Source organism: Lathyrus oleraceus, chromosome 3 (assembly GCF_024323335.1).
Source record: "Lathyrus oleraceus cultivar Zhongwan6 chromosome 3, CAAS_Psat_ZW6_1.0, whole genome shotgun sequence".
Taxonomy (NCBI): Eukaryota; Viridiplantae; Streptophyta; class Magnoliopsida; order Fabales; family Fabaceae; genus Lathyrus; species Lathyrus oleraceus.
Genome location: NC_066581.1, coordinates 301,474,822 through 301,546,910, shown reverse-complemented (window position 1 = coordinate 301,546,910; position 72,089 = coordinate 301,474,822). Strand labels below are relative to the sequence as shown.

The 72,089-nt window shown below is 37.5% G+C and overlaps 1 protein-coding gene and 1 non-coding gene across 2 annotated transcripts; one reads left to right on the top strand and one right to left on the bottom strand.

Moving 5' to 3' along the window:
* Positions 1 to 32,981: 32,981 nt before the first annotated feature.
* On the bottom strand, positions 32,982 to 33,088 carry LOC127134023 (small nucleolar RNA R71). Its single transcript, XR_007807805.1, has one exon. It is a non-coding gene; the product is annotated as a small nucleolar RNA R71 (small nucleolar RNA).
* A 12,454-nt stretch (positions 33,089 to 45,542) lies between these two features.
* On the top strand, positions 45,543 to 60,263 carry LOC127130960 (vestitone reductase-like). Its single transcript, XM_051059911.1, has 3 exons — positions 45,543 to 45,789; positions 59,856 to 60,054; positions 60,143 to 60,263. The coding sequence occupies exons 1-3, from the start codon at positions 45,543 to 45,545 to the stop codon at positions 60,261 to 60,263; spliced, it is 567 nt and encodes a 188-aa protein (XP_050915868.1).
* The last annotated feature ends 11,826 nt before the right edge of the window (positions 60,264 to 72,089 follow it).

Sequence of the window (72,089 nt, the reverse complement as noted above, 5' to 3'; positions counted from 1 at the left end):
TCTTCTTCACCATGGACGCTCAACAACAGCAAGTCTTTAACTTCTCTCAAGAAACGGAATCAACTTCTACTGCTCAAACCTCAAACACTCAAACTCCAACGGTTACAGGCGTCACCGTCACTCCTGTTTACAAAGAACCCCACGTTCTTGATCGTGAACGCCATATCAACCTTTCAACTCCTTTTGAAGGTTTGGATGTGTTGTGCGAATCGCTTGTTGATTTCGAAAACTTGAAGAGGAATGGCGTTGATCTAACTGGAGAACTTCGTCAACAAGGGTGGGAAAACTATTTCCAAAGACTTTATGGTCCTATTTACCCACTTCTTGTCAAGGAGTTCTGGAGACATGCTGATGCAGATGACAACTTCATCGTCTCATATGTTCTGGGGGTGAAGATTGTTATTACTGAAGGGTCTATTGCCTCCTTGTTGAACATGGAGCGAAGTGGAGGAAAAAGGATTTACAACATCCCTCCTAGGTCAAAGCGCATTACAGATGTGATAAACCCAACAATCTTCAAACCCAACGTTGAAGGAAACCCCTCTAAGAACAAGGAGCTGCACCAGAACCTCAGAGTGTGGCTGAAGATTATTCTGGGAACAATTCACCATCTTCCAGCCTCTAACTCTTCTGATTACATCAATGCAGACCAGAAATGCATTCTGTACTGTATTCAGAAGGGTGTGAAGATCTGCCTCCCTGCTCTCCTCTTCAGATATCTGAGAGATTCGGTCAGAGAAACCAGAAACAATATGAAGCCCAGATCCTACATTCCTTTGGGAAGATTGCTATCTGACGTCTTCATTGAGCATGGACTGGTAGACGAGCTGGAAAAGACCAAATTGATGGATGATCTGGCAATAGATGTTGGGAAGCCTCTGAATGCCAGAAACCTCAAGAGTATGGGGATAATCAAGAAAATTCAAGTCAGGCCAACTCTGGATACATCCTGGGATAGTTTGAAAGATCAGAGGAAGATGCCTCATGGCCTTGCCAGATTCTTCAAGAATGAACCCAGAGACGCTGTTGCTATCTATCTTCAGCGTCTGCTGGATGAAGGTGTTGACGTCTCTGATTTCAGCCTCGACGACTGTCTGGACTCTGAAGAAGACTTTGTCAGATACAAGAGAGGTCTTTCTGAAAAGAAGGTAGCATCTCAGGCAAAGAAGGCCAGACTCGGAGAAACTTCTGGAAGCAAATCTTCAGCTCCTCTGAATATCTCTACTGGTAAGTCTGTTCCTCCTAATACCTCTAATCCTCTGATGGCTTCTTCTAACCCTCTCTCTTCATAACCTATTTATACCACCTCTGATATTTCACCCTCAATCACCAGAACCTCCCAACCTACACAAGTTCTAAATATAGCCCGTACATTCATACCTCCCTCTGAACCTAAACAAACCCACCAAAGCACTTCATCTTCATCATCCTCAGCACCAGAATCACCCCCATATGTTTCCCTCTCATCTGACCCAGAATTTTCTGATCCTGATTCCCCAACCATAGCCACAATTTATGCTCATAGACTTGCTTCACAACAAACACAAACACAATCTAAAGCAACTTCACCTCCACCACAACAAACAACCACTATACCTTCTGAAAACCAACCCTCTGACCATCCCACTTCTGATATCAACCCACCAAACATCTCCGCTGAACCAGAACTAGAATCTGAACCTTTAGATTTAAACCCTCTTTATGCTTCACCCCAAACATCTGAACCTTCACCAGAAGCAGAATCTGAACCCCAACCTGAGTCAGAATCTGAACCTCAAACCTTAAATCTCAGCCCTCCACCTCATACCTCTGAACCAGAACCTGAACCTGAACTTTCTACACCTACCCTAAAGGAAGCCATCTTGATGATTGCAAAGGCTTCAGTTCAAAAGGTCGATTCTCTGGTCACTAACTCTGAAATCAGTGATGATCCTGAATCTGTAAGGACACACTGGAACAGAGTCATTGGCTGGATGACATCTGAGGCCTTTAGACTGAAGGGCATCTCTGAACAAGTCAGAAATGGCTACATCAGAGATGCTGAGGCAAGACTCCAAGAGAGACTTGCCAGAGAGGCTGAAGCCAGAAGGCTAGAGGAAGAGAGAATTGCAAGAGAAGCAGAAGAAGAAAGAAGGATAGAAGAAGAAAGACTTGCTAAGGAAGCTGAAATCCTAAGGCAAAAGGAAGCTGAAGCAAAGGCTCTGGAAGATGCAGAAGCTCAAGCTGCTGCTGAAGCTGAAGCTCAGAAGGCTCTGACTCTGGGGGAGTCCTCTTCTGTGATTCCTACGGTTCTTCAGACTCTGAAAGAACTTAAGCAAGATCAGAATGAACTCCGGGCCAGAATGGACAAGCAAGATACTGTCAACGAAAACATCCAGAGCATGCTTGCAATGCTGCTTCAGAGAATGCCTCCGCCTCCAAACCCTTAGGCACTTAGGATTTATTTTTTTGGCTTGCCTGTTGTCCTTGTTTTTGCTATCTCTCTGAATCTGATGTTTTTTTCTTGTTGCCTTTGTGCTTTTATATGAATTTCAGTTTTTTCTCTTTACTTATTTATTTTTACTATGTTTTTTTGATTCTGACAAAAAGGGGGAGAAGTTATTAATAGCTCTGATGAAAATATTGTCTAAAACCTTAAGCATTCTGCAACATTTTTTTATAAACAAAAATTATCTAACTTGGACTTAAGAAATTGCAGAAAGTTTCAGAAACCTCTGTACTTAAGAAACTCTGGTAAGAACTTCTGAACTCCCTAGCATTATCTCAGGGGGAGCTTCTGTCTATCTGATCTGATATTTTATATGTTTCATCTGCTAATTAAGGTTGTTTTGTCATCATCAAAAAGGGGGAGATTGTAAGAACAAAAATTGTCTACAACAGATTCCTTGATTTTGATGATAACAAAGGATGAAACCAAAAATGGCACCCTAACGAAAAGTTTCTAAGTGTGCAGGATTCTAAAGAAAGAAGGAAGAAATCTGATGATGTCATCAGATACAAAACAAGATCAGATACAAAATATCAAATGATCAGAAGCATCTGAAGTGGAAACAATGTCAAGAAGTTCTAACTCTGAGCAAAACATCAAAGTATCAGAAGCATCTGGACAAGTAGTAAGCTCTAGAAGTTTTGACTCTGAACAAAGTTTTGTCTAACCTCAGAAGCTCTTGGCACTATCTGAAGAATCCATCAGAACTCACAAGAGATTAAACATCAGAAGCAAGATTCCAAGATTCTCCAGATACACAAATACTCTGAGCATGGAATTGCTAATCATGAAAGAGTAACGTTTAAGTCAAGAAAAGATTTGCAAATGGATTTCCTAATTGAGAAAGAGACGTTAATCTCCAATCTCAATAAAGAAAATACTACTTGTGGTAAGTAGTCATTTCAAGAAGAAAAAGTCATCCTACAGAAGCTATTTATGTGATGGCGTAACTTCATCTCAATATCCACCAGTTTCAACTACTACCTCACTGATCTATATAAAGGATTGAGAATCAACTTTCAAATAACACTAGCTAACAAGTCAGTAAGCCAACAAGCCAAAATTATACTGAAACACCAAGTTAAGAAAAACATTCTTTCTCTCTAAGATCTTCACGAAGCTTTTGCTTATAACGTGAAAAACTCTTGTTCTTAATACTGTAATATTTGCTTTCTTAGAAGCACTCTAGATTACATAAATCTTTCATTTATTGTTTGTTGATTTCCTCAAGTGACTTAGTGTAGTCTGTAAACTTGAGAGGACTAAGAGATTTTTCTCTTAGGCGTTGTTTGTAATCTTTCAAGATTAGTGGATTAAGTCCTTGTTGAAGGCGAAATCACCTTGGCCGGGTGGACTGGAGTAGCTTTGTGTTATAAGCGAACCAGTATAAAATCCTTGTGTGATTTTCATTTGGAAAAGCGCTTATTTTTCCAAACAATTCAAACCCCCCCCCCCCTTTCTTGTTTTTCTCACCTTCAGTTCGATCCTGGCCGAGCGCTGTTTTCAAATTTTAATCCATTTTCACATGTTCCCTCCTTATTTCATGCTATGCTCATTTTTAAATTCCAAATTTTATGCCAATTCATAAAATCATATAAAATTGAAAAATGATCCAATTCAATCCCAATTTTTTGCAAAATGCTCCTTGTTTTGTCTAGTTTTTTATGATCATGAATTGGAAAGTTGTGCATGGCTGGAAATTTAATTTGCTCTAGGATGATTGAACACATGTACATTTATGACCTTGCCTTGTTCAAACTATCATGAAATGCTTGTTTTTAATCCAATGGACTTGAAATTTTACATGCTGATTCTAGACATATTAATGGACATTTTGGATTTGGTTTGACATTTTTCCCATGCTCCATTTCTGTTTTATGCTTGTGTTAACATGGTGTGACAATTTGTGTCACACATTTGGTTGTCTAACTTGTACAATGTGATTTCCATGCCAAATGATCTCCAATGTTTCTGATTTTTTGTGTGATGGATGTTGTGGATGTCTTGATTGCTCATGAATTTTTCCAGAATTATTTGAATCATTTCTGTTTTGATTGAGAATTTTCATTCATGATGATCATTTGGATGCCTTGAATTGGTCTTTGATATATCTTGCACATGAAATGGACTTGCTTATTGATTATGGTTTGGTCCTTTTTAGGATTTGTTCTTGAGTGAATAAACATGCTTTGTGTTGAGTTTGAGGTTCTGTTTTGGATTTTTGATCCTCTTTTGACCCTAGGCTATGACCTAGTGGTTTGTTACTTACCATTTGAGTTGTGATTTCAGGTTCAAGTGTGCATCTCCATGATTGATGTTGCTCCTTCATTTGAGCTTGGTCAATTGTTGTCATTTGATAACCTTTGTGTGTTTTATAGGCTTTGAGGACAATTCATTTGTGTTTGCCTTGTGCCTTGCACCATTGTTACCTGATTGGATTTGTCTGTCTGTGTGATATTAACTGTTGATTGTTTGTCTGAAAGTTGTACTGATTGGTTTAGCTGTTTCCACAGGTACCTAAGTTGCTTTAAGTTCATTTGAACTTTGCTTTGCTTGCTTGTGGTTGGCATACCACTGAGGTATAATTCCTTGATCTTCATGTAGTCTGGAAGACCTGTCATGTTACTTTGGCAGGCACCTGTCTGAAGCCCTCCTTAAGAGGCAATGTTTGTGGATGTTTAATTTTGTGCCAAGCAGGTAAAGTCCTCTTAAGAGGCAATTGGCAGATAAAAGGGATGTGCAATCCATCCCCTGCTATTCAGTTGTGTCATTCACTTTGCTCACACACCATGTGTTGATGCATTGTGAATAAGAACCCAAGATCTTGTTGTGTCAGTCATCTGTGGAGAAGAGTTCCTACATTCTGAACTCCCACACTTTCTATTTGAGTCAAGCTCTCCCAGGCCAGGGATAAGAGCTGTGAGGTCTTACCCTCACTTCCCATTTCATTTGCTTCACCCTAACTCTCAATGTTAGGGTTAAGAGCTAAAAACACCCCATTCCAGTTGGCTTGTTTCTACAGCCTAGCCTTGTGTGAGCCAATTGTTTGCATATAGTGTGTATGCTTGCTTTATTGTGCTAGTATTTGTTTGATTGTGCTGTTTAGGCTAGATTTCTTCCTGTGCAAGTTAGGATAGAAACCTCAACATAGGGATCGTATGCATGACAACTTCTAGGCTCGAGTCGTAGTCTCCCTAGTAGCTTGTTGTCTCCCTTTGTCTCTGGTTAGGTTAGAAGTTCTTTCCCTGTTAAGGGGAACTACGTCTCCCTGATCCTCATACCAGATGAGGTACGTAGGCAGGAGATGAGCTGATCTCTCTAGGTACCCTTTTTCTTTCTCAACCCTTTTGTGTGTGTTGGAGTCTGACATAAGTCCAGTGATTGGCAGTTGGTTTCCTGTGTCTTGTTTGCTTGTTGGAGTCTGACATAAGTCCAGCGATTGGCAGTCGGTTTCCTGTGTGTGTGTTTGTTGGTTTGGAGTCTGATGTAAGTCCAGCGATTGGCATTCGGTTTCCGTGTTTGCCTGTTTGTGTGGAGTCTGACATAAGTCCAGCGATTGGTAGTCGGTTTCTTGTGTTTGTGTTTTGTTTGGCGTTCGTTAGCCGAGCTACGAGTGCTCTGATTCTTCTCCGGTCAGAGAAGATACGTATGCATAGGATGCGACATCCTAGCGAGCATGTTTCCCCTGTCCCCGAACTACGTCGACTCTGATGTCTGTGTCTGACAGACTACGTAGGCCCAGGATGCGATATCCTGTCGAGTTGCCTTCTTCCGTCTTTCATCTGTGTTTGTTTCCAGCGTGTGTGCAGTGTTTGAGCAGTCTTTAGCAACCTTTATGCTATTCTTTTCTGAGCGTGGATCCCGTCGAGTACGACGGATGCGTAGGGGTGCTAATACCTTCCCTTCGCATAACCGACTCCCGATCCTTGCATCTCTGGTCGGGAGACCATGTCCTTTCCAGGTTTACTTCGAGCGTTTCCTTTCCCTCCTTTGGGATAAATAACGCACGGTGGCGGCTCTATTGTTTCATTTTCCCTCCGGTTTTTCGCGTAATGCGACAGTATGTTGGCATATTTTATGGCAGGTTGTTATGATGTGCTGCAGGAAATCACATTCTGACTTGGACAGGTAATAACTAGGCTATCTCAACTTAACCATTAGCTCATGTTTTTTGGATGATGGAGTATTATGTGATACATCATTTGCCTGTTTCTGTTTGAAGTCCATGACAATGTGTTAATTTGCATGGTTATGATATTGATTGGCTTTGTAGGCTTGGTGGACATGATTTTAAACATGGATACTTGTAAACGAAGAAACATGGTACAAGCAAATCAATTATGACCCTTAGATGATGAATCAAGGCAAGGTGGATCAGACTAGATCTTAGGTGGCCAAAAAAGGGGATGAGTTGACTTTGGTCAAAATTGACCAAAAAGTCAATTGTTGACAAAAGTCAACACTTGGTCAAAGTTACTAAAATTTGTAATTTTTCATGTAATGATCAATGTAATGGATTGTAACTGGTTTGTAATGGTTTTCAAATTGGTTTTGCAAATTGGTTTTTTTGTACGTGTATATGCTTGAATTTGGAATGAAATGAACATGGGCATGACTTGTAAATGGATTGATCATATTAACATGGTTGATGAACAAAGCCGTGACTTGATGAATATGGCAAAGACTTGAATGAAGTACTAATCATGAATCAATGGACATAACCACCACCTGGATTGTAATACAATAGGTTTTAGTGGTTTGGATAGACAATGTCATGAATGCATCAATAATTTATGGACAAAACAACAAGGCATTGAGACTAAGATGAATTGGATTCAAGACCAATGATCAGATGAAAATAAACCAAGAGTGGAGCATGTACTTGAGATGATCAGATGAAATGGCATGGATGCAGCAAAGAATGGAAGTTATGGGACCATAGGCTTGAGCCAAGACAAAAGTTTATGGGGGACAAGGATCAAGCAAAGGCACCCAATATGTCAAGAATAAAAGCAATGGATGAAACTAGGGTTTGGACTATAAGATGGAAAGTCAAGCCACAAATCCCATCAAGACCAATCCCTCCTTGGTTAGGGTTTCCATGAGGCCTATCCCTCCAACAAGCCTTTTGAATCAAACCAGATGCTTCAACAACAAGTCTTCCAATGTATGAGCCATCATTAGGGTTTTGATAGACAAGACAGGCTCATAGAAATTCTATAGGATCCCACCATCATACTATCAAGAATTAAGGTTTTGAAGACCCTTGAGGATTGCCTAGATGACACCTTGTTGATCCATACCTCTACCATCAAATGATTAGGGTTTCATATCCCCTATGCTTTGATGAATAGCCAAGCCATGCTTCTAAAGTTGTTCCACACACAAACCCCAACTTCACAAGCCAAGAGTTTTGAATCTATGGTGATCCACTAATGGATGAATGATGCATATGAATGAATTGTAAATGTATGCAACTGACCCCCAAGTCAAGTGGTTGGATGAAAAGATGAAAAAGTGGAGGGAAAATTTTGGGGTAGAACAGATGCCCCTATTTAATCTTCTTGAACTTGAATACAAGAATTGCAGAAGCTTTTCAAGTATTCGAGGTAGAAGAGGATTAAATACTAATGTATCTACAAATTTGCCCGAACGGACATACCGCAGAGGTACACATATGTTTTTTATATTCTACCGGGAAATTATGTTGGAGAGCATGATATGCATGCTGTGTGATGTATGCTTTATTTTCATGATGCATGAGTGTTTATATGGTTAGGCAGATGTTATTTGTAGGGTAGGGTTCTTTGGTATGGAGGGAACTACGACTCGTCATCAATTATACCAAAGAGCCTGATATTGAAATCCAGGTGTCAAAACTACTATCACAGGCTTATCTAAACATGCCGAGGAACACCGTGATGCACGATCCCACCGGTAAATCAACTAGATGCCATAAATATTCAAGCAAAACTTTCGAACTACCAGTCATCTTTTTAAGTTCATCGGGAGTTTATAGTAATGTATAAAGTTATCTTTTAATGTAGCTTTTATTATTCAAAATTTTAAAGCATTATATGATTATAAATAAATCAATTATTTTGCAAACAAAATGCAGGAGAAGCAAAAACAAATGATCAAAGAAAATTAAATTTTATTGATTATGACCAAAAAGGTACATATGGCGTGTACAGAGATGCAAACATCCTTTAAGAGGGCATCACAAAAATTGAAAAATAAAATAAATGGAAATGGGAAATATTTTTGTATTTTTCCATTGATTACAACATTGGCCGTTATCCACTATAGGGTCTGAATCCCATGAATTTTCTTTGATTGACGATGATTTGATCGATCTTTGACTTTATGAGATCTAGCTTGTAGCGTAATAGGCTCGAGGGTCATAGTCAATTCCTTTATCCCTAACTTTTGTCTGGACATTTCCTATTCTTTTCGTCCACCGGGATGCTCCTTTTTGCCTAAGCCGCCCTTTCGGGTTTTCGACTTAGCGAGCTTTATAATTTTTATCCGATCCCTAACTTTTGCATGGAGAATTCATTTTTTGGTCCATCGGGATAGCCATTTTTGCCTAGATTAACTTTGTGAGGATTAATCTAGCGGGCTTTCATCATCATTTCTTTTTAGGCATAATATTTTTTGACTATGTCTTCATTCACCGGCGATGACAATTCTTCCCCATCCATTGTTATGAGGATTAGAGCTCCACCTGAGAACGCCTTCTTAATGACAAAAGGTCCTTCTTAGTTGGGAGTCCATTTGCCTTGGGGATATGAGTGAATAGCAGAGTACCTTTTGAGAATGAGTTCTCCTGCGCGATACTCACGAGGAAGAACTTTCTTATCAAAAGCTCGTTTGAGGCGTCTTTGGTACAGTTGGCCATGGCAAACGGCTGTCAAACATTTTTCTTCGATCAGATTCAGCTGGTCATACCGTGATTGAACCCATCCAGCTTCTTCGAGATCAACCTCTATGATGACCCTGAGTGAAGGAATCTCGACTTCAATTGGCAGAACGACCTCCATCCCATACACCAATGAGTATGGAGTTGCCCCACTAGATGTGTGAACCGGGATTCTGTAACCATGCAGAGCAAAGGGTAGCATACCATGTCAGTCCTTATATGTCTTGACCATCTTCTATAAGATTGTCTTGATGTTCTTATTAGCTGCTTCTATAGCGTCGTTCATCTTGGGCCGGTATGGTGAAGAATTTTGGTGCTCGATCTTAAACTCTTCGCACAACTCCTTCATCATATTGTTGTTAAGATTACTGGCATTGTCAGTGATGATCTTTCTAGGAATTCCATAGCGATATATTATCTATTTCTTAATAAACTGAGTAACCACCTGTCGAGTGACATTGGCATATGAAGCATCTTCGATCCATTTTGTAAAGTAGTCGATGGCAACTATGATGAATCGATGACCATTGGAAGCTTTAGGCTCTATCATCCCGATCATATCGATCCCCACATAGAAAATGGCCACGGAGACGTCAAAACGTTCAATGGAGTTGGTGGCACAAAGATTTTGTCACCATATATTTGACATTTGTGGCATCTTCTGCCGAAGTTGTAACAATCAACCTCCATTGTCGTCCAATAATACCCATCCCGAAGGATCTTCTTAGCCATAACAGAACCTTTCGCATGTACCCCCTCGCAGCATTTATGTATAGATTTTATGATTGTACTAGCTTCGTGTCTATCGACGCATCTGAGCAATACAGAATCATAATTTCGCTTGTATAACACATCACTATTTAAGAAAAAACTTGGAAGAGAGTCTTTTCAGAGCCTTCTTATCAGTAATAGATATACCCTCGGGATATTGCTGTTTCTCCAGAAATGTCTTTATGTCGTAGAACCAGGGCTTATCATCAGGATCTGCCTCGATTGCTAGACAATGTGTTGGTTCATATAAGTGGTCAATATGGATAGCTGGTGCTTCATTCTTCCATTTGACTTTGAACATAGATGTCAACGTAGCTAGAGCGTCTACTAACTGATTTTCTTCCCTAGGAATATGATGAAAAGAGACTTCATTTAAATAGGGTACCAACTTTCTGATATGCTCTTTATAAGGTATCAAATTACTATCCTAAGTTTCCCAATCACCTTTTACCTGACTTATCACCAGAGTTGAATCTCCGTATACCTCAAGAATCTTGATCCTTAAGTCGATGGACGCCTCCGTACCATAGATACATGCTTCGTATTCTACCATTTTGTTGGTGCATTCAAAGCATAATCTGGAGGTGAATGGAAGGTGGAAACCATTTGGATAAGTGATAACTTCACCTATGCCATGGACACGAGCATTGGAAGCACCATCGAACACGAGCGTCCATCGCGATCCTGGTTCAAGGCCTTCCTCAGGGTTTATCTCGAATCCTAGCATATGAAGTCTCTGATGAACATGATGTCTTCGTCTGGAAAAGTCAAACCTCAACGATTGATAACCTTCCACGGGTAAATGATCAAGGTAGTCAGAAAGAACACTCCCCTTTATTGCTTTCGGAGTCACATACTGGATATCATATTCGGTTAACAACATTTGCCACCGAGCAATTCTACCAGTAACAATAGGCTTTTCTAATATATACTTTATCAGATCCATTTTGGATATCAATAAAGTAGTATAGCAAACCATGTATTGTCTCAGGCATCGAGCATCTCAAGCCAAAGTGTAACACGTCTTCTCTAAAAGTGATTATCTTGTCTCACATTCAGTGAATTTCTTGCTGAGGTAATATATTGCATGTTATTTCTTGCCTGTATCGTCGTGTTGACCCAGAACGCAGCCCATGGATTCATCAAGTACCGGGAGGTACACAATATATGGTCTACCGGGTATCAGTGGTATGAGGATTGGTGGTTCTTACAAGTACTTTTTGATTTTATCGAATTCCATTTGGCAATTGTCATATGACACAATCGATTGATTCTTCCTCAATAGTTAGAATATTGGTTTGCAGGTAGCCGTTGTAGCGGTAAATTCATGACCATCAAGCTATGGATAAACTTGACGTCAATAAAACTAGAGTCGCCACCGCACTTTTATTGTTTCCAAAGGAAAAGGGAAAAGCACGAACGAAACCCAAGGATAAGAAGTTTTCAAATCAAATCTAATAAAATGCCAGAGATCACAGGTAAGGGGGTTGGTTACATAGAGTGGAGGTGTTAGCACCCAAAGTGTCCTAGGTACTCCTAGGGAGCCCTTTTTATGTGTGCATGTGTTTTGGTATAAAAGATGTTTGAAAAAAATAGAGCATGGGGATGAGAAAAGAATTCATTGATTATATTTTTGTGTTTGATAAGATCTTCGGTCTCGTGCCTACGTACCAACATAAAAATGAGGGATCAAAACCTCGTAGTTTGGGGTAGAAACTTCAAAGAAGAGTTGGTGAATTGATTTTAACAAAAATTTAAGAAGAGGGCACAAAAGGCCAAAGGTTTGAATGAGGTTATTAATTATTTTTGTCTTTTGAAATTTAAGTCAATATGGTTAAGTTTATTTACATGTTTGATTAAGGAAATATTTTTAAAAATTCATTGGCATAAGGCCAAAGTTTCTAATTGTTAAAACATGTCTAAGTTTAAACTCACAAGAAAAGAAAGGTTTTTGAAAATAGGGAGAGATTTTTAAATTTAAGAAGTGGGAGGAGATGAAGAGACTATCCTAAGTACAAATTAAAAGTTAAGAGTTGAAAAGGTCGGACCAATGGGATGCAATCCAACAGACAAGAATGCCATATAGAAACCCATTTTCTGTTGGACTTTGATCAAGCAATAATCAATAGCAATGAGCAATATCCAGACATCATGAAGATCAAGGCATCAAATAAAGATAGCCACATCCAAGCAATCACTCCAATAGCTAGCAGTCTTCATTATCTTCCAATGTACCATATGAAATATTCCTTTATCAACTCAAAACAAAACATCAGACATAGGCAATAATAAAATAAGCAATTAAGCACCAAGACAGAGTAGCCGATGAATCAAAGAAATCCTCAAGGTCTTGCATCAGATGAAGGCTCAATTCAAGATAGCTCAGTCTCAAAATATTAGCACTGGCCAAGTCCTCTAGCACAGGGAAAGTTGCCTAATTCTAAGTCCAAAAGTGCAGATCAAGTCCCAACAGTCCACCAAATGTTTTTTAGGGTTTTTGTTGTTATTATGTGTTTTAAGGTCCTAAGACCACAAACAAAATCAAAATACATAAACAATATATATACAATCACAAAAAATGGATCAAATGAGCAAAAATGAAAATGGACTTAAACATAAACAAGTTGTATGAAATGTAAATGGCAATGAATGATAAATGACTGAAATTTAAATTGCATAATAGTAAATGACTTGAAAGTGAAGCAATATGAATAAGAGTTAGTCAATGGTTAGTGTTAAGTGTTAGTGATGAGTCTTAATTGATCAAGTCATTATTTGGAGAACACTCAACCATTCATTCACAAGTATGGATCCTTAAACCAAGACTTAAGGAGAAGAGCGATCCAAAATGCAGCGGAATTTTAAAAAAATTCTCCTTTAGTGATCCTTACAAATGGGCATGATCAGTGATAGAATCGTTACCTCTTGTGGCGATTGAAACCTTTGATGCAGATCTATGGAGCGATCACGAACATTGAATGGTGACAACGCCTCTACTCAGTCCACCAGAACGAATTCCTTCAATCTCAGTGCTAGCTACTACAAATGAAGGCTTTGAGTGAGTGAGTGAGTGAGAGAGAGAGAGAGAGAGAAACAAAATTGCAACTGCACAAATGCTTCTGCACAAGGGTTCTATTTATAGAACCACTTGTGTGGGTTGCAAGCTAAAAATCCCCCTTAAGTGTATGTGGCCCATATCTTATAATATGCCAAAATTACTTAAGCGCATGGTACCTTACCATATTTCGTATTCTACTTAAGTACACTGTACCTTACGATGTTCTACAATTCACTTATGTGCACCTTACGTTACGGTGTTCCTTAGTTACTCTATCTCTCATCAATCCGTCCTTTTGTGTGTGACCCTGTAGGTTTTCGCAGCATTGGCAGTTATGTTAAATCACGTATTTAACATAATAAACAGTGAACGGTATCTAGCAACATATCACTGCTACCCAAGACACGAAAATGTCATGTGATCTGACCAATCCTTTTGTGATAATACTTATGTGTGCAATTACTCTTTTGCCCTTATGTCTATATTGAACACAAGGCATAGACCGTGTCATCCTTGTCTAGTTCAATATTGGGCCCATAGACATTTATCCTGTTACGCAGGATGGGAAAATTCCATCTAGCTCACTCATGTCCCTCAGCATGCTTCGTGGAGTACCCATCATCTGTCTTTATGGTCATCCAGTTACGGACAATGTTTGATCAGCAATAAGGCACTCAACTCTACATCTAGGGTCCATAGTGGTTTAAGGTCGAAGGATGGTATACACCATTATCACCATGAGAATAACTTATGACACTTTGCATAATATTTTATATAGTATTCTCATAACGGGTCAATCCAGTATAAATATTACTCTTAATATTCATACCTATGTTTAAGACTTGATAACTCCTTATCCATGATCCATGAGATGTGATCATCAGTCTATATACATAATAGTCTTAATGCTTTAATGTTATCCCACTTCATAATAAAGCTCGACTACAGATACTTTAAGAATAGTGTCCTTATGTTTAATGTGATCTCATGATTAAGTCACACTTGATACATTAAACGGACTAGCTATTCTAGGGACTTTATTAAACAAACATAATAAAGAAAAAGCCTTTTATTATTAATAAATAATTCGATACAATCATAAAAAATTGCTCAAATGAGCAAAATTGAAAATGGACTTAAACATAAACAAGTTGTATGAAATGTAAATGGCAATGAATGATAAATGACTGAAATTTAAATTGCATAATAGTAAATGACTTGAAAGTGAAGCAATATAAATAAGAGTTAGTCAATGGTTAGTGTTAAGTGTTAGTGGTGAGTCTTAATTGATCAAGTCATTCTTTGGAGAACACTCAACCATTCATTCACAAGTATGGATCCTTAAACCAAGACATATTCCATGATAAGGGCTCCAACTTGGATATTTTAACAAGTATGCCACTAGCTCTCATGAAAAGAAAAAAGGTCAAGTCTTCATACAATGCCATGAAGAATGGGAGACTTACAATCTCACTTACTAGAATGTTATGACTTGAGGGTCAAATTTAGCTCTATGTTAAGCAATCGTAATTGGACTTATGTAGAAGTCACAACTATCTGAGGTCGGGCAATAAAATTATAGGTGTTAATGCATGTTAGAGATTTGGTACAAAAAACCAAACTCCTAAAACTTGTTAGACGATAGTACCGATCTAGAAGGGGGGTTGAATATATTAGTATTTAAATTTAGCGCTTTTCAAAATTGTTTTCAAAGGTTGCGAAAGCTCCCTAGACCACAATCGTCTAAACAATCCGTTAATGAAAAGATCAGATATGCGTGAAACCAAATCGAATAACTAAGATAGAGATAATCAACTACTATCTAAACCAATCGATTAATTACCCCAATCCTTGATATAGTTACCACTAATGATGAGTTAACACAATAAGAGAACAAGTAAAATATTGATAGACTTGTGTCAGGTTAATTTTATCAAACACTTTGTGTGCACTTCACACCAAGTCTCAATTTCACTCAAATTGAATGTGTAGAATTTTACTTAGTTGCAATCAAAGTGATTGCACCAATTTATCGAACAACTTCTATGCACAATAATTAAGCAAGATTAATTTTACTGTTAAATTCACACAAGAAACAATTAATGTAGAATTTAAAGAGTTAAGAGAAAGAGAGAACAACACCATATTTGTTTAGGCAGTTCCTCTTTCGTCCTCGCTTAGGGTACATCTGCCCCCAATTCTTAAACTAGAATTGAGATATTTATTATCAAATTGCAAAGTTAACACAAGAGAAGAAATGATCACCACCAACCAACCCCAAGTGTTGTTGCATATCCTATTCACTTTTCTCCCCTTGATTCGAGTTGAACCAAGTCCTTCAAGCGTTCTGAACAAACCTCTGGTTGTAGCTACCTTATTGCAAGACCTCCACGTTCTCCAAAACTCTAGCTCGACTGATTTTGACCGAATCTGTGTGAAACCTCCGGTTGTAGCTACCTTATTGCAAGAACTCCACATTCTCCAAAATTCTAGCTCGACCGACTTCAGTCACAAGACGCTTGAACCCTAACCTTCCTTCACAATCCTCCGGTTACCGTTACTTGTTTGAACGAACCCACCATTCTTCAAACCTGTCACTCGACTGAATCTATGAAGCAAAGATTAGTGTAAAAACCCCCAATTCTTGGAGAACAAAACCCCAATGGTTTTATTCAAGAAAAACCCACTCAAAGCCTCTACCCAAACTAAGATTACACAATTCTATTTGGATGTTATCACCACAACAATGCACAATGATCAACAAAAATTGTTATGTGTAGTTGTTAAGAAATTCAACGAAGAATGAAGATGAAAAACACTTTAGTGTATATCTTTCATTTTTCTTGTTTTTTGTTGAAGAAGAGACTCTAGAATATTTATATGATGCATGGACAAAGTAACATACATAACAAAATAATTTTGCAAAAATGCATAGTAGAAAATTGATTGCCAACCGCAATCACTCGACCTATTCACACAGATCACTCGACCTGTTCAGACCCGAGGAAAAACTACTCAAATGAAGCAGGCGATGAGTCGACTCAAACAGGGGATGAGTCGACTCAAACAGGGTTTTTCCAGAGTTGAGTCGACCTATGACTTGACTTGTTCAGACCTGTGGAAATCATGGTTTAAATGAAATAGGCAATGAGTCGACGCAATCATGTGGATGAGTCGACTCATTTGGTTTTCCCAGAATTGAGTTGACCTATGACTCGACCTGTTTAGACCCGAGAGTTTCACATATTGGGATATGTATGAATGAGTCGACCGCTCCAGGATGTGAGTCGACTCAAAGTTCTTAGACTGTCAAAAAATGAATTTTGAGACATATTTGGATCATTTGAAACCATTATTTTGTAAATCTAAGGTATTAACGCCGATCAAGTGCATTATTCAAGTAAATGAGATGCTCCTATATGCATGGACACATTTCGCTTATACTTTGAGCATGTTGGAGGATGAATGCATTTTATGATATGATGACACCGTCCAAAGCACACATTATGAGCAACTAGAAAGGTTTGACATCATTAAAATAAGGACTAGGAATCTTTGCCCTCACATACTCCCCCTTTTTAATGATGGAAAACCGTGGCACAATCACGTACTTTGATAGACATCCTCCCCTTGATTTTTTGAATGCCTTCAAACATTCTGCTATTATAAATCTGCTATGCCTTCAAACATTCTGCTATTATAAATTTTCTATTGTGTTTCCATTGCTTCTCCCCCTTTGACAACATCAAAAAGAAACAATGATATGGTCAACAGGAAACAAAGATATTCATAAGCACTTAGTCAACTACTTTGCAAAATATAGGCATTAACAACCATGCACATAACATGAAGTCAATGTAAGAATTATAGGCTTAAATATTACACGGAGCAAAAAAAATAAGTAAATAACATTTCCATAATTGTTTAACATAAACTTTAAGACAAATAAGTAAGACAATAACATGCAAACATAGAGAAATGGAAATGAACTGAATGAATCAATCATCTAAGGTAGTATCCCCCGTGACGGGTCATTTCTGCCTCTATAACCAGAAGGTTGACGTGAAGGTCTGTCTTCTTCATAGAAGCCAGTGAATTCAATGACGTTTCGGTTAAGCGTATTGAAGGATCATGATATATATATATATATATATATATATATATATATATATATATATATATATATATATATATATATATATATATATATATAGAGAGAGAGAGAGAGAGAGAGAGATGAGTGGAATCAACCCGTTGCATGATTGTGGAGGTAAATGAATTAAAGTTGTCACCTGGGTTTGGATCTGATTCCTTAAGTCCGAGTATCGTTCCTCTTGGAGAGAAGCAAAAGATGCAAAGTTGTCACTTTGAATCTGAAGTTGATCCTGCAAGGCCATAAATCTCTCCTCTTGAAGTGTAGAAAATTTTTGCTGATGTATTTTCATGTTTCTCAACATTTCCATCACTTCAGAGTTTTCAGATTAAGAAGGAGGTGTAGGCATATAGGATGATCGGTTGCTGGTCCAGCCGATGTGTTGCCATTCTCTCCAACCTTGGCTATCATATGGATTTTGTCTAGGAGTAACACCTATCCAATTACCATGGTCAGTGACTTATTGATCATGATCCATAAGTTGAGAGTCGTCATCATTATTCTCTTTCTCGTCTTCATCATCGTCATCATCATCATCTTCTTCCAAATGCTGAGTATTAGAACTTGGAACTGGTTTACGAGTCTTGTATATTCGCATTGTAGGATCCCAAGTGTATCCCATCAAACTTAATGTTTTTTGACAAAACTCTTGATTTGTAGTCACAAATTTATATTGAATTCCTTGAACTGAAACTTTAGCTCTATTTAGGATACTTTGAATAAATAAAGGATAGCAGAGAGCAATGCCTCGACCCGACTCCTTTAGAGCAAAGATCCTGCTTTCAACATAGTGCGACCAATTTACTTTCAAATTTTGTTTCAACATATAAACCGGGTGTACTTCGGCCTTGTCCACTCTGGAGTAAGCTTCTTGTTTAGGACGGAGAATATGCGTCACAGGCCAATGTAAAATCCTGTCAACAGGCTTCAAAAGACCCGTAGTCACATTGGTAGGGAACAAATTACTCTCAACAACATTTGCAGAAATCGATCTCTTCAGCATTGAGTTTAAGGCATTCCTAAACTCATAGTATGGAGCAAACACAGTGTTGATAATCTTGAGATCATTAGGAGACGATAGTGGAGAAATCTCAAACAGAGACTTCCAAACATCATTATTCACTTCAATACATAGTTGATCAATATAGTTCAAATAGATAGGAACGATATTACCTCCAATGATGATAGACGACGAGTGCCCTCACATAGCCCGCACTTGTAAATCAAGGAATAAACATGCATAGATATAAAGCAAGTATCATATATAGATTTAAAAGCGATCCGAGATATCGAGAACACCAAGTTCCCTACGGATGTGGAAGAAAGGCTCTGTCGCAAGTGGTTTTATGAAAATATCGGCAAGTTGATTTTTGCTATCAACGTGCTCGAAGATAAAATCACCTTTCTCAACATGATCCCTAAGGAAGTGATGCCGAATTTCAATATGTTTAGTGCATAGTATTTTTGGTTAAATTGATGGTGCTTGTGTTGTCACAAAAAATGGGAATACGTTCAAGTTGAACATTGAAGTAGAGTAATTGTTGTTTGAGCCACAAAATTTGAGCACAATAATTACCCGCTGCAATGTATTCCGCCTCAGCTGTTGACAGAGCAACTGAAACTTTATTTTTGTTGTGCCAACTCACTAAGGAATTTGAATAAAAATGACAGGTGCCACTAGTGCTTTTCCTATCCGATTTGCAACCGGCAAAGTCGGAATCGGAGTAGCCAACTAAAGAGAAATCACTTCCCTTAGAAAACCAAAGCCCATACTTTGAAGTACCACAGAGGTATCTAAGTATGCGCTTGACGGCCTTTAAATGTGACTCTTTGGGACATGATTGATACCTAGCACACATACATACACTAAACATAATGCTTGGTCGAGATGCGGTAAGATAGAGGAAGGAACCAATCATACCTCTATACCTTTTTATATCTACGACCTTACCATTTTCATCCTGATCTATATTAACCGCAATAGGCATTGGAGTGTCGATTACTTTGGATTTTTCCATATCAAAGCGCTTGAGTAACTCATTGCAATACTTCGTTTGGCTCACAAAAGTTCCTTCTTTAAGTTGCTTGATTTGAAGTTCGAGGAAGTAATTTCGCTCCCCCATCATGCTCATTTAAAATTCTCCCTGCATAAACTTAGAGAGTTCCTTGACCAAATTTATGTTAGTAGATCTAAAAATAATGTCATCTACATAGACTTGAACTAAAATAGAGTGTTTTCCTTGATGCTTAATAAAAAGGGTTGTATCAACCTTCCCTCTTGAGAATCCTTCTTCTAGTAGAAATTTGCTAAGATACTCATACCATGCCCTAGGGGCTTGTTTGAGGTCGTACAAAGCACGCTTAAGCTTGTAAACATAGTTAGGATGCTCATAGTTTTCAAAGCCAGGAGGTTGAGATACATAAACCTATTCATTAATGTAACCGTTTAGGAAAGCTCTCTTAACATCTATTTGAAATAATTTGAAATTTTGAGAACAAGCATAGGAAAGCAAAAGGCGTATAGCCTCGAGTCGGACGACCGAAGCATAAGTTTCGCCATAGTCGATACCTTCCTCTTGGTTATACCATTGAGCAACAAGGCGAGCCTTGTTGCGAGTTATAACTCTATTTTTGTCTAACTTGTTCCTAAACATCCATTTAGTACCGATTACTCGATGGTCTCGCGGAGGGGGAACAAGATCCCACACGTTATTTCTTTTGAACTGATTAAGTTCCTTTTGCATTGCTAAAAACCAATGTTTATCGAATAATGCGTCTTTGGAGTTTTTAGGCTCAATTTGAGAGACGAAAGTGAAATGATAACAAAAGTTACTTATCTTTGACCGTGTGGTAACTCCCTTTGAGATATCTCCTAGAATATTATCGACGGGATGATCCTTAGAAGATTTCCATTTCAAAGGAAGATCATAGTTATTAATCGAATGATCCTCCTTTTTCTTTTCAGATATGTGATCCGGCTCCTCCTCAGATTTTTCCAGATGGGGTTCAACATTCTTTTCTTCTTGATCTTTTATTATGTCTTCCGAAGGAACACCTGCACCATCAACAATAGTACCTTCTCCGACAATTTTTGGATAAGATTCATCAAAGGAAACATGCACGGATTCTTCAACGATAAGTAACCTTTTTGTTGTATACTCTATATGTTTTACTAGATTGAGAGTATCCGAGAAAGATACCTTCATCGACTTTTGAGTCAAATTTACCAAGGTTTTTTTTACCACTATTTAATATAAAGCATTTACATCAGAAGACATGAAGATGTGAAACATTAGGCTTCCTTCCATTTAGCAATTCATAAGGAATTTTGTTTAGAATAGGACGAATGAGTATCCTATTCAATACATAACAAGCCATATTTATGGCATCAACCCAAAAATATTTAGGAAGGCCATTTTCATTGATCATAGTCCTTCCAAGCTCTTCTAAAACTAGGTTTTTACGTTCCACTACTCCATTTTGTTGTGGAGTTCTTGGAGCAGAAAAATTATGATCAATGCCATTTGTTTCACAAAATTCCTCAAAGAGCTGGTTTTCAAATTCACATCCGTGATCACTTTGGATAGTAACTATGCTAGTGTTCAATTTGTTTTGAGAAATCTTGACAAACTTTTCAAAAGCTAAAAAAGTGTCACTTTTACTTACTAAGAAGATGGTCCAACAAAATCTAGAGTAGTCATCTACTATAACAAAACCATAGTAGTTTCCACCTAGACTTTTAATTCTAGATGGCCCAAAAAGGTCCATATGGAGAAGTTCAAGGGGTCTCGTTGTGGAAACAATATTTTTAGATTTAAAAGAGATCCTTGTTTGCTTTCCCATTTGGCACGCATCACGTAAGTGATCTTTTGGAATTTTGATTTTGGGAAGACCAACTACTAGATCTTTTGCAATAACTTTATTTAGCAAGTCAAAGTTGACTTGCCCTAATTGCCTATGCCAAAGCCAAGAGTCTTCACTCATGGAGACGAGACATTTATCGCTAGTCAAAGATATTTCATTCAAGTTAAGCATGTATACATTATTTACCCTACAACCCTTAAGCACATCATTCTTTTTATCATTATTTTCAATCATTTAACAATCTTTTGAAAATGATACTTTATATCCTTTGTCACATAATTGGCTAATACTAATGAGATTGTGCTTAAGGCCTTCAACTAAAAGGACGTCTGAGATAGCAGTAGAGGAGGGATTATCTACACTATCTTTTTCGAGTATAGCTCCCTTGTTATTATCACCGTAGGTTACAAACCCTTTCTTCTTAGCCATAAAGTCAAAGAATAAGGAAATGTCACCCGTCATGTATCTTGAGCATCCACTATCGAGAAACCATGTTCTCTCTGTATCCTCAAGACATTCTACCTACAAATTAAACAAGGGAAAGAGGTACCCAATTTTCATTGGGTCCTAGTGTGTGAGTGAAACTTTGGTTGCATTTGGGAAACCATTGAAAAATGAATTTAGGATCCAAAAATCTCCTAAATCGACATTTAGCAATAGTATGTCCCCTCTTGCAACAATATAGACAATTTAAGTTCGGATGAAAGTTGCTTTTGCTAACTTGATCCTTTACCACACAAGTGTACTTTTGATAAGGATTATTCATGTTACTTCTAAAATGTGATTGATCAATATCAAAGGTAACTTTAGGTTATAAAGCCCTGTCTAACTTAGCTTGAAGAGTCCTAACCTCTCTTTGCCAAATGTGACAAGTTTCACATCCCGACCATCCAAACCAAAATCCCTTCTCATTTTCAGTTTTGCCTTTAGTAGCCTCTATCATAGATTTCTTAAGAGTTTCTAATTCCTTTTCGGAATCAGAAACCTTCTTTTCTAAATAACAGAAAATTTTCTTATTTAAGGCCAAGCGTTTCAAAGCTTCCTTGGCCTTATTGTGTAGAGTACTAAAGGCTTTTTGCAAGTCAAAATAAGACATTTTATCAACATGACCATATTTAGAATGACTTACATTCTTTTTCTTCTTTTGATGAGCCATAAGACAGAGATTTCCATTTTATTCTTCATCACTTGAGTTATCATCGCTTGAGGGCTTACTATCGCTCTCCCATGCAATGTATGCTCTTCTAGCTTTGCTAGATTTATTGTGACGTTTGTCTCTTCCTTTGTCTTTCTTCAACAAGGAACAATCCGGCTTATAGTGACCGAACTTTCTGCAATTAAAGCATGATCCTTTTGACTTAGTTGTCTTACCTTCCTCTCGATTTGGGGATTTTGATTGTCTACTATAGTTGACAAGATTTTCATCCGAATGTTGAATTTCATTCTTTCTAAGGTATAGGTTATACCTCCTTACGAACAACCCCATGTCTTCATTTGAATCTTTATCATCATCACTTAATTCACTCTGACACGCATCATTGGTGGATGACTTAGATCTTGAAGCCTTTAAAGCGATAGACTTCCTTTCAGTATCCTTAGCTTTCTCCTTTTTTTCCTTCTTTTAACTCTTCTCATGTTTCTAAAGGTTCATGAGCTCTTGAAGCTTACCAAACAATGTTGTCATGTCCAATGTTCTTAGATCATTGGCTTCCTTAATCGCGGTGACCTTTGGTTGCCAATCCCTATTAATACATCTTAAGATTTTGTTAGTAACAACATCATTAGGGGTAGTTCTATCAAGAGCATTTAACCTATTGATTAGATGAGAAAATCGCTTTTGCATGTCGGTAATGGTTTCACCATCCTTCATATGAAAAAGGTCAAATTATTGAGTTAAAGTGTTGATTCTAGCTAGTTTGACATCATTGGTTCCCTCATGGGTAATTTGCAATGAGTCCCACGTAGCTTTATCACTAGTAAAATGGGAAACCCTATAATACTCACCAACACCTAAGGCGGCGATGATCATATTTCTGGCTTTCCAATCATAACTATACTTTTTCTCATCTTCTGTATTCCATTGTGCTTCAGGTTTAGGTATAACAACACCATCTGCATTGGTCATGGTTATTTCCATAGGACCATCTTGGATGACTTTCCATACCTTCCTATCAATAAAGTTGATATAGATACGCATACAATCTTTCCAATAACTGTAGTTTTCACCGGTAAAAATAGGCACTCTATTGTACGCCCCTTTAGGATCGTTACTCATTTTCTAAAAAGTTATATGCGAAGCACTAGATGAACTGGCACTCATGATACCACTTATTAGATGATAGTAACGATCTAGAAGGGGGGGGGGGTTGAATAGATCAATATTTAAATTTAGTGCTTTTTAATTTTTTTTCAAAGGTTGCGAAAGCTCCCTAGACCATAATCGTCTAAACGATCCATTAATGGAAAGATCAGATATGCGTGAAACCAACTAGAATAACTAAGATAGAGATAATCAACTACTATCTTAACCAATCGATTAATTACCCCAATCCTTGATATAGTTACCACTAATGACGAGTTAACACAATAAGAGAATAAGTAAAATATTGATAGACTTGTTTGAGGTTAATTTTATCAAACATTTGGTGTGCACTTCACACCAAGTCTCAATTTCACTCAAATTGAATGTGCAGAATTTTACTTAGTTGCAATCAAAGTGATTGCACCAATTTATCGAACAACTTCTATGCACAACAATTAAGAGAGATTAATTTTACTATTAAATTCACACAAGACTCAATTAATGCAAAATTTAAAGAGTTAAGAGAAAGAGAGAACAACATCATATTTGTTTAGGCAGTTCCCCTTTTGTCCTCGCTTAGGGTACGTCTGCCCCTAATTCTAAAACTAGAACTGAGATATTTATTATCAAATTGCAAAGTTAATACAAGAGAAGAAATGATCACCACCAACCAACCCCAAATGTTGTTACAGATCCTATTCACTTCTCCCCCCTTAGTTCGAGTTGAACCAAGTCCTTCAAGTGTTCCGAATAAACCTCCAATTATAGCTACCTTATTGCAAGAACTCCACGTTCTCCAAAACTCTAATTCGACTGATTTTGATCGGATATGCGTGAAACCTCTGGTTATAGCTACCTTATTGCAAGAATTGCATATTTTCCAAAATTCTAGCTCGGCTAACTTCAGTCGCAAGACGCTTGAACCCTAACCTTCCTTCACAATCCTCCGGTTACCAATACTTGTTTCAACGAACCCACCGTTCTTCAAACCTTTCACTCAACTGAATCTATGAAGCAAAGATTAGTGCAAAAAAACCCAATTATTGGAGGACAAAACCCCAATGGTTTTATTCAAGAAAAACTCACTCAAAGCCTCTGCCCAAACTAAGATTACACAATCCTATTTGGACGTTATCACCAAAATCATGCACAATGATCAACAAAAATTGTTATGTGTAGTTGTTAAGAAATGCAATGAAGAATGAAGATGAAGAGCACTTTAGTGTATATCTTTCACTTTTCTTATTTGTTTGTTGAAGAAGAGACTCTAGAATATTTATATGATGCATGGACAAAGTAACATACATAACAAAATAATGTTGCAAAAATGCACAGTAGAAAATTTAGAGCCAACCACAATCACTCAACTTGTTCACACAGGTCACTCGACCTATTCAGACCAGAGGGAAAACTACTCAAATGAAGCAGGCGATGAGTCGACTCAAATAGGGGATGAGTCGACTCAAACAGGGTTTTTCCAGAGTTGAGTCGACCTATGACTTGACCTGTTTAGACCCGTGACAATCATGGTTTAAATGAAACAGGCAATGAGTCGACATAATTATGTGGATGAGTTGACTTATTTGGTTTTCCCCGGATTGAGTCAACCTATGACTCGACCTGTTCAAACCCGAGAGTTTCACAGACTGGGATATGTATGAATGAATCGACCGCTCCAGGATGTGAGTCGACTCAAAGTTCTTAGACTGTCAAAAAATTATTTTTGAGACGTATTTTGATCATTTGAAACCATTCTTTTATGAACCTAAGGTACTAACAATGATCAAGTGTATTATTCAAGTCAATGAGATGCTCTTATATGCATGGACACATTTCACTTATACTTTGAGCATTTTATTATATGATGACACCGTCCAAAGCACACGTTATGAGCAACTATAAAGGTTTGACATCATTAAAATAAGGACTAGGAATCTTTGCCCTCACAAAACATAGCACACACTAAAAGAAAATGGGAGGGATCTATCTCAGTCATACTTGTATTGATTCATCTGGCACAAGGTCATTGATGAATCAATTAACATTTAGATATTAGAGATTTCATTGATCAAATGAGGGAATGGGGAAGAATATGGATGAAGATTAAAAGGGAAGGGGAAATAGAAACACAAATTGATCATGGGAGGAATTTCATCAAATCAAAACCATCCATTTATTTTGGAAGATGAAATATACCTTTCATCAATCCCCTAAATCCAATGTTTTTGATCCAACAAAAGTCAAATCAACCTTGACCAAGGCCCAAACAGAAATTCAAACATCACAAGACCATAAAAATGGCTCAACAACATTTTTACACATTTAATCAATTAAAAATCAATTTAAAAATGGATTAAAATGCATTTAAATTTGATCAAAACCTAAAACCCCTTCAAAATACCAAATAAAAGGCCAAGGATTTATCCTAGGTCAAACAAGGTCAAAGGACCTTAGACAAAAAATTTCACTATTTTTTAAAAGTCAGAAGTATTTTTAAAGAATTAAAAATATTCACAAAAACATTTAATTTATGAAAAATACCAAAATTAATCCAAAAAATAATTTTAGTTCAAAATATAGAAGAGGAAAATATTTAAAGATTTTTGGTGAAAGTCTCAGATCTTTTGGATTTAAAATGAAATTAATATGAATTAAACAAAATAAAGGGATTAAATGAAAATCTAATAAAATTCAAAAAAAACAAGGGCCATCAGATCTCCCTCATTAGTTGAGGTGGCAGATCTGATGACCACGCGCGCGCTATCCACGATAGACCAAGTCAAACGCGTCACGCCAATGGTAATCAGAACCAAGGGCCAAGATTAAAATATTTTGAATGGATCAAAGGTTTGGGAACACGCCAACATATCACCGGAGCTAGGGCTCCGGTCATCTTCTCCGGTAAGCCTCACTAGACTGGATGACCACCAACCATTACCAAAATGAAAAACAAGGACATGATTCTAAAGAAAAAATGCTTAGGAGCTCGAATCTGGCCTCAATTCTCTTTAATTCTATGTATATTGAAAGATACAGGGATTTGAATTTTAAGGATCATGATCTAAGTTGCTTCGATTTGACCTCAAAGCAACTCAATCTTGTTGCCTACATTGGTAGGACTTCAGAAAACCAACAATCAATCAAAATGGATAAAAAATAAGGGAGAATCGAAGAAGAAAAGTTTCTAAAATCTCATCTTCGAGGAGCTTCAGATTAACTTGATCTTGCTTCCAATTTGGACTGGCTTGACTCTAGAAGCTTGCAGAAGATGATATTGATGATTAAAAAGCTTGGACTCTTGGAGTTTCAATTCCAAAACAGAATGAGAATTAAAACTTGATTTCTCAAGAAATCTTCAAGATTATCCTTTCAATGGGTTTTGGGAGAGAAGGGGATGAAGCTTGGGAAAGAGGATCCTTATTCTGATCATCAAGGGCATGTATTTATAGCTATGTTCATTGCTTTTTATACATTTTGAATTTTGGCCAAAAAATAGAAATTGAAGTACATGCTTGCATGGGCGTGTGATAGGCCCATGAGATGATGTAATAAGGTCCAAAAATGATCATGAGTAATGCTGAAAGTCTAACATGAGGCCATACATTTGTATTTGAGAAGTGATCATGAGATTCATCCAAATAGAACCATGAGGAGTAAACATGCGCAAGTTATTCAAACTTTGTCCAAATGAAGTGATTTTGGACTTTTTTGAAAGGTGACATCAAGGGGAATAACTTTTATGTTGAAAACGTTTTCAGTTGAAGCTTGGATCATGATGAATTTTGAGGTGGAAGTTTGAGAAATCAAACATAATTGAAAATTTTGTAACTACCAAGTCAAATATTCCAATTCTTCCACCTTGAATAACTTTTTCTATGAGATTCAAATGGAAAACTTTCCTTCATAAGAATTGTAGATATTTCAACCCTCTTCAATTTGGTCATAAATTTGACATCATTTAGATTTGGCATGAAGGATTTATGCATTTTAGAAGTTGAGGAAAATTGCTTATTCAATCGTAATGGCCCAAAATGACCTATAATGTTTCCTCTTGGCACATGCCCTTGCAAGTTGAATTTTAAGTTTCTCAAAGAATAAAAGTTGGATAAGACATATTGATTTTGATAATTAAACTTGTATGGCCTTCACCTTATTAAAATTGAGAAAGTTATGGTCCTTGGAAGTTGACCTACTAACTAGGGCACAAACAAAATGACCTATAATGTTTCACCATAAAAAATGACTTTCAAAGAAAAACTAGATCTTGATGTCAACATGAAAGTTGTTTATAATGTCATAAATAGTAACTTTGATCTTGGATATATGACAAAAATTGTAGGATATAGGGTCTAGGGAACCCCCATTTTGACTAGTTGACTTTCTCTAGTCAACCACCTTGAACCAACTTGCAAACTTGAATGTATCTTGATCTTTGGGGCTCATGGAGGATCATATATGCATAAGATAATATGAAATGAAGTATCCATTGATATGTTGGACTAATTGTTGAAGAAAATCATACCAGACAAATTGAATCGAAAATAGTTCAAACATGATAAAGCAATAATGCATGGATACACTCAACGAAAGGAATAATGAATAATGGAAATAATTTGGATCAAACCTTACTAGTTGAGGTACCTAAAGGTTGAGTATGTGTACATTAATTCCTTTTTCATCCTTTGCTTTCATTAAAGACAACATATATAATGTTTGAGAAACGTGCGAGAGTGTCTTATTGAATCTAACTACCAATATAAATTAAATTCTGCAAAAACAAAAAAAAAACTTGTTAGAAAAGATGGGTTGCCTCCCTTGAAGAGCTCTTTTTATGTCATTAGCTTGACTGCTGGATTCAAGGTTCCGAAAGTATTAAGGAAACTTTTTCATTTGGAAATTCCCATCCACAATAATGCTTTAACTTTTGTCCATTTACTTTAAATATCTTCATATCACTTGGATCTTGAATTTCAATAGAACTGCTTTGACAAACTTCAATGACTACAAACGGTCCTGACCACATTTATTTTAGTTTTCCTGGAAAAAGTCATAGTCTTAAATTAAATAGTAAGACTTATTGTCCTACTTGAAAATTTTGTCTCACCAACTTTTTATCATGACATATTTTTGTCATTTCCTTGTAAACTAATGCATTCTCATAAGCAGATAATCGCATCTCTTCCAATTCATCTAATTTCAGTAATCTCTTCCTCCCAACCAGTTTTTCGTCAAAGTTCAGGAATTTTACCGCCGAATAAGATTTATGCTTCAGTTTTACAAGGAGATGACATGCCTTACCATAAACAAGTTGAGACGGATAGAAACCTAAATGTATCTTGAAGGTTGTTCTATACACTCAAAAGGTGTCATCTACTTTTTTAGACCAATCTTTGCGTGATGCTGCAACTATTTTCTCCAAAACTTGTTTCATTTGTCGGTTCGACACATCGACTTGGCCACAGGTCTGAGGGTGATACTGATTTTACACTTTATGTTTAAAATTATAATTTTCTAGCAATCTTTCCAAATATTTGTTGCAAAAATGTATCCCTCCATCACTGATCAACACTCTAGGTACACTGAACTTGAAAAAAATATTATTTTTCAAAAAGTCAGTAGCAGTACGGGCGTCATTACACTGCAAGCAATTGTCTTAACCCACTTAGTAACATAATCAACACATACGATAATATAAATATATGATTTTGAATTGGGAAACGGACCCATGAAATTAATTCCCCAACAATCAAACGATTCAACTTCAAGCATAATATTCAAAGGAATCTCATCTCGTTTTGAGAGGTTATCAGTTATGTTGCACTCAGGCATGTAGATACATATAACTTACAGTCTTTAAATAGAGCCTATATAAAAAAATCATTTACTTTTGAGAAATATCCAAATCTAAAATTTAATATTTGATGTATAGATCTGAGTTTTTAAGTATCTAAAAGTAAAATAAAATAAAATGAGAATAAGATGAATGTTTGAAGAAGAAAGATATTGTTGAATTGTAATTCCTTGTGTCGAAGCAGGTTGCTCGACAGAGTAAAAAAGTGTTGAACCACCTAATGTGTTGAGTTGTGTTAGTGTGTCGAAGTGTCGAAGCATGTTGCGTCACACATGGTTTCGACTTAGGCCTATTTTAGTAGTGTTAGCTATTTTGAGCTTTTATAGTTTTGGGCTTTGGCTTGAGGTCCAAGTTAACCTAAATCTATAAATAGATGGAGTAAACCTTATTTTTGTAATGAAGTGAATAGAGTATTCATAACATTGTATTCACAGTATTTTGCAGTTGCAAAGTGAATAAGAAGTTTTCCACAATTTGTGGGCAGAGAGAAACTCTGCATAATTGTATTACTCTTCTCCTTCATCATTCTTTACACTCTTTATTTCTCCATTGTTCTTTATTTTCATTGCTATTGTATGGGTGATAGCAATCTTGTTCATCAAGATTGATTGAAATTCTCCCTAGGTTTTGGGGGATTTCTAACATCTGGTATCAAGAGCTCCAGTTAAATCGATTTGTGGGAAGACAATCACCATGGTAATGAATCATCCAAACAGTCATTTTCCAGCAAATCTCCCAATTCTCAATAACAACAATTATGAGAATTGGTGTAAGCAGATAAATGTTGTATTCTGTTATCAAGATCTTTGGGATCTTGTGAAGGAAGGAGTAGCAACGAATGCAGAAGCCGCGACGGATCAAGAAAAGGTTGCACATAAAGAATTGAAGAAGAAATATTATAAACCTCTCTTTATAATCCATCAATGTGTTGATGCAGATAAATTTGAAAAGGTTAGTGATGCATAGTCAGCGAAAGAAGCATGGGAAATTCTGGAGAAATCGTTTGGAGGCGCAAAGAAGGTGAAAGAGGTGAGGTTACGAACTCACAAAAGAATGTATGAATTACTTCAGATGGAAGATAATGAAAGCATAACTGATTTCTTCACCAAGGTTACGAAACTGGTGAATCAAATCAAGGTATGTTGAGAAGTGTTGACATCAAGATCTGTTGTTGGAAAGATTTTGAGGTCGTTGGCTCCAAAGTTCGACCATGTGGTAGTAGCCATAGAAGAGTCGAAAGATTTGTCAAAATTTAAAAAGGAAGAGCTTCAAGGGACGCTTGAATCTCATGAACAAAGAATGTATGAAAGAGTTGTAGGAAAGTCGAAGAGTGATATAGCTTTGTGATCGCACCGAATTACACCGTATTTTTTACTCGAATTTTACATGTTTATTAGGACTTTATCTTCATTTTATTTGTATTATGCCCTCTTTTCTCTTGTTTTCAGATATTTAGCACTTTCAGACACTTTTGGAAGAAACGAAGCAAAAACACCTAAAATTAGGGTTTTTCGGCGAAATTACACGCATGGCGTTGCACATGGCGGCCGCTATATGGGAAGACATGAGTCACCAACCCTCAACCAGGAGGTAACCGCCACGTTCCCATGATTCACCCCATTTACACACATGGTGGGCGCCATCTTTGGAAATCTCGTTCCCACTAAAGCCCACTAAGGGGAAGTTGGAGGGCACCATGGTCTTTACAAACTGCTGAGAATCTCTATAAATAGCTCATTTCATTTCGTTTTCTATCATCCAACTTAGTTTTACAACACTAAGCATATAGTTATCATTTGTAATAGAGATAATTCGTCACATCGGGGGGTTACCGCACCATTGTGAGATTGAGTTGGGTCACTTCGAGTTGCTGTTGTCTTTAGCTTCAGGAGTCAGAGGTTTATTTTTGCATCAGAATCGAAGCTTCCGTTTGGAGCAGGTTCTTATTTATCGCTTTATTTATTTATTTTCCCGCATCGCTTTTATTTTATTTATTTCCCGCATCGCTTTTACTTTATTTATTTCCCGCATCGCTTTTATTTTATTTATTTCCCGCATCGCTTTTATTTTATTTATTTCCCGCATCGCTTTTACTTTATTTATTTCCCGCATCGCTTTACTTTATTTATTTTCCGCACTCGCCTTACTTTATTTATTTTCCGCACTCGCTTTACTTTATTTATTTTACGCACTCACTTTACTTTATTTATTTTATGCACTTTACTCACTTTTTACGCCTCACATTCTAAAACAAACTTTTCATCATGATTAACACCGTTATGTTTGTTTGCGTTACCATGTCTGACTAAATCTTTTAAAGGTTAGAATTTAAGGATCGCGGTTAAAGTAATGTTTCACATATTGAAATCTGTAGAAATACTTTAAAGGTTGTTTTGATTTTTAACTTGGGTTTTCTAGAACAAACTTGGTTAGTTTTAATTATTCGAGGAGTGCGAAAGCACCCTGGCGTAGTAACTAGGAATCTTTATCACTTTAAGGAAAAGCTATTTTTGAAACTATTTTCGGACGCATTGATAGGTTTAAAATCAGTAAACTCCTTAGGTAAACTTTCCAAATCAAAATCACTTTTCAACTAAGTTTACGAGTCTCATTTTTTAAAAATAGGTTTACTACTTTAGCGTTCTGCGCACCCTTTATATGTGACAATAAAAGGCCTTAATTTAAGGGTAAACTCGATTCTGAATACGCGAAAGCGACAATTCCCGTTAAATGGATTCTTTTCAAGAGTAAAAAATATTGCCGCATAAGTAGTTCTATTTAGACAATCGAAACATCACTTAACTGACGTGAATTACATTTAACCTATCTTTACCTGCATTTATTATTTACCGTTATTTTACAAACCAAATATCTCTTTTATACCGCCTTAGATAAACACCGTAACGATAGTATTCGATAGATTGACGATTGGTCTATGTGGGATCGATATTCTTTTATATTGCTTTGACATTATTCGTGCACTTGCGGATCACAGCGATCAAGTTTTTGGCACCGTTGTCGGGGACCAACTTCGTCAAATTTCATACCCTGTTGTTACACAGTATAGACTAAGGCATTTTTAGCCGGTAAATGCGAAGAACCCGTAGTACCGGAAATTTAGTAGATCCTTTAGCGAAACCCGAACGTTATACTCGTAAACGCCTCTTACTCATTTGAATTAAGAAAGCTATGGCCGAGAATCGCGATAGGCGACCTCTTAAGGAATTTTACCAACCCTCTGATGAGGAACCAAGTTCGAGTATACTAAACCCCCTTATACCTGCTAACAACTTCAAACTAAAACCGTCTTTGTTGCAATTAGTACAACAAAACCAATACGCGGGTCTCGTTACTGAGAACCCAAATCAACATTTAAAAGTTTTTATCCAACAAGCCGACACCTTTGAATCTAACGGCGCTTCACCCGATGCGATCCGTTTAAGATTATTTCCTTTCTCCCTCAGGGATAGATCACGTTCATGGCTAGATTCACTTCCAGCTAATTCAATAACTACTTGGGAAGACCTTATGAGAGTATTCCTTGCTAGATATTTCCCCCTAGTAAGACTGCTGTTCTTCGAAACCAAATAACTAGATTTGCTCAAAACCAAGGAGAATCACTTTTCGAAGCTTGGGAGAGATATAAAGAGTTGTTAAGATTCTTCCCATACCATGGCCTAGAGCAATGGCTAATCGTTCACACCTTTTACAATGGACTCCATTATAATACCAAGATGAGCATCGACGCTGCCGCAGGTGGCGCGCTGATGAACAAACCTTATCCAGAAGCTTGTGACCTAATTGAGGATATGGCTCAAAACCATTATCAATGGGGAACTGAACGAGCATCAATAGAGAAAAAGGAGACCCAAGGTGGAATACATGAGGTAAGCTCTCTAGACATGATGCAAACGAAAATGGACGCTTTAGCCCTTAGGATCGAACATATGTCTACAAACACTAACACCGTAGCAATAGTCCACACAGAGTGCGAACTCTGTGGATCTAAAGGACACGAATCGGCAGAGTGTAACCTTTTAAACGAACTAAATACCGACCAAGTGAATTACGCCCAAGGGAACCCATTGTCAAACACTTACAACCCTAGATGGAAGAATCATCCAAATTTCTCTTATAGAAACCAGAACCCTATCCAAAATAATGCACCTCAGAGACCGCAAGGTTATCAAGCCCAAAAACCAAACCAACCTATGCAAGTTGTGCCCCAGAAGTCTAACCTTGAGAAGATCATGGAAAGATTTATATCGGGCCAGACTCAGCAAAATAAAGAATTCCTAAACCAAAACATTCACGTAAACGAACTTATAACGCAATTAAGAACCAAGGTTGATCAGATTATCACTCATAACAAGATGCTTGAAACCGAGATCTCACGGGTAGCACAAAACCAAGCCCCACAAACTACACCTGGAGGCCAATTTCCTGGACAACCTCAACCGAACCCTCGAGGGCAAGCTAACGCTATCTCGTTACGAAGTGGAACCGCTTACGAAGGGCCTCAGAACCCATCAATGAGCGAGTCTAAATCTTCTAAAGAGAATGTGCCTACCAACCAAGAAGAGGAACTAGAGGAACATGAGAAACAAGCCAACCAAGAAGGTGAAGCCAAGGAAAAAACTTACAAACCACCGCCCCCGTACAAACCACCAATCCCATATCCACAAAGACTTAAACAAACCAAAGTCAATAACCAATATCAAAAATTTATAAGAGTGATAGAAAAGCTTCATGTAGAGAAACCTTTCACAGAAGCTATCACCCAAATTTTGTCTTACGCAAAATTTATCAAAGACATCTTAACCAACAAGCGTAGGCTCGAAGATCCAAAACCTTTGGAATGCAACTTCATTTCTGAGGATAAACTTGCAAAGAAGGAGAAAGACCCTGGTAGTTTTTCTATACCTTGCATTTTAGGAAACCATGTGATCGACAAAGCTTTCCTAGACTTAGGCGCTAGTGTAAGTTTAATGCCCTTAGTTGTATGTAAGAGATCACCACTATGAGAATTGCAACCAATTAAGATGTCTCTTCAATTAGCCGATAGGTCTGTTAAGTATCCTGTAGGCATTTTAGAAGACATCCTGGTTAGGATCGGTCAACTTTATATCCCAACAGACTTTATGGTCATGGATATTAAAGAAGACGAAGATATCCCTATCCTTTTAGGTAGACCATTCTTATCAACAGCCGGAGCTATAATAGATGTCAAAAGAGGGAAATTAACCTTCGAAGTAGGGGACAAAAAGATCGAGTTCATTCTTTCGAAATTCCTGATGGCACCAATTCTAAGAGACGCACGTTACGCAATCTATATCATAGATGAGTGCATAAGAGAATTTGATCAGGGAGAATCTAAGGTCGAACCATTTTCAAACCCGAATAAAAAGGATGACGAGTTAGAGGAAACAGAACCTCTCACTAACGAATGTCTGGATCTTACTCTAGACCCTTCACCTAATTCTCAAAAACCAGCCCAAGAACTTAAGGAACTACCCAAGAACCTAAGACATGAGTTCCTGGATGAAAAAATGAACCGCCCAGTAATAGTTAGTGCCACCTTAAACCAAGACGAGACGAATCAACTCTTGAACGTTTTAAGAAAATATCCCTCTGCCTTAGGGTATAACATCTCTGATTTAAAAGGTATTAGCCCATCCGTGTGTATGCACCGGATCTCACTAGAGAAGGATTCAAAACCTTCCAGAGAACATCAGAGGCGAATTAACCCTGTGATGAGCGAGATGGTGAAGAAGGAAGTCCTTAAACTACTGGAAGCTGGTATAATCTAACAGATCTCTAATAGTAAATGGGTAAGTCCTGTACATGTGGTGCCCAAGAAGGGAGGCATCAGAGTTGTGCAGGACGAAAAAGGAGAGCATGTCGCTAAATGCATAGAAGGCGGATGGCGTATGTGCATAGATTATAGGAAGATCAATAAGGCAACTAGGAAAGACCATTTCCCCCTTCCATTCATAGATCAAATGCTGGAGCGTCTTGCCAGACACTCTTACATTTGTTATCTTGATGGATACTCTGGATTTTTCCAAATACCCATACACCCCGAGGATCAAGAGAAAACAACCTTTACCTGTCCCTACGGGATGTTTGCTTACAAACGAATGCCGCTTGGACTCTGTAATGCTCCAGCTACTTCCCAATGTTGTATGATGTCAATCTTTACAGATTATCTCAACGGAATCATGGAAGTATTCATGGACGACTTCTCGGTGTGTGGATTAGACTTTGAAGACTGCCTTATTAACCTTGAGAAAATTCTAGAGAGATGCGTAGAAGTTAACCTAGTGTTAAACTGGGAGAAGTGCCACTTTATGGTCAAAGAAGGCATAGTATTAGGACACATAATATCTGAGAGAGGCATTGAGGTCGATAAAGCAAAAATAGAAGTTATAGAAAACCTTAACCCTCCTAAGACAGTTAGAGAAGTCCGTAGTTTCCTTGGACACGCCGGTTTCTACCGTCGCTTTATAAAAGACTTCTCTAAAATAACAAAACCCTTGATCGGCCTTCTGATGAAAGACATCGAATTCATTTTCGATGAGAAATGCATCAAAGCCTTTAACCAGTTAAAACAAGCGCTAATCTTATCACCCATTCTACAAACCCCAGATTGGACTAAACCCTTCGAAATAATGTGTGATGCTAGCAATTTCGCTATAGGAGTTGTTTTAGGGCAAAGAAACGATAAGAAGCTACATGTAATATATTACGCTAGTCGAACCCTAGACGCCGCTCAATTAAATTATACAACAACAGAGAAAGAACTCCTAGTTGTAGTCTTCGCAATCGATAAACTTATGTCTTATCTTGTAGGATCTAAGATTATAGTCTATACAGACCATGCAGCTATCCGTTACCTTCTGAGAAAAAAGGATGCAAAACCTAGATTACTCAGGTGGATCCTTTTGCTACAAGAATTCGATTTAGACATTAGAGACAAAAAAGGAACAAAAAACGTAGTTGCTGACCATCTTTCCAGATTAGAGCATTTAAAGCCAGATCATTTACCCATAAATGATGACTTCACTTATGACAGACTAGTAGCTAAGATAAATACTACTCCCCTTGAACATGATAGATATAACCTTGGGACGATTTCAGAAATTAGCAAAGCACCATGGTACGCTGATTTCGTGAACTATCTAGCCGCTGATATCATACCACCTGATTGGGACGAACCACTCCTTTAAGGATATAAGACACTTCTATTGGGACGAACCACTCCTTTTCAAAAGAGAAACTGATAACATATTTCGATGTTGTGTCCCGGAAGAAGAAGTCAGAAACATCATAGAACATTGTCATTCTTCACCTTATGGTGGACATTCAAGCACATCCAAGATATACGCTAAGATCCTTCAAGCTGGTCTTTATTGGCCAACATTATGGCGTGATGTCCATGCTTATATTGTCCGATGTGACCGGTGCTAGCACGCTGGAAACACCTCAAGACGTGACGAAATGCCTTTGAAGAACATTCAAGAAGTAGAACTATTTGACGTTTGGGGTATTGATTTCATGGGACCTTTTCCATCTTCATCGGGAAACAAGTACATTTTGGTAGCAGTTGACTATGTGTCCAAGTGGATAGAAGCTATAGCCGCACCCACCAACGAAACAAGAGTAATCATCAAGATGTTCAAGAATAATATCTTTCCCAGGTTTGGAGTCCCACGACTTGTCATAAGCGATGGTGGATTGCATTTTATATCCAGAATATTTAACAAGCTCCTAAGGAAATATGGAGTGAAACACCGAGTAGCAACACCATATCACCCCCAAACTAATGGTCAAGTGGAAGTATCCAACAGAGAGATTAAGCAGACCTTGGAGAAAACTGTATCAATATCTAGAAAAGATTGGTCTGAAAAGCTAACAGAAGCACTGTGGGCTTACAAAACTGCTTACAAGACCCCCTTGGAACTACACTGTACTAGTTGGTCTACGGGAAGTCATGCCACTTACCTTTTGAACTCAAGCACAAGGCATATTGGGCCATCAAGAGCCTAAACTTGGATTACTTAGCATCTGGCAAGAAGCGAGTCCTTGATATTCACAAATTGGAGGAACTTCGCTAGAACGCTTACGAGAATACCGTTATATACAAGGAGAGAACCAAAGCTTGGCACGACAAGATGATCGTGAAAAAGGAATTTAATATAGGAGACTTTGTTCTTCTCTTCAATTCGAGATTACGTATATTTCCAGGTAAGTTGTGTTCGAGATGGACAGGCCCCTTTGAGGTGTCCAAAATCCTGAAATCTGGAGCAGTCGAAATCCGAAACAACTCCTACAATCCATTCGTGGTAAACGGACAAAGATTGAAGCCATACCAAGGAGGTGACATACCCACAGAATGTCATGACAAGGCTCTGACCGACCCTCCAGTTCCTACCTCTAATATATAAAGTTCAAATCGTCAAGCTAACGACGTTAAGTAAGCGCTGCATGGGAGGCAACCCATGACTTCTTTTCCTTTACTTTTTTTTAGTTTATATTTATTTGTTTTATATGTATGTATATCTATGTGGAGACTAGCAGTTATAATATTTGTTATTTCAGGTGTCCTCTGTTTCTAATCTAACTTTTCAGGAATGGAGAATATCGATACCATGCTAGTAATCTTCCGTGACCCAGTCCAAGAGCAGCGTTATAACATGCTTTCACAGCGCCCGATGATGCCTACTAGATATCCCGACTCGAGCTGCATGGAGGCATTGGGCATTGAGCCTAGTGTCAGGAACTTATGCAATCAGTTACAGTGGGATGAATATACAGATGTTATGCACGTGACTTACAGGAACCTGACTTTGGAGTTCTTGAGCTCGCTTGTCTACGAGCCTTACGTTGGTCACGCAAGCGATGGAGGATACATTAACTTCAGATTGTTCGGGGTAGAATATACCTTCAACCACAAGCGTTTCAGCGACTTGCTTGGTTTCCAGACTGCCTATGATGCTTCGTCTGAGCTCCCTATGAGCTACTTTCTGAGCCGAGACGTCGAGAAGTTTTGAAGAGATATCACATGTGGAGGTAGTCTTGACCCCTCAACCCAGATCTCCAACAAAATTCACAACCCTGCTTTTTTATACTTCCAGATGATCATTTCCCACACTTTCCTGGGGAAGAGTGACCCTGATACGCATGTGAGTGCTGAAGAGATCTTCTTCATGTACTGCACTACTCAGTCACGCCCGGTAGACTGTGGAGCTTTCTTGATCGAGAGCTTACACCTTACTGCTCGCTCTGTTGCGAGCCTCATTCATGTCGGAAGCACTGTGACCCACATAGCCTCAGCCTTGGGACTCGATAGGAGACTGTCTCACCTGACACCTTATTGCAGCTATGCCTTAATGGATGTTGATTTTTTCCTGGATTGTGGTCTGATGAGGAGATCCTCTTTCCATCCGGATCAATACAGACTATTAATTGAGGGTGAGACCATTCACTACTTCACTTTACCTGACCCTCAGGTGACTTGTGTCATTGATCAGACCAACTGGGTCTACGGCATAGAAGGGCAGGGAGAGACTGTAGATGCGCCGAAGATTGCACCGATCAGAATTAAAGTTCGTACCAACAATCCTAATCTCCAGACTCCGAGCATGCAGTTCGAATTGGTGAAGCTTCGCATGGAGATAGCCGAGCTTCGCCAGGAGCTTGCTGATGTTGCCCTGCAAGTCGAGGTAGCACTTACCTCTCACGACACCGAGACCGATATGCTACATGATGAGATCGCAGAGATTCGAGGCTACGAGGTCGAAGAAACTCCACTATATCCAGAGCGTTGATGCCATTATGGACCGAGAAATACTGTTTGAATTTCCCTATTTCTTTTCCCGTATTTATTATTCATGCCTATTTCTATCATTTCCTATGACATTATGCTTGCGTTATTTCCTAAGATTTTTGGACTCGTGAATTATTATTGACTCTTCTCACACATATATATATGCATTATTATAATTATTATATTTTTTATGTCCATTATTTTATTTTGTTTTATTTTGTTTTACTTTACTATCTTATTTTGTATTATTTTGTTTTGTTTTATTTAATTTTGTTTCGCTTTATTTTGTTTGATTTTTATTTCCGTTTCATTTTATTTTATCAAGCTTAAAATCAAAAACAAACAAAAAACAGCATTCGTGTGTCGCATTACGCGAAAAACCGGCGGGAAAACAGAACAACAGAGCCGTCACCGTGCGTTATTTATCCCAAAAGAGGGAAAGGAAACGCTCGAAGTAAACCTGGAAAAGACATGGTCTCGCGACCAAAGAGAGTGGGATCGGGAGTCGGTTATGCGAAGGGAAGGTATTAGCACCCCTACGCATCCGTCGTACTCGACGGGATCCACGCACAAAAGGAAGGATCAAGGTTTCTAAAACACTGCTCATAAACATAAAACACTGGCTGAAAGAGACACAGAAAACTAAAGAAACTAACTCGGCAGGATATCGCATCCTGGGCCTACGTAGTCTATCAGGCATAGACATCAGAGTCGACGTAGTTCGGACAGGGGAAAACGTGCTCGCTAAGATGTCGCATCCTATGCATACGTATCTTCTCGGACTAAAGAAGAATCAGAGCACTCGTAGCTCGGCTAACGCACGCCAAATAAAACCACACAGGAAACCGACTGCCAATCGCTGGACTTACATCAAACTCCACACAAAACAGGCAAACCTGGAAACCAAATGCCAATCGCTGGACTTACATCAGACTCCGAACCAAACACACACACACTGGAAACCAAATGCCACACACTGGACTTGCATCAGACTCCAAGCACACCATAATAGGATACAGAATGCCAATCGCTGGTCTTATATCCATCTCCTAACACACACAAGAGACAAAAGCAAAAGGGCACCCGGAGAGATCAGCTCATCTCCTGCCTACGTACCTCATCTGGTATGAGGATCAGGGCGACGTAGTTCCCCTACGCAGGGACAAAAGACTAGCCTAACCAGATACAAAGGGAGACACAAACTACTAGGGAGACTACGACTCGAGCCTAGAAGTTGTCATGCATATCATCCCTATGTTAAGGTTGCTATCTAACTTGCACAGGGAGCAAGCTATCCTATACAGCACAGGCAAAGCAAACATTCACACAAATAGCACACACTATATACAAACAAAGTGGGCTCACACAAGGTTAGGCTGTGAAACACAAGCCAACTGGAATCGGGTGATGTTAGCTCTTAACCCTAACATTGAGAGTTAGGGTGAAGCAGATGAAATGGGAAGTGAGGGTAAGACCTCACAGCTCTTATCCCTGGCCTGGGAGAGCTTCAGACAAATGAAAGTGTGGGAGTTCAGAAAGTTGGAACTCTTCTCCACATATGACTGACACAACAAGGATCTTGGGTTAATATCCACAATGCATCAACACAAGGGGTGTAAGCAAAGGGATGACTCAACTGAATAGCAGGAGATGGATTGCACATCTCTTTTATCTGCCAATTGCCTCTTAGAGGTCTTTTCCTGCTTGGCACAAAAGTAAACAAACACAAGCATTGCCTCTTAAGGAGGGCTTCAGACTCAGTCAGTATACAACTCAAAAAGAAAGTCAACAGACAGTTAATAACCAATGGTCAACAGACAAGGTCAAACAGACAAGCAAGCAATGCATCAAGATGCAAAGCACAAGCTCAACTCAAATGAGCTAAAGCATCCTACAAAACAAATCAATGTTAGTCAACATCAACCAAACAAACCAATGTGAATCAATCTCCTCAAGGCCATATGCTTCTTATCCTGAAAACAAAGCTCAAACATAAGCACCAACCACTAGGACAAGGCCTAGGGTCAAAGAGGGAGAAATAATTCAAAACAGAACATGAAAATTGACAAGAATCAAGCTCAATCAATTAAGAACAATATCCAAGTGGTCTCATGTCCATATCATGCACCAAAATCATTTCACAAGTCAAATAAGGCAAAGCATGCAAGTTGAAAGCTCATAGAAGCAACAGAATGAACAAATCCACATCAATTCAAAAATGGCTCAATAAATCTCAAGAAAAATCATGGCTAAACAGCATACACAACATGATCTACACACCAAAATTCAAGGCATTTGGACAAGTGTAAGCAGGGCAAACAAATTTCATAAGGCAAGGCAAGCACAAACAAGCTCAATAGAGACACAATTTGATACATCAACTTAACACAAGCCTAAAACAGAATCCAAACATGATAAATATATCAAACCAAAGCCAAAACAAACTTCAAAGTGTCTAGAATCAATGTGCAAAATTTCAAGTTCATATGATAAACATCAAGCATTTCACAAATCATTGAAGTTCATGACTATCCAAAAGTCCACAAATGGTCAACCAGAAAGGAAAATACCAAACAAATCAGAAATCAATCCAAAAATTCTATAAAATTTCATGATCAATCCTAACATCCAGAAGAAACAACATGCAAAACATCACATCAATTGGCATTTACTTGGCATGGCAAAGAAAATCAACAAAATGAGCAAGAAAAGGTGTGACACACATTGTCACACCTACCTTAACTAGATCATAACTCAACAACCAGAAATGAGAAAAATGCAAAATCTATACCAAAATGTCAATTAGGGTGTCTAGTTTGAGCATGCAAAGTTTCAAGAGCATTGGATAAAATCTCATCATTTCATGAAGCAAATGGCAAGCAAGGTCAAGAAAGCACACATGTGAACAATCCCTAAGCAAACATAAATTCCAACCGTGCACAATTTCTGGAAAAAATCTCATAAAATACTAGACATGATGAGGAACAAGGTGCAAAAAATCCCAGGCCAATTGGATCATCCATCAATGAGTTATGAATTTTCTAAGTGAATGAAAAATAAAAAAACATGAACATGGCATAGCATGAAGGGCATGGGAAATGGAATGAAAATGCAAAGGCAAAATTGGAAAGGCCTTCTCCCGGAATCGAAGTGTGTTGCAATTTGAACTGAGCGCGTTTCCTAATGAAACACGCCGTTTCATTAAAGCTTATGTGGCACGGGGAAGCGCTCTCGTCCAATCGTTATGACACACAGGACACACGTGGTCCAATACATGGCAATTAACACAAAAATGCATGCAGAATGGCGCTCATGAAGATCAAACACGGCCTGGAAACAGAAACCCTAGCCTTCATACAATGTTCATACGTGTTCTTGAGCTCAAGAACAAAACTGTCCAGAAATTAAAAATGAATACACCATTGCACTCATCTTTCAACATACATCACAGATCAAGGCTTGGTTTAACCTAATTCGACCTAGGTTCAAAGATTCGAGCAAAAGAATTTTCATGTATCAAACTTAGATCTAACATAACTATCTCATTTCTCTATGGAATTTAATGAAACAAAGCTCAGCACAACCACCAATGAAAGATCTACAACATGCATACATCAATTTCATGGATTATGAGAATCGAATTCTGACCTTAATGGAAGTGCAGAAGTGAAATCAACGGATTCAGGCTTGGCACTGCAGAAACAGATGATCCTAAGCTCTCATATGATTGAATGGATGAAGGATTAGTGCTCAATCGTGCTTGATATTGCTCAAATCTTCAACTGCCATTGATGAGTATATGCTTCAACAGTCCTCCATTCTGCATGAAAACCTCTAGATCTTGCTTCAATCCAGCTCAATTATCCTTGTGGATGATGATTCAATCGAGGAAATAGCAATGCGTATGAAGAAAATTGAAGAAAAAGTTTGAGAGCAAAGTGGAGAAAAGTTTCAGATTTGGAAATTATGAACTCTTAATCCAATTTCTGTTATGATTTGCCTTTTATATGGTGTATTAAACATGTTTGCTAATCAGGATTAAGCAATGCAAATGAAATTAGTGAAAACCAAAGTGTAATGGCCAATTTGCAAATGCACCCCTTATGCATGCATGCCAATGCTACAGTGCACGTTTTCTGTTTCCAATTCACTTGAAAATGATATTTGGAGCCAAATGCAAGTGGAAAAATGTGTGGACAATGCATAATTTTTGAATTTGGAATTTCCCTCCAAAATTCAAATGAAAATGCACATATTTTTGTGATCAAAATGCATGGTATGTGATGCATGTTTTGGATAATGCATGTCAAGAGAGAAATGTTGCAAAAAGAACCATTCCATTTTTGGCAATTTCAAATTACAGGTCACTTACTATTTTTGGAAACTTTTCATCTGACCTCAAATTCTTCATTGTTGATGTTTGAAATGTCAAATGAGACTTTTATGGACATGAATGAGGCCTCTCTAACCATCTCCCACCTTCAAATCCATGGTTGAATGCACAGTTGACTTTGGTTGACTTTCTAGGGTTTCAGATGAATTGATCAATGACTGATGATCTCTGAACATCCAACCTTTGGCCAAACCACTTCAAAATGATCCCTAGGTCATATGAACTTGTTGAACCAACCCTAGGGCTTTGCTTCAATAGGACATGCACTTGCTTGCTTGCACAACTGGATCTCCTGACCAGTCCTGACTGATGACTTGCACTAGGCAATGGACAATGCAATGCTATGCAGTGGACAATGCAATGCTAATGACTTAAACATGAAAATGTATGTACAAAATGGGAGGTGCAACTTTGAGGTGCTACATCGTGGATACACCCCCCATTACGAAAATGAAGACGAGAATGATTAAGGCCTAAGAAGCAAACAACACAGTCGGTCCAAACCATTTCCGAAGACATGGCGGGCTCCATGAGCTCCATGGCGGGCACCATGACGTAACGGCCAGATTTACCTTGTCCACTATTTATACCTTCTTCAACCTTTCAAAACCTATTCTCTTCTTCTCCAAACTCTACCAAATTCATAAGAATTTCCAATCTTCTCACTCTCACTACAAACCAACAATTTTCCATCTTCACTTCTCCAACCCTCCACCAAAAATCCATTCAATTCCATTTTTTCCTTTATTTTCTATATTTACAAATTTTTCTCAACAACCTCCATTAATGGCCGGAATGGAGTTTAACGACATCACTCTTTGTCAAGGAAAGCCCGGTGAACGACAAAACAAGATTTTGCAAAGATTTCAAACTCGGTAGATCCTCTCTACCAGGTATGTCGACGAAGACTGTTTGTACACTCTAGGCACATATCATAGTGTATTCCACATGCTAGACAATTTAGGATTACACGATCTTTTTGCTAGCAAAGCATCCACCTATGATAGGCTCACTAGGGAATTTTTAAGTTCCCTGATTTACACTGTCCATCCCGGCACTGCTAGCACGGTAGGTACCGTTTATTTTAGGATGTTTAATGTAGAATACGAGTACACTACCGATGCTTTAGCGGGATTTCTCGGAATGCCTTATCGTGATGGTGCTATTTGTGAGACGCCCTTAGATGCTGAATGGGAAGTCGAGGCATTTACATTTTGGAACTGATTATCTAATGTGAATGTCACTTCCTTTGAGGGAATTTTGGCTTCTAACATCCATAACCCGACCATACGTATTTTTAGATACCCTTTGGCATGTACTATATTTAGCTGGGAAAATTCTGACAAAGTAAATGCTCGAGAATTGCTATTTTTACAGGGGTGCCTTACTAATCGCAGGATCAATCTCGTTCCTTTCATGTTGGCCCATATGTCTGCCATCCTTAAGAAAGGAGGAACCATCTCTTTCGGTGGTTTAATTACCTCCATCGCTAGAGCGTTGAATCTACACGCTGAGTTAGCTACCTTGGAACCACTCCCTCACCGTACCATTAACTTGAAGTTTTTGAAAGATATGAAATTATGCAAGGTACGGCGAGAAGGTGGTTTCTATCTTATGATACATGGTACAGTTGTACCCAGCGTTGTCCTACCTTGCTCTCAGCATACGGATGTGCGACATGCGAGGAATTGGACATACGATCTTGATGCTCCCCCATTTACCGGTCCTTTGCCACCTAACGTTCCTATGGACGAAGGGCAAGGAACCGATGATGAGTATGACCGGCGCGACCAGTCGCTAGCTCATGATATTCCTGCTGCATCACCTGCACACACTGCACCTTCTTCCTCTAACCCTTTTACAGGTACCACTCCCGGTTTCTACATCACCGAGGAGATGTGGCGCGAGCACATGGCTCGTGAGGAAAGGCGTGACACCCTCCTAAACACCATAAACCAACAACTGACAGACAATATAAGTTTTATGGTAGCTTCCCAGCAGCGTAGTGAGCGAGCACATCGAACTGTCACTGAGTCTTTGCTTACAATCACTAATGAGCAGCAACGCACACGACAGTCTAATGAGCGTCACTTCGCTCTCATCGACTCCAACCAAGGAGCTCTTCTAGGTCGCTCTCGGCAGCTACAGGAAGGACTTAGTACTCGATCCAGACGTCGTCGACCCAGGCATCCTGACCAGGGCAGTGACGGTGACGGTACCGATGCACACCCCTAGATCTCTCTCTCTCTCTCTCTCTCTCTCTCTCTTCCAGGTTACTCCTACCCTATCTCACATCGAAACATTGAGGACAATGTTCGGTTTAAGTGTGGGGGAGATTTTATTGCTTTTCATCTTTCCTTTATTTTTATTGCTTTCCTGTACTTTTATTGCTTTTTATCGCTTTCCTTTACTTTTAGTATGTTTTGTTTATTTTAGTTGCTTGTTTTTTTTCCCTTTCAATAAAATAACATGTGTCTGACGAGTCATCTGTGTAAGTGTATCCTTATTTCCCCCATTTCTTTAACCTTACCAAAAAATTTTAGCCATAAGAAAACAGTACATCTTGAACATTCAGGCTACAGGACAGGTTTATAATAGGATGTAAAAGACTTGGGAAAACTTTTTCAAAAATCGGCATTGTCTTAACACCTTAGGCTTAATGAGTATAAGAGTCGATCCCGATACCCCATATGTTATAGCCCCAGTTTTTGTTCCAAATAGGACCTTAAGTAGTTTATCCTAGCAGTCAGCTCCGGCTTAAGCATGCTCTACGTAGGGGACCGATGAAAATAAGTGAATGATAACAAAAATCCTTGCCTTGTTCCCAAACCGCATGAAAATCCGGGCTAGGTGACTCTCACACGTCATTTAACCCAGCAAAAATAAAAACATATGCGGAACATGCAGGAGAAAAATAAAAAATTAAGAATAATAAGCCTATTTGTTTGTTGGTTCAGAGGTATCTAGTGCTGAACTTGGTAGGGTGGATCACGATCCAATCCCCCACAACTGCAAGTTGGGTCGAATAAAGGGGTTACACCAACTTATGTACCGGAGCCCCATGCTTAGAAAAATAAAATAAAATGACTACTTGCTTGTCGGTTCAGAGGTATTTGGTGCTGAACTTGGCAGGGTGGATTACGATCCAATCCCCAACGACCGCAAATTGGGTTAAATAAAAGGGTTACACCACCTCATGTACCAGAGCCCCATGCATAAGATCATAATCACTAATCAGTCACTTTACTATGAGTATGTATAGATAACGGGCTTAATGTGATTTCACTTGAATGAAAAGGACCTTAGGAAAACAAAAAGAAGGATTAGGTATGGTGGGGTAATGTGGATTGATTTGTATAGGAACGAAGCCTACGACCGCAATTACAGGAAGTGTCACTACGATACCCTTAGTTCAATTCGTTAGTACCTATCGATACATTCCTTTAATGAACTCGTAAGTCTTTTTGCCTCGAATGAACTCTAGTTGATACTGATTTTCTTGCATAAACTATAAAGAGTTTTGCTTGAGGACAAGCAAAGGTTCAAGTGTGGGAGAGTTTGATCGCACCGAATTACACCGTATTTTTGACTCGAATTTCACATGTTTATTAGGACTTTATCTTCATTTTATTTGTATTATGCCCTCTTTTCTCTTGTTTTCAGATATTTAGCACTTTCAGACACTTTTGGAAGAAACGAAGCAAAAAGACCTAAAATTAGGGTTTTTCGACGAAATTACACACATGGCGTTGCACATGGCTGCCGCTATAGGGGAAGCCATGAGTCACCAGCCCTCAACCAGGAGGTAACCGCCATGTTCCCATGATTCACCCCATTTACACACATGGCGGGCGCCATGAAGGGATGGCGGGCGCCATCTTTGGAAATCTCGTTCCCACTAAAGTCCACTAAGGGGAATTTGGAGGGCACCATGGTCTTTACAAACTGCTGAGAATCTCTATAAATAGCTTATTTCATTTCGTTTTCTATCATCCAACTTAGTTTTACAACACTAAGCATATAGTTATCATTTGTAATAGCGATAATCCGTCACATCGGGGGGTTATCACACCATTGTGAGATTGAGTTGGGTCACTTCGAGTTGTTGTCGTCTTTAGCTTCAGGAGTCAGAGGTTTATTTTTGTATCAGAATCGAAGATTCCGTTTGGAGCAGGTTCTTATTTATCGCTTTATTTATTTATTTCCCGCATTGCTTTTATTTTATTTATTTCCCGCATCGCTTTTACTTTATTTATTTCCCGCGTCGCTTTTATTTTATTTATTTCCCGCATCGCTTTTATTTTATTTATTTCCTGCATCGCTTTTACTTTATTTATTTTCCGCATCGCTTTACTTTATTTATTTTCCGCACTCGCCTTACTTTATTTATTTTTCGCACTCGCTTTACTTTATTTATTTTACGCACTCGCTTTACTTTATTTATTTTATGCACTTTACTCGCTTTTTACGCCTCACATTCTAAAACAAACTTTTCATCATGATTAACACCATTATGTTTGTTTGCGTTACCATGTCTGGCTAAATCTTTTAAAGGTTAGAATGTAAGGATCGCGGTTAAAGTAATGTTTCACATATTGAAATCTGTAGAAATACTTTAAAGGTTGTTTTGATTTTTAACTTGGGTTTTCTAAAACAAACTTGGTTAGTTTTAATTATTCGAGGAGTGCGAAAGCACCCTGGCGTAGTAACTAGGAATCTTTATCACTTTAAGGAAAAGCTATTTTTGAAACTGTTTTCGGACGCGTTGATAGGTTTAAAATCAGTAAAGTCCTTAGGTAAACTTTCCAAATCAAAATCACTTTTCAACTAAGTTTACGAGTCTCATTTCTTAAAAATAGGTTTACTACTTTAGCGTTCTGCGCACCTTTTATATGTGACAATAAAAGGCCTTAATTTAAGGGTAAACTCGGTTTTGAATACGCGAAAGCGACAGTTCCCGTTAAATGGATTTTTTTCAAGAGTAGAAAATATTACCTCATAAGTAGTTCTATTTAGACAATCGAAATATCACTTAACTGACGTGAATTACATTCAACCTATCTTTACCTGCATTTATTATTTACCGTTATTTTACAAACCAAATATCTCTTTTATACCGCCTTAGATAAACACCGTAATTATAGTATTCGATAGATTGACGATTGGTCTCTGTGGGATCGATATTCTTTTATATTACTTTGATGTTATTCGTGTACTTGCGAATCATAGCGATCACTTTGCAGGCTCAATAAACAAAAGAAATAAAAGGCAAAGGATGTTGGAGTGGCAACAAAGGTAGATGAGGTTACAATAACTCGACTGGTCGAAATCAGTAAGAAGGAAACTGTTCGAATCAGAGAAAACCCTGGAACCAAGGCAACCAAAGAGGTGGTGGTCAAAAGCCAGACAAGAGTCATATTTAGTGTTAAGTTGTCAAAGGTATGGCCATTATTCTAGTGATTGTCCAGAAAAGCATAAGAATTAAGAAACTTATGCAAAGTTGGCGAAACATGAAGAAGAAGAGACGCTGTTGATGGTTACAACAAGAGATGAATGGAGATTCAAGGACCAGTGGTACTTTGATTCAGGATGCTCAACACACATTTCTGGAAGAAAAGATTGGTTTGTCAACATAAAACCCTCAATGAAGAACATGGTGAAATTTGCAAATGACAACACTCTAGCAGATGAAGGTGTTGGTGATGTTCTGATTATGAGGAAAGATGGCAAGAGGTCAGTAATTTCAAATGTGTTATACATACCATACATGAAGAGTAATTTGCTCAGCATAGGGCAGTTAGTAGAAAAGAACTACAAGGTGTCGATTGAAGACAAGATGATGAGAGTTCTCAACTCAAATGGAAGGTTGATCTTGAAGGCTCCAACGTCTCAGAATAGAACCTTCAAGATTGAGCTAAATGTGATGGAGCATAAGTGCTTGCAATAGTAGCCAGTAGAGATGAATGGATATGGCATTACAGACTTGGCCATCTCAATTTCAAAGACATCAGAGATTTGAAGAGAATAAATATGGTTTAAGGATTACCAGAAATCGATATTCCAAACAAAGTGCGTGAAGAATGAGTGCAGGCGAAGCAACATAAGAACAACTTAAGTAAGGATGCAGGAAGCAGGTCAAAGGAAATTCTTGAAGTCATATAGTCGGATGTATGTGGTCCTCTCCAAGTGGATTCGATTGGAGGTAACAAATAATTTGTTACATTCATAGATGATTTCACTGGAAAACTGTGGTCTTACCTGATGCAGAAGAAAAGTGAAGTGATCGAGGTATTTGCCAAGTTTAAATCTATGGTTGAAAGACAAAGCGGTCGAAAGATCAAGATTTTGAGAACTGACGGTGGTCGAGAATATGTGTCGAAAGACTTCGATGCATTATGTATGAAAGAAAGGATTGTGCATGAGGTGGTGCCAGCCTACACTCCACAGCAGAATGGAGTCGCAGAAAGGAAGAATAGAACCATCGTGAATATGGTTAGAAGTATGTTGAAAGGCAAGCAATTACCCAAAGAATTATGGGGAGAAGCTGTGTCGACTGCGACATATATCCTGAACAGATATTCGATGAAGAAGCTAGAAGGAATCACGCTAGAAGAATATTGGTCTGGTGTCAAGCCTATCTTGAGTCATCTGAGGGTGTTTGGATCTATAACACATAGACATGTTCCAGATCAGTTAAGAAGAAAACTTGATGATAAGTCGAGTCAGATGATCCTGATAGGATATCATTCGACTGAAGGATACAAGTTGTTCGATCCAATGAATAAGCAAGTGGTGATCATCAGGGACGTGATCATAGATGAGCTTAAGGAGTGTGATTGAACTGAGAATGTCAAGAAAGATTCAATGAGAATCTTTTATGATGAACCAGCTAGTGAAGTCGAAAGAGAAGTTCGACAGGAAGAAGTCAGAGGTAAAGCAGGCCCAAGCAGACCTCAGAGAACAAGACACATGCATGCAAGATTGCAAGAATGTGTGATTACATCAAATTATGTGGTCAATGAAGAAGGTGAGCTGGTACATTATGCTTTCTAGGCAGATATAGAACCTGTAAATACAGCCGAGGCATCGAAAGATTTAAAGTGGATGAAAGCATTGGACGAAGAGTTGAAGTCAATCGAAGTCAACAACACTTGGTCACTTGTTGAATTTACCCAAGACAAGAAGGAAATCGATGTGAAATGGTTATACAAGGTGAAGTTAAATCCCAGAGGAGAAGTGACTCGACACAAGGCGAGACTTGTGGCGAAAGGATTTCTTTAGAAAGAAGGAATCAACTTCGATGAGGTTTTTGCACCTCTTGCTAGGATCGAAACAATCAGGTTGGTTATTGGTATAACAAACATGAACAACTAGCAGATGTGTCAGATGGATGTGAAATGTGAATTCCTTAATGGCCCCTTAGAAGAAGAAGTTTATGTTGCACAACCATATGTCTCTATGTCGATGACCTGTTGATAACAGGTAGCTGCAAGAAGGAGATCGAAGACTTCAAAGGTGATCTCAACAAGGAGTTCGAAATGTCAGATCTGGGTGACATTTCATATTTCCTTGGCATCGAATTCTACAAGAGTGGTAGACGTTTGATGATGCATCAAAGAAGGTATGCAAGCGAAATACTCAAGAGATTTGAGATGCAAGATTGGAACCCAACTTCGACTCTAGATGAGCCCAGATTACAACTACGAAAGATTCAGATGAAGATAATGTCGACCTAACCCAATATAGAAGACTTATTGGGTCACTCCGGTACCTTTGTCATACAAGGCCTGACTTAGCATACAATGTAGGTATCATGAGTAGTTTCATGCAGAAGCCAAAGGTATCACATCTAGCAGCGGCGAAGAGGATACTAAGGTATCTGAAAGGAACTCTCGACTATGACGTTTTGTTTCCTGCAGCTGATGAAGGAAAAGAATGCAAATTAGTGGGTTACATCGACTCAAGTTGGTGTAGTGATGCTGAGGATCGAAAATCCACAACGGGCTATGTGTTTATGCTAGGTGGTGCACCAGTTGCTTTGAGTTCGAGAAAAGAGCCAATCGTGGCATTATCGTCGTGCGAAGAAGAATACATAGATGCTTCTCTTTGTGCATGTCAAGCAACGTGGATGGTGAATCTGGTCGAAGAGATAACATCAAAGAGTCATGGAGCAATTACCATGAAGATCGACAGTATGTCAGCTATCAATCTAGCGAAGAATCCAATAACACATGGTCAAAGCAATCACATCGAAATGAGGTTCTATTATCTTCGAGAGCAGGTAGCAGATGGGAAGATGAATGTGGAACACTGCAGAACTGAGAATCAGATTGCAGACATCATGATGAAGGGAGTGCAGGTCGAAGTGTTCAGAAGACTAAGAGCTATGATGAATGTAGATAGCTTAGACACAATGAATTAGGTGGTGTATTGAATTGTAATTCCTTATGTCGAAGCAAGTTGCTCGACAGAGTAAGGAAGTGTCGAACTACCTAGTGTGTTGAGTTGTGTTAGTGTGTCAAAGTGTCGAAACATGTTGCTTCACACAAGATTTTGACTTAGGCCTATTTTAGTAGTGTTAGCTATTTTGAGCTTTTATAGTTTTGCGTTTTGGTTTGAGGTCCAAGTTAACCTAAATCTATAAATAGAGGGAATAACCCTTATTTTTGTAATGAAGTGAATAGAGCATTCATAACATTGTATTCACAGTATTTTGCAGTTGCAAAGTGAATAAGAAGTTTTTCATAGTTTGTGGACAGAGAGAAATCCTGCAGAATTATATTACTCTTCTCCTTCATCGTTCTTTACACTCTTTCTTTCTCCATTGTTATTTATTTTCATTGCTATTGTGTGGGTGATAACAATCTTGTTCATCAAAATTGATTGAAATTCTCCATAAATTTTGGGGGATTTCCAACAGATATGAGTTTTGAAGATTAAGAAGATGAATGTTTGAAGATGATGATGATTTGAAGATGAAAATGATTAATATAAAATGATAATCAATTATTTAGATTAATTAAAAATATATTATTTAATATTAAAATATTAAATAATTAAATAATAATATAGCAATGATTAAAAGCATCACTACTAATCTACATATTATTTTATTAGGAGGTGCCACATAAATAAGCATTCTTAAAATTTGTGGTGGATCATTAGGTCTTTATGGACCCATCCTCTTAGAAGTTGAAACTAATTATTTGTCCATTCTAATTAAACTATAACGTACCTAAACCCAAATATATATTGTAACGATGACCTTTGATAAGCAACTAACATATGGAGTTACATTCAATCACTTAAATTTTTTTAAATTATTATCAATGCGACAATTTCGTAACTAGTATTTATATCAAATATTTTAAATAAATCATGCTTCATTAAATTCATTAAATTCATTTTGCGTCAACTTTCTTATATCATGCCTATAATTTTATCACAAACAGTTACAAGTTTCAAAAGTACTAGCTAATTTTATTTTTATAAAAAGTAAACCCACCTCCTTTAAGTTATATTAAAACGATTTTAGAATTTTTTTTCAAAATAATTAATTTTTTCAAAAAAATAATCCAAAATAACCAATTATTAAAAAAAAACCAAAAAAATCAAGTTTGGTAAAGGATGCGCCAGATGAATTGGCGCACCCCAAAACTACTAAGAGGAGGTGCCAATAGCATTGACGCATGCATTGAACTCCTCATGAAGAGACGCCAATGCTAGTGGCGCCTGCATTGAGCCTCATGAGGAGGCATCAATGCTAGTGGCACCTTAGTGTGTTTTGGTTGGTGGGGGGTGTATGCGCCAATTCATCTGGCGTATACCCCCTTCCTATTTTTTTTTTAATTTTTTTAAAAAAAAATTTAAATTTTTTTTAAATTTTTTAAATTTTTTTTAAAATTTGTTTTTAAAATTTTTTTAATTTTTTTAAAATTTTTAAATTTTTATTATTTAATAAATAAGAAATAGTAATGAAAAAAAATAAATTCATTGAATATGTAATAATTGGTTACATTGGATTGGACTGACAATAAACTAATGACCCGCCCGATTATAACGTCCCCCCGTTCCACATCCCGGTGCGTTAGTTTGTCTCTGAGGTCTCCCACGATTTTCTTGAGGTGTTGGTGGTCTTTGGGTGCTGACTTGATCGAGCGATGGCTGGTTGGAAGGTCCGACGGAAGTTCCAGTGTTATTTGATAGATGTGTCATCATTTGCTCCCAATATTCGGAGGGGCTCTGGTCAACGACGCTTCCGTAATGGAGTTCAGTGCCCATGTCACCATAGTTAGGGCGTTGGGGTTGGGTGAATTAGGGACGATATAGTTGCCCAAACTGGGCCATTGAGTCATTTTGGAAACGAAGCAATGGTTCCTGGGGCGTACTATAGTAAAACAATGGTTGGGTGTTCATTGGTGGGGGGCTACGATGAAGTGACCCATATGAATCATCTGGGCTATAGACGGTTGTGGTTGCAGGGTTTGATTCTTGGTTTTGTGTTTGGGTGGGTGGTATGAATGGATTGCGACGTTGGATGGTTGGTTGTTGGGTGGTTGGCATGAACGGGTTGCGATGTTGGGTGTGTGGTTGTTGTGTGTATGTGGTCGGTTGATGTTGTATGGTTGGTTGTTGGGTTTGGGTGGGTTCACATTGGTGTTGGGTAGTGAATTGTTGTGGGGCATACGATGACAAAGCATGTTGGCGTGGATCCATCAAATACCGCGGCTCAGATACAAATTGCTGAGTTGTTACTGACCTAAACCATGCCATATATTGTTGAGTGGGTCTTGCACCTTGGATGACTTGTTCGTTCAAGATGTGTTATCGTAGATTCCTCCATTGACGACACATGTCTTTTGCAAAGTCTCTCCAATCAGAATAATCCCACTGTGCATCGACCCTTTTTTGATGCCAATTCCCAAACACGTGGGAGATTCTGGAATCTGTTGTAGCATTCCGAACTGCAGTTTGACCTGATCACTTTGGTGCATTTCCACTGTAGTGAATCGGATAATCGGTGTCTTCGATGTCCAAACTGCAACATCGTCATGGTTCACATCATGATTCAGACCCAAATATGGCCTCCAAACAAACTGTAAAACAAAACCAAATGGTTAGATGGAAAATAATTTGATTTCCAAACCGAGCTTTTATTATTTTCTCATACTCGGTTGAATCGTCAGACAATACTATACTGGCATAATATTGTTTTAGGTATTTTAAATTTATACCTTGCCCCCTTGCTTGACCGGATGTGTCTCCCTCAGTTTCATCGTCTAACAAAGAGGCACCCAATAATTCATTGCATATATTGTTGTCTTGGTTAACTCGCCCATTCACTGCCTTTCCGTCTATACGTAGACCAACAACATGTACACGTCCTCAAGTGTGACGGTACACTCACCAATCGGAAGGTGAAATGTGTGGGTCTCGGGTCTCCACCTCTCCAACAAAGCCAGAATGAACTTGTAGTCCATCGAGTATGAAATAATATTTAGTAGATTTCCAAATCCATATCCTCTAATATATGGTTCTATTAAAGGATCGTGGGATACATATTCATGTACGCGGCATCTAAACTGCTTTGGATCCTAATAACAAAAAAGTAAGAAAATACAATTAGAAGAAGAAATACAAACTCAACAAACACACATCTATAAGAAGTATTCCAAAAATAAATACTAAAAAGAGAGAGATTACAAAGGTATAACACAAAGAAGATATCTATTAGAAGTAATCCAAAAATAGAAACTAAAAAGAGAGAGACAACAAAGGTATAACACAAAAAAGATATGTATTAGAAGTAATCAAAAAATAGAAACTCAAAAGAGAGACATAACAAAAGTATAACACAAAAAAGATATCTATAAGTAGCAATCCAAAAATAGAAACTAAAAGAGAGAGATAACATACAAATGTCGAGATATTCTCGATTGTGCCTCTGTGTTCATCACCCATAGTCAACAAAGACATGATTTGAATTTGCAAAGCTTGAGTTTGGTAGAGGAAAGAAGTGTGGTAGAAGAAAATACTTGAGTATTGATGAAGATGATTTGATATTATTGATATGAGAGACTATTTATAGATGAATGAGTGAGTAGATTTGGAACCTAAAAAGAGTGTGATTGGTTGCATGGAAAGGCAAGAGGAGATAAGAGAATGACAAAATTCAGAATGGAAGATAAATTTAGCATGTGAGGAATCTTCTTGGCGCATGTGAAGAAAGCACATGCAAGGGAAAAGGAGCCATTTCTCTTGGTGCCTACATGTGATTTCTCACATGCAAGGAATATGCGTCCTTCCTCTTGGCACCTTAGTGTAGGGCAATTGGAAGGGGTTCCCTTCCTAGTGGCGCCTAAGTGTAGTTTTGTGAAGAGGCGCCCAACCCTTTGGCGCCTCAGTTACTTTATGGCGCCTAGGGATTGGGCGCCTAGGTTGGAATCTTAGAGCACAAAGCTCAGAGATTCTTTGATTCCCTGACGTATGTGTATTCTTTTCAATGTTTTCTCCGCGTGCTGGATTCCTTCTACTGCATGCATGGTCAAGTTTGTACAGACAATGACCAAGTTATCAATGCAACGACCAACTTACCATTGACCAAGCTATTTATGTTGTGTAGATGAACAACTTAGCAATGCATTCAATTCCAACTCCATTCAAATTATCTACATATTTAATATTTCAACATAATGTCTTCCACACAACATTACATAATCAGTGCCCATGTCGAAGGTGAAATATTTGATCATCAGTTGTTCGGTTTTTGTTTTCGAAACACAGAGGTGACTCGGTTTACAATAAATCGACAATCAAATTTTTCACATCTGAAACAAAGAATAGAAAAGAAATTGCATTGCAATAATGTGGGTCAGATCATCTATAAAAATCCTTTTTGGTTTGCAGAAAACCAGGTAAAATTTTATCAGAAGAAGATTCGAGATGATGATGATGTTCAACATATGTTTGGCAGTCACGAACAATCCGGTTACAACGATATAGAGTTGTGTATATTACCACATCAATAACAGGAGTCTCAGTACATTGATCAGTCACAAGTGTTTTGTGAGACTCATGACGAACAAGCTAAGGTGAATGTTCCAGACGACGAAGAAGAGGAACCTGAGATCATGGTTGATTTGATGGTGAATGCTGAAGAGGAAGAGGAGCCAATACCAACAAGTCATGTATATTACCCACCCCAACACATGACAAGGTTAAATTTGGGTTCAGATGAACCTTCGGCCGATGTATGGTACAATCCTTACGTGCAAATGCAAGGATCTCTGAAACAAGGAGACACATTTCGCACAAAAGAGGAATGTGTAAAAGCCATTAAGAAATTCCACATGCAAGTATCAGCTGATTTCAGAGTTGACAGAACTGACGCATCGAGGTTTAAATTTTATTGTCCGAATGAGCACTTCCTTTTTAGGTTGTCAGCTTCGTACCGGAAGAGGAGCGAGTCTTGGGAGATTGGATCAATGGGTCCAGATCACACATGCATGCTGACAAACCCAATGCAGGATCATCGTAAACTAAGCTCTCAGCTAATATGCGATGAAATATTATCTGTCATTGGTGATAATCCATCGTTAAAGGTGAGTACAATAGTCCCGCATATTAGGGCAGAGTACGAGTACACTCCATCATATAGGAAGGCATGGATAGCTAGAAAAAAAGTTGTTGAAAAAGTGTTTGGCAATTGGGAGGAGTCTTACAAACAACTTCCAAAATACCTGTTGGCTCTAAAACATTATGCTCCCAGGACAATTGTCAAGATGGAAACGTTGCCTGCATATACACCAGATGGTACGTGTGTTGTTGGAAATAGAATATTTCACCGTCTATTCTGGGCATATCAACCGTGTATCATAGGTTTTTCTTTCTGTAAACCAATTATACAAATTGATGGTACATGGTTGTATGGAAAATACAAAGTAACGTTACTGATGGCAGTGGCACAAGATGGGAACAACAATATTTTTCCAATTGCCTTTGCCCTAGTTGAAGGGGAGACTGCTGAGGGATGGAGTTTTTTCCTAAGAAATCTTTGATTGCACGTTGCATCTCAGCCTAACTTGTGTTTAATCTCTGATAGACACCCCTCAATCATCAGTGCATATAATAACATTGACAATGGCTGGCAAAATCCTCCTTCGACGCATGTGTTTTGTATTAGACATATTGCTCAGAATTTCATGCGGTAAATCAAAGATAAGACGTTGCGTAAGAAGGTTGTCAATGCAGGTTATGCATTATCAGAACCTTCCTTCAAACACTACCGCGGGGAAATAAGATTGTCGAACGAAGATGCGGTACAGTGGGTCGATAGTATTCTGTTGGAGAAGTGGACTAGGGCATACGACAACGGTCAGCGTTGGGGCCACATGACAACAAATCTTGTGGAATCAATGGCCTCTATCTTTAAAGGAATCTGTAACCTACTAATAACCTCTTTGGTGTAGGCTACATCGTCTGACACAACGAAGTTATGCGAAGGAAGAAAAAGGGTCTCCCTAACAGCACCCAGATTCGAACCGAAATGGATACAGCGAACAAAATGGTTAGACTATGTAGTTCATGCCGTCAACTAGGTCACAATCGTAATAACTGTCATAGTGTTGGAACGAGCACAAGCAGATAAATTCAGATGTACCTCTGTTGCTATATATGAAAAACTAAATTTATTTCATAGTACCTTTGTTGCAATATATGAAAAACTAAATTTATTTCATAGTAGATGTATGTAACGAAAATCCCATTACATAAACAGTAACACAAATAATTATAACAAATACAATACAAGAACTATGCGATTATAACCATCAAAACAATTTTGAACATGTAATGCATCATCATACGAGCGTCTTGGTCGGTCTTAATATCCACCCATTCGCACACTTCTCCGTTTTGGTTGAACGTGGACACAAGCCATTGTATTCTTCTAATTCGTTCACCCTCACCAATTTCTTCCTCTAACCAACTGTACAACGTCCGATTAAGACATTCAAACCTATCTGTGTTCCAAAGTCGAACCTGTATCGGAGCCGCAGCAGCAGAAAATATTACATCAGCATTTCATTTCTGAATGTATGCAGACATTGTTGAAACAGAGAGAATTGAAATTGATGGTTGAACTAGACAACTTATGGTATTAGGAGATGAATTTGAGTGAAAATAATTGTATACAAGGCGTGATATTTATAGAAATAATACATATATTGGACAAACCACGTGGACGCCGCCCACCATGAAAATGCACTCAGGCGCCAGAGGCATTGGCGCCTCCTCATGAGGGCCAATGCATGTGCGCCAATGCTCCTGACGCCTACTCTTATTGGTATGGGGGTGCGCCAATTCATCTGGCACATCCTTTACCAAAGTTGGTTATTTTGATTATTTTTTTAAAAAATTGATTATTTTCGATTTTTTTTTGAAAAAATTGGTTATTTTGAAAAAAAAAATCATTTAACAAGGTTTTGAATAATCAATATGTATTTGTTGAAGGTTTTGAATAATCAATACGTATTTGTTAAAATATTGAAAATCATTTAATGTTCATACAGACATTAATAGGATAAGTAATATTATTCTTACTCCTATTTCTTTCACCAATATTTACATCAAATACTATCCATCGTATTTCAACGTTGAACAATATATTTTTAGTAAAATAATATTAAAAAAATATTTTAACCAAAAAAATATTTATAAAAGTTAATTTTTTAAAATTAATTTCATAATATTAAAATTAATTTAATAATATTAAAGTTAATTTCAGTATTATGTATTTTATTGGTTTATGAAGTTGTGATGTTGATTAATAAAGTATCAGAAAAAATATGTGCTTAATTGCATATATTTTTGTGGTTAATGCAATAATAAAATTGATTAATGATAAATATTATATTTTTGTTACGAAATTAAGTTAAATTTTTTTTATAAATATTTTTTTAATTAAAATAAAAATTTAATATTATTTTATTAAAAAAATACTATTCAGCGTGTAAATACGTATTGGTGAAAAAAATAGGAGTAAGAACATTAAATGATTTTTAATATTTCAACAAATACATATTGATTATTCAAAACCTCGTGAAAATAGATGTTTTGTATGTATATGACTATTTCTTCAAATGTGTGGAATACACTAATAGATGCCAATATATTCAATATTCAAATTTGAGTTAAAGAAAATTAAGAAATGAATGTTAAATTTAGGTGATATTGACAAGCATCCATTTAGAATCTCTCGTCTTCAAATGGTGCATGTTGATGATGTGGCACAAGCACATATATTCCTACTTGAACATTCTAATCCAAAAGGGAGATATAATTGCTCAGCATTCACTACAACTGTTGAAGAAATAATTGACATTATTTCTTCAAAGTATCCTGAAATTCAAATTCCAAAATCCAAGTTCTTCATGATCATTGATATTTATGTTTATGTGATCTTTCTTTCATTGTTACTAATATTATTAACAACTTATTTTCTTTTGTTATAGAGTGTTTATGGGAGCTAACGATCCTACGTTTCCACTCTTAACATCAAAGAAACTCATGGATGCTGGATTTGAGTTCAAGTATAGTGTTGAGAAAATGATTGAGGATACAATTGAATGTTAGCAAGGAAAATGGTTATCTTTGAACAATGAAATTAACTAGATGAATGATAATAATAAATAAATGATATGTCACTATTTAATAATTGAGTTAATTGTTATTTGGACACCTAAATATGTAAACTTTATAATTCAAGCAAGCAATATGAATGTGAAATAGGGTTTTATAATTCAAGCAAGCAAAATGAATGTGAAATAAGGGTTTTAATATTATTATTATTATTCTATATATATATATATATATATATATATATATATATATATATATATATATATATATATATATATATATTAAAAGAAAAGTTCATTGGTATCAACCAACTCATTTATTATGATCTTTTTCATTAAGGAAACACTACTACTACCGAGTTTAATATAATATATTTCAATTAAAGAGAATATATTAGAAAGAGTATTAAAGATGTCAAACCCAATACAACGAATAAAAGAGAAGGGGAGAACAAAACAAAAGTAATTCAACTCAACAAGAAATAATACACTTCAAATTGATGGACCATTGCTTGAAGAAGGGCTAGAATCTGGTTTCCGTTGGGGCATGGTATTTGATGGAGCTGTTAATTCGTATGGTAATGGCATTGGGGAACTGATTATTACTCTTCATGACACTCATTTTCCGTTTACAGTTAGATTAACTTTCAAGTGTACAAACAATATGGATGAGTATGAAGCTTGCATTATGGGGCTTGAAGAAGCCATGGATCTCAGAATCAAATATCTTGACGTCTATGGAGATTCAACTTTGGTTGTGAATCAGGTCAAAGGTGAATGAAAGACGAATCAGTCCGATTTGATACCGTATAGAGATTATGCGAGGAGGATATCAACTTTCTTTACAAATGTTGAGTTTCATCATATCCCTCGAGATGAAAACCGGGTGGAAGATGCTCTTGTAACGTTGGCTTCCATGATTGTGGTGAAATTTTAGAACGAAGTTCCCAATTTGACTGTAATGCGTCTTGATAGGACAACTCATGTATTTGTTGTTGAAGAAGTCAAAGATGGAAAACCATTGTATGATGATATCAAATGTTTCCTCCAAAGTCAGATTTATCTGTCCGGGGCATCTTTGAAAAATAAGAAGACTTTGAGAAGATTAGCTGGCAACTTCTACCTAAATGGTGACGTGCTTTATAAGAGAAACTTCAATATGATTTTGCTCAGATGTGTGGATAGACACGAAGCAGACCTGTTCCAATGGACATGCTATGGCAAAGAAGATGCTGTGAGCAGGTTACTATTGGCTGAAAATGGAATCTGACTATTGCAAGTTTGTGAAGAAATGCCGCAAGTTTCAAATTTATGCAAATAAAATTCATGTTCCTCCGACACTGTTGAACGTCATTTCCTCTCCATGGCCCTTCCCATGTGGGGAATTGATATGATTGGCATGATTGAGCCCAAAGTTCCAAACGGACATTGTTTCATTCTGGTGGCTATTGCTACTTCACAAAGTGGGTTGAAGCGGCATCATATGCAAATGTGACCAAGCAGGTTGTGGTCCGATTTATCAAGAATCAGATTATATGCCGTTATGGTGTGCCAAGTAAAATCATTACTGATAATGGATCGAACTTGAACAATAATATGGTGGAAGCTCTCTGCAAAGACTTCAAGATTGCACACCATTATTCTTCTCCCTACAGACCTAAGATGAACGGGGTTGTTGAAGCTACAAATAAGAATATTAAGAAGATCATTCAGAAGATGGTTGTAACCTACAAAGATTGGCATGAGATGCTTCCTTCTGCTTTGCATGGGTACCATACATCCATTCGCACTTCAATAGGGGCAACCCATTTCTCTCTTGTTTATGTCATGGAAGTTGTGCTCCATGTGGAGGTTGAGATTCCATCATTGCGTGTCTTGATGGAAGTCAAGTTGACAGAAGTTGAATGGTGTCAGACCAGATATGATCAGTTGAATTTAATTGAAGAGAAGAGATTAACTACCATGTGTCATGGTCAATTATATCAGCAGAGAATGAAGAAAGCATTTGATAAGAAGGTCAAGCATCATGTGTTCAGAGAAGGTGACCTCATGCTCAAGAAGATTCTATATCTCAAACTTGATGCTAGGGGAAAATGGACTTCTAATTATGAAGGCCCATATGTTGTTAAGAGAGCCTTTTCAGGCGGTGCATTGATTCTTACAACTATGGATGGTGAAAAATTCACGCGTCCTGTGAACGCCGATGCAGTCAAGAAATACTTCGCCTAAAAAAGAAAATAATAACTCACTAAGTTGAAAACTCGAAAGGGCGGCTTAGGAAAAAATGAGCATCTCGATGGGTTGAAAATCCGAAAGGGCGATCTAGGAAAAAGTTAGAAACATAAAACAGAAAATTTATCCTGGTAGATTAAGTACCCCACCTTAGGCAATCTAGGTAAAAAAAATAGGGATTATGGAAGTAAATGCATCCGGCTGGTCCTAATCTTTGAAGCAGTTTTGAGTAGTCATTCGATTCTGGTTAATCATTCTCAACTAAAGACAAGAGCATAATGGATTTCAAAGTTGGTAGGGAGAGTAGTGATCATTATATTCAATTTATCCCTTTTCCATGTAAATTACCATTTTTCAAACTTTGTAAAGATCCATGGGGTCCTGCCAGTTGCGGACTACCATTCTATTAAATAAAGTTGAGCGTTTATCCAATTATTTCTATTCTTATTCACTTCTATTAAATAAAATTGAATTTTTATGATGATAATTTTGAAATAAATTAATGAACAATTATTTTTCTTAAAATAATAAAAGCATTCACTTTAAGAATAACCGATTTCAGTAAGGAATATCAACAACAATCTGAGAACATGTAAGTCTTAAAGTGTGAAGCATTGTTGGTCTTCCCCAAGAAGTTGGGTTTGGTAACTATTTTCCTCCTCAATAGTTTGTCATTTATCCTTAGCTTGGTCGATGAGTTTCTTCCTGAATGGTTTCTCATCCCCAGTAGAGTTGTTGGGTCTCATTTCCAGATGAGCTGATGATTGGTCCCCTTTGAAAATCCATGTTCCGCAGCTGAGGTGCTCATGTTTTGTATCCCTAGTTTGTGATTTGAAGGTTTGGACCTTGGATATCCAGAACCTTTATTTGGTTTCTAGATCCCCTTTTGCAGTTGTTTGTGTTGCATAACCACGGCAGTTTCTCCCGTGTGCGAGTCATATCCGGTTATCTTTGCCTTGGAATTGGTATGTTTTGCATTTTCCAAGAAGAATTTCATAATTGTTGAGGAAGGTGATTGGTTTCTACCCTATGTCACAACATCCCCAGCAATTTGCTCGATTCCCCGATCAGAGTTTTATCTTTGGTATCCCCCGGCGAAGTTCGTCTTCTGATGGAAGTTCCCTATTTCCCGACAGTATTTGGTTATGAGCAGATCCCCTGCAAGGTTGTCTCCCATTTGATATGGTGTTGACATAAAATTCCCCGTAGTATTGACAATCTGGATCCTCAGCAGATCCTTTCTCTATCCTCGGCATGTTTGGTTGATCATCCTTTAGCAGTGCTCTATCCTCGTAGAGTTTGTCGTGATTGATTGAAAGCATGTTCCCAATGACTTTCCCCATCCAAAACTGATTTATTTAGAGCTAGATGATTTATTTTCATCCCTAACAGATTCTCCAGTTGGTGTTTCCATCTTGTTGAGATTAGCCGAGTGTTGTAGTGATTATTCAAATCTTTGTTATTTGTATCCTTTGTGCTGTCAGCATGATCATAATCATACACATGCATACTCATGCATAAAATACAGCATCAGGTATTTCATTATGCATTTTATCGCATTGATTTCTGCTTCTGATCTCCTGCTTTGGTAATATTATTTCCCCATGTAGATTTGGTGTGTTTGTCCTCCTTCAATTGTATCGTGTCATCCCCTTAAGCAGAAAAAGTTTAATCTTTCTCATTTCCCACAGAGTTATTTCCTCGTGGATGACTATTATTTCAGTTTCCTCCCCAATTAATTATCTGGATGGAACCACTCCCCTTGAGTTATATCCGTATTGGGTTAAGTAGTTGTTTGACCGTCTCTTTCTAGTTATTACCTAGATAGATATTTTGGTCCCCCAAGAGTCTATTACCCAGTAACTGGTAATATTCTTCTGGATGTTGAGTACATTACTTTTGCCCAATACCCGACAAAATGTAATTTACTTCCTTTATTTTCCTCAGCGGATTCGTTTTCACGTTTCCCCTGTAAGTTTATCCTTGATATGTTCATCCTAACCGGTGACTGATATTCTTTCTTTTTGGTTTTCTACCCAGTAAAAGGTAGTTGTAATCCCTACTTTTATTCCCAAGAGAGTTAATCCTTGATATGTTCACTTTAACCGGTGACAGATTTTCTCCTCTTTACGATCTTCTGCCCAGTAAATGGTAGATATAAATCTTGTTTTCCTCTACCGAGTCTATCCTTGATATGTTCATCCTAACCGATGATGCATATTCTCTATCTTTGGTATTCTACCTAGTAGCAGGTAGCCGTAATTCCTATTTCTACCCGACAGTTTATCCTTGATATGTTTGCCCTAACCGATAACGAGTATTCTTCCTCATTCCCCAGGCGGTCTATCCTTGATATGTTCATCCTAACCAATGACAGATATTCTTCCTTTGAGTTTATCCTTGATATGTTCACTTTAACCAGTGATGAATACTCTCTTTTAGGTCTTCTGCCTAGTAACTGGTAGTTGTAAATCCTATTTGATCTTTTCTCCCCAGTAGGTTATTCTTACCCAGTAACCGGTAACGGATACACCTCTCTTTCCTCAACGAGTCATCCTTGATATGTTTACCCTAACCGATAACGGATGTCCCTCTGTCATAGTGTATTATCTTCCTACCCAGTAACCGATAATGGATAATATATCTTTTTACTCCTGTGTTGAAGTCCATTCTTCCCCAGTTGAGTTTGAGTGCGAAATCACCATCCCATGTTTGGTTTGAGTATTTCAACTTTGTTCTGATCTACCCATTTCCCCTGCAGATTTTACCTGGTTCCCTAACTGAGTCTTTTCATTGATTTATTTTCATGGAAATCCCCCTCGTGTCTCCAGCAGTTTTTGTAAGTCGTAGCCTGACCTACGCATAGATTTTATTCCCCATAGTCTTTGTCTCCCTAGTGAGTTTTCCTTACGAAATGCATTATGCTCCTGTGGATTTTCAGTCTCCCCTAATTCTTTCCCTTTGTGGCAATATATTCCCCACGAAGATTATCTTTTAACATTCATATCATATGCCTCATGAGGTCTCTTAGGGACAAAAATTTGTTTCTAGATGTTGTTATTTAAGTCCATTCTACTGAGTTGATATGAAGATTTTAATCTTCACATCCTCAGTTAGAATGTACTTAAATAGGGGCAGTTGTAAGACCCCAATTTTTACCCTAAGATCCCTCATGCTATCTCATCATATGCATTGGCTTTGAGATCACACCTTAGCATCCTCCTTACCCGTCTTTCATTGAGTTTACATTGGGAGAGATCACCAAGCACATTTGATTGTATCATACTTTTTTTCCCATTATTTACTAACCAAAATGCAAAAAATATGTCTATGTATAGGTTTGTTTCTTTTGTAGGTTGTGTATGCATCCATCAATGCCTCATCAAGCTCACAACTAGGGTTTGAGACCCTCAATGCAAGGAGATCAATTAAGAGATGGTTCAAATTGGTTCTAGACATCATATATGGATCCCCATTATCCTCACTTATCATTTTTATCAAAAAATCATCAAGAGTTTCAAGCTAGTTTGCCTTGGAAACCCTAATTCATCTGGGTATCTTGTGTAACTTCATCAGCAAGTTTCTTCAAATATTGATCAAATATTTCAAGGGATACTTCATATTACATCATATTATAAATATATTATCCTCCATGAGTCCCAAAGATCAAGAAAACTTCAAGTTTGCAAGTAGGTTCAAGGTGGTTGATCAGAGAAAGTCAACTGGTCAAAACTGGGGTTCCCTAGACCCTATCTCCTACAATGTTTGTCATATGAAAATGATCCCAAGATAAATGTTACTCTTTATGAAATTCCATACAAGTTTAATTTTGACATCAAGAGCTAGTTTTGCTTGGAAAGTCATTTTTTATAGCGAAAGATTATAGGTCATTTTGTTTGTGCCATAGTTAGGTGGTTAACTTCCAAGGATCCTAACTTGCTCAATTTTTATGCTAAGAAGGAAATCCAAGTTTCATGATCCATTTCAAGATCTTGTCTCCAACTTTTATTCTTTGAGAAACTTCAAATTCAACTTGTAAGGGCATGTTTCTAGAGGAACCATTATAGGTCATTTTGGGTCATCATCATTGAACAAACAATTTTCCTCAACTTCTAAAATACCTAACTCCCTCGTGCCAAATTCAAATGAGGTCAAATTTGTGACCAAACTAAATACGGGTGAAAGAATTACAACTTTGATGAAGGAATGCTTTCCATTTGATGCCCATAGCAAAAGTTATTCAAGGTGGAAGAAGTGGTCATTTGACTTTGTACTTAGGAAATTTTCAACTATGTTTGATTTATTAAACTTCCACTTCAAAATTCATCATGATCCAAGCTTCAAATGTAAAAGTGTTCAACATGAAAGTTGTTCCTCTTGATGTCACCTTTCCAAAAAGTCTAGATTCACCTTATTTAGACCAAGATTTAAGGACTTGCACATGAGTGTAAGGCATGGCCCCACTTGGAAAGATTTGTGATCAAATTTCATTTCAACATTGCAAGGTCCCTTGTTAAAGTTACAACATCATTTGAAAATGATTTTTGACCTATTTACATCATTTCATAGGCCTATCGCACGCCCATGTAAGCATTCACATCACATTACTATTTTTGGCCAAAGTTTGGAAGTGTGTGGAAAGCAACGAACATGGCTATGAATACATTGCCCTTGAGCTCAGAATGAGGACTCTCTTTCCCAAGCTTCGACCTGCTTCTTCCCCAAACCCCATTGATAGGATAATCTTGAAGATTTCTTTAGAAATCGAGTTTTAATTCTCATTCTGTTTTGGAATTGAAACTCCAAGAGTGCAAGCCTTTTAATCATCAATATCATCTCCTGCAAGTAGATAGAAGCAAGCCAAGCTAAATTGAAAGGAAGATTGAGCTCAATTGAAGCAAACCGAAGGTGAATTTTCAGATTTTCTTCTTCTTCTATTCTCTCTCAATTTTCCATCATTTTGCTTGATCTTTGGTTGTCTGAAGACCTATCAATGCAGGCAACAAGATTGAGTTGATTTGAGGTCAAATCAAAGCAACTCAGTTCATACTCCTAAATTTTCAATTCCACGTATCTTTCAATATAGTGAGAATTGGATAATTTTGAGGGCAAATTTGGATTCCTGGCATTTTTCTCTTCAAATTAGTGTATGCACTTTTTATTTTAATGAAGGTTGATGGTGGACCAATCCGGTAAGGTCCACTGGAGAAGATGACCGGAGCCCTAGCTCCGGTGATGCGTTGGCACTCTTCCTCCCTTTGGTCATGTTTAAACATTTTAATCCCGGCCTTTGGTTTGCATGACCATGTTTGCAGCGCGTTTGACTAGGGTGTTTGGTGGACACCACATGCGCGACCATCAGATCTGCCACCTTAATTAATTAGGGAGATCTGATGACCCTTGTTTTTTTTGTATTTTCTGATTTTCTATTTAATTACCTTATTTTATTTAATTCATAATAAATCCATTTTTAGTCCAAAAAAATTTAAATATTTTTCTCTTCCATATTCTGAATTAAAATTATTTTTTGGATTAATTTTGGTATTTTTCATGAATTAATTGTTTTTGTGCATATTTTTAATTGTTTAAAATTACTTCTGACTTTCTAAAAATTGTGAAATTTTTTGTCTAAGGTCCTTTGACCTTGTTTGACCTAAGATAAATCTCTTGGCCATTTATTTGGTGTTTTGAAGGGATTTTAGGTTTTGTCCAAATAAAAATGTATTTTAATTCATTTTTAATGTGGTTTTTAATTTATTAAATGTTCAAAAATATTTTGAGCCATTTTTATGGTCTTGTGATGTTTGAATTTCTATTTGGACCTTGGTCATGGTTGATTTGACTTTTGTTTGATTAAAACCATTGGATTTAGGGGATTGATGAAATGTACATTTCATCTTCCAAAATGAATATATGGTTTTGATCAGATGAAATTCCTCTCATGGTCAATTTATGTTTCTATCTCCCCCTACCTCTTCATCATCATCCTTATTCTCCCTTATTCCCTCATTTGACCAATGAAGTCTCTAATGTCTAAAGGCTAATTGATTCATCAATGACCTTGTGTCGGATGAATCAATACAAGTATGACTGAGATAGGTCATTCCCATTTTCTTTTAGTGTGTGGTATGTTTTAGGAGTTTGGTTATTTGTACCAAATCTCTAACATGCATTAATACCTATATTTTTATTGCCTGGCATCAGATAGTTGTGACTTCTACATAAGTCCAATTACGATTGTTTAACATAGAGCTAAATTTGACCCTCAAGGCATAACATTATAGTAAGTGAGATTGTAAGTCTTCCATTATTCATGGCATTGTATGGAGACTTGACCTTTTTTACTTTCATGGGAGCTAGTGGCATACTTGTTGAATTATCCAAGTTGGAGCCCTTCTCATGGAAGATGTCTTGGTTTAAGGATTCATACTTGTGAATGAATGGTTGAGTGTTCTCCAAAGAATGACTTAATCAATTAAAATTCACCGCTAACATTTGACTAACTCTTGTTAATATTACTTTACTTTCAAGTCATTTACTATTATACAATTTAAATTTCAGTCATTTATCATCCATTGCCATTTACATTTCATGTAACTTGTTTATGTTTCAAGCCATTTTCACTTTGCTCATTTGAGCCATATATTGAGATTGTATATATTGTTTGCTTGCTTTTTGTTTTGTTTGTGGTCTTAGGACCTTAAAACACCTAATAACAACAAAAAACCTTTAAAAAACATTTGTTGAACTGTTGGGACTTGATATGAGTTGTTGGACTTAGAATTAGGCAACACTCCCTATGCTAAAGGACTTGGCCAATGCCAATATTTTGAGACTGAGCTATCTTGAATGGTGCCTTCATCTGATGTAAGACCTTAAGTTCCTTTTGATTCATCTGCTACTCTGCCTTTGTGCTTAATTGTTTATTTTGTTGTTTGTCTATGCCTGATGTTTTATTTTGAGTTGATCAAGGAATATTTCATCTGATACATTGGAAGACAATAAAGACTTCTAGCTATTTGAGTGCTTGCTTAGACGTGACTATCTTTATTTGATGCCTTGATCTTCATGATGTCTAGATATTTCTCATTGCTTATTGATTATTGCTTAATTAAAGTCCAAAGAAAAATGGGTTTCTATATGATATTCTTGTCTATTGGATTGCATCCCATTGGTCAAATATTTTCAACTCTTAACTTTTAAATTTGTGCTTAGGATAACCTTTTCATCTCCTCCCACTTCTTAATTTTCAAAATCTCTACCTCTTTTCAAAACCTTTCTTTGCTTGTGTTTTCAAATTTAGACATTGTTTAATGATTAGAAACTTTGGCTTTATGCCATTGATTTTTCAAACTTTTTCTTAAACCAAACTTGTAAATAAACTTAGCCATATTGACTCAAACTTCAAAAGACAAAAAGAACTAACAACTCCATTTAAATTGTTGGCCTCTTGTGCCCTTTTTACTTAAACTCTTATTAAAAGCAATTCAGAAACTCATTTGAAATTCTTACCACGAACTACGGGGTTTTTATCCCTCATTCTTATGTTGGTACGTAGGCATAAGATCGAAGGTCTTGTCAAACACAAAAATATAATAAATGAATTTTTTTCTCATCCCCAAACTCTCTATTTTATCAAACATCTTTTATACCAAAAACATATGCGCACATAAAAAAGGGCTCCCTAGGAGTACCCATGACACTTTGGGTGCTAACACCTTCCCTCTGTGTAACCAACCCCCTTACATGTAATCTCTGGCATTTTATTAGTTTTGATTTGAAAACTTCTTATCTTTGGGTTTTGTTCGTACTTTTCCCTTTTCCTTTGGAAACAATAAAAATGCGATGGCGACTCTGGTTTTATTGACGTCAAGTTTATCCATAGCTTGATGGTTATGAATTTACCACTACAACAAGCGCTGCCTTGTTGAAATTATCAATAGTCCCCAATAACGGCACAAAAAACATGATGACTTCTCAACAAATGTACTGATAGTGTCGCAGTAATAAAAAGAGTATCGAATCCCTAGGGACTGCTATTTAAGAAATTAATAGTTGTGCAAGTGTAAAAAGTAACAATTGAGGGGTTTTCAAGTTTGTAGTTGAAAATAAAAGAAGTGTTCTGACAAGTTAGAGAAAGTGGTTAGGTTGCCTAGAATCCCCTATTTCTCCCATGTTGATGTCTAAGGCATTACATATATCAAGCTTTTTTATATTTTTATGGTGAGTTAACAAGACCACTATACCCAATCCTTTGGTGTATAGCTCACTAATTCCTACTAGAGGTCTCATATCCCTAGTACTCCATAAGGGTATGTGACTGATATGTCGGCCAGAGTCAAAGTCATTTTCGAAGGGTTTGGCTCTCCATAATTTAATTTCTTCATCATGGACAATGGCATCAAGTTGATGCTCGCCCCTAATTCGCATAGTGCCTGGCCAATTTTTAATGAACCTATAGAGCAAGGAATAGTAAATCTATCTAGATCTGTTAGTTTGGGTCGCAGTTTACGTTGAATGATTGCACCACATTCTTCACCTAAAGCAACATTTTCATCATCCTTAAATTTACGTTTACCATTTAAAAGCTCTTTCATGAGTTTGGCACACACGGGCATTTGTTCCAGAGCATCACAAAATATAATATTCACTTGTAACATTGTGAGCATCTACATGAGCTTTTTAAACAGACCACTTCCATTTCTCTCTTCGGTTTCTTCTTAATGAAAGGGTAAGGTGGTTTAATATAATTTGGTAAGTCGGGGTTTGGTTCATTGATGATTTGTTGTTTGGTTCTCCTAAAATGTGAGTCTTTATCAATGAATTTGTCTAGTTTATCTCCCCTCACAATGGTTTCTCTGGAAACTTTCTCCTCTGTAGGTTTGGTTTTTGTTTCCTCATCCTTCTCACTGCTTTGTTCCATAATTATTTTTTGCTTGTTCATACTAGGAACAAATGGGACTGTGCGATTTCTCAATTCTATTGCGTCACAATCTCCTTTTTCGCGTGCTATTGATGTGTTTTGTTTAGATATATTTGAAATTGACCCTTCCAATCTTTTCATTGACTCCACATGCTTTTCATTCAACAAGTTTTGTAATCCATTAACCTGCAAGAATTCATTTTGTGTTACCAGCATAAATTTAGTCAACATATCTTCCAAATAGGATATTTTACTTTCGCTTTCATTTATGGTGATCCCTTATTTAGATTTATGGTTACTACCTCATTTGAAGACTCCTGAGTTGTACGTGTTACATTCAACTTTTGATTCGGCAGTTCTAGCTTTTTAAGAAGCTCTTCGTAACCATCTTATGCCAACTCACTATGATATATGCTCTTTATTTATACATTCTTAATGTCTCTTTTATTTTCAAAACTATATTCTTTTATGATCATTTTCTCTATCAGCTCTTTTACCTGAGGTTCAGTCAGTGTCCTGATTTTACCTCCGACGGATGCATCTAAAAGAATTTGTGCTTGAATTTGTAAACCTTTGACAATAATTTGCATTTTTTATATTTTGCTCATATTGTGATTAGGAAATATGCATAAATATAATGTATACCTCTCCCAAGAATCATAGAGA

What these genes read in the sequence shown, in the direction of transcription:
- LOC127130960 (XM_051059911.1), top strand. Translation starts at nt 45,543, where the DNA reads ATGGCTCGTGAGGAAAGGCGTGACACCCTCCTAAACACCATAAACCAA. An exon ending in GCAGCTACAGGAAGGACTTA is followed by an intron (nt 45,790 to 59,855) that starts GTACTCGATCCA and finishes TGTTAAATTTAG; the next exon opens with GTGATATTGACAAGCATCCA. An exon ending in ATTCAAATTCCAAAATCCAA is followed by an intron (nt 60,055 to 60,142) that starts GTTCTTCATGAT and finishes CTTTTGTTATAG; the next exon opens with AGTGTTTATGGGAGCTAACG.